At 53.2% G+C, this 69,718-nt stretch overlaps 1 protein-coding gene across 8 annotated transcripts; it reads left to right on the top strand.

Moving 5' to 3' along the window:
* Positions 1-15,298: 15,298 nt before the first annotated feature.
* On the top strand, positions 15,299-63,884 carry TLE3 (TLE family member 3, transcriptional corepressor). Of its 8 annotated transcripts, none has more exons than XM_043470934.1 (20): positions 15,299-16,396; positions 16,951-17,051; positions 17,594-17,657; positions 18,644-18,688; positions 38,286-38,348; positions 39,664-39,738; positions 47,056-47,260; positions 48,818-48,834; positions 52,714-52,833; positions 53,691-53,741; positions 54,359-54,511; positions 54,904-55,036; positions 55,607-55,791; positions 56,392-56,468; positions 57,235-57,484; positions 57,888-58,135; positions 58,691-58,838; positions 59,682-59,832; positions 60,810-60,886; positions 61,900-63,884. In XM_043470934.1, exons 1-20 carry the CDS (start codon positions 16,373-16,375, stop codon positions 62,005-62,007), a joined length of 2,295 nt encoding a protein of 764 aa, XP_043326869.1. In that variant the 5' UTR covers positions 15,299-16,372; the 3' UTR covers positions 62,008-63,884. The 8 variants fall into 8 exon arrangements, with proteins under 8 accessions (XP_043326869.1, XP_043326867.1, XP_043326868.1 ...); XM_043470932.1 differs by having other exon boundaries at positions 55,607-55,806; XM_043470933.1 differs by having other exon boundaries at positions 54,904-55,045.
* Positions 63,885-69,718: the final 5,834 nt, after the last annotated feature.

Here is a 69,718-nt window from a genome sequence, read left to right as displayed (position 1 = left end):
CATAACTTTCCTTCCAAGGAGTAAGCATCTTTTAATTTCATGGCTGCAGTCACCATCTGCAGTGATTTTGGAGCCCCAAAAAATAAAGTCTGACACTGTTTCCACTGTCTCCCCATCTATTTCCCATGAGGTGATGGGACCAGATGCCATGATCTCGTCTTAATTTGTATCACCTATTTTTAATGTTAGGATCTCCCTGAGAAATAGACATCCTTACTGAGGAACAGATTGAAACTCTGAGAGGTTAAGTGGCTTGCTCAAAGTCACACAGTCAGCCAGTGTGAGAACTTGGATAAGCCACTTTCCAAGGATTCACACCCTGTGCTGTCAGACTCCACAGTCCAACTCTTCCCTCTACTTGGAGTGACCCCAGAAAAATCACCCTGGGGCCAGATTGCTGCCATAACTGCTAGCTTGCTTTCCCCCTCCCCCCACCCATCCTTCTGTGACTTCTAGAGGGATCATCCTACTTTCTGCCTCTGCAGCCTCGCCCATGACCTTCGCACCTGACCCTCTCCCCTGAGCCAGACTGCCTGCATCTACTCTTTCTTGAGCCTCCAGGACTCGATCCACACTACTCTTCTGCCTGGCGCACCTTCCCTCCCTCTTTACCGCCAACTCCACCTGACCCTGGAAGAGGCGGAGATGATAGTGGAGGGTGTCCTTGGAAGGTGGCATCATCATGATTCCCCAAGGGAGCTGTTCATAGGAAAGATTTGGGGTAGAAGCCCTTCCCCCAAGTCCTATCTGCAGGGACAGCTGAGCAAGCAGCCCACAGGAGGTGGGAGATTTCAGGTCTGCCTCTTCCCCAGGTGGGCTGGTGATGCTGGGGCCTCCCCTTTAGTGGAAAGCACCCTCATGTCCCCCTCCCCTGGCCTGTATGGGTCCCAATCCCAGTTCCTCTTGTTGTTACCGTCGGTGGCACAATGATGATAGCTTCCTACTGCACGCCCGGAGGCTGACCTCCGGGTCACCCAGCCCCAGCATTCCAGTTAAAGAGGAAGGGGGCAGAACGGGAAGTGGGACTTCTGCCCTACCAACCCCACACTCTACTGGGAGCTGGCAGGCGTGGGGGTGGGGAGAGACGGCAGAGGAAGGTGTTTCTCTCAGCATTATTGAGAGCCGTTAGACATCTCCAAGTGACCCCCTCCTTGATATTTTTGTAAAATCTCTGCCTTGCTGCATTTCATTCAGCATTTAATGAGCTCCTACTATGTGCCTACCCATAGAGTAGGTGTCATTAGCATTGAAGATCGTTAAGTCCAGCCTTTAATGGAAATGGCACTGGCATGCGACCAAGATGATCTGGGTAGCTGAGTCCTGTTCCGTAATTGTTAGCTAGCAGTCACAGGCACACCGGGAAACCTTCCAGGCCTCTACAGCATCATCTTTAGGATGGGGACTGTGATATTTAACTGAGGGAGCTGCAAGGGAGCAGGAGTGTGAAAATGACCTCATACACTGGCCATCACTGTACAAAGGTCAGGTGACGCTCACAGCCTAGGAGGGATAGAGACCCACACGCTCAGCTAACCATTAGGCAGGGCATCCTGAGGTGAGGGCATCAGACACAGTTTAAGGATGCTATGGAGCCCTAGGGGAGTGATTCATTCTGACCAAGGGGGAGGGGGCCTTAAAGAGTGATTGAGTTCCATGAGCTCAAACACAGAAGAAAGGGCATTTAGGTAGAGGGCACACATGGGCAGAGGCTAGAGGTGTGATCGACACCAGTGGTCCCTGGCCCTTTTCACACCAGGGACCAGTTTCATGGAAGATAATTTTTCCACGGATGGAAGTGAGGAGATGGTTTCAGGGTGATTCAAGTGCATTGCATTTATTGTGCACTTTATTTCTATTATTATTACATCAGCTCCAACTCAGATCAGCAGGTCTTAGATCCCGGAGGTTGGGGACCCCTGGTCTACACTGCCTATGGCTATGGGGAACTATGGGAGAGTTTTGAGCAGGGGAAGGACAGACCAGATCTGTCTTTTAATTTTTATTGGAGGATAATTGCAATATTGAGATTTTTTTTTGGCCATATATCAATATGAATCAGCCATAGGCATACTTGTGTCCCCTCCATCCGGATACCTCCTCCACCTCCCTCCCCACTCCACCTCCCCTCCCGGTTGTCACACAACTTCTGTGCTCTGCATCCTATATCAAACTCCCACTGGCTACCTGTCTTAGAGGTCACACTGGCTCCTAGAGAGGGACAGAGTGAAGTCACTGTGGTTCAGCTGAGTGAGTCAGAGGCTTGAGCCAGCCACAATCTCCAGAGGAGAGGGGAAGCCAGTCGAGGTTCCCCCCGCCAGATGGAAGTGGGAAGCCTGGGCCGGGCTGAGCCAGCTGCCTGTCCTCAGCCCCTCCCCCAAGCCTACCCCCACCCCCTGGGAGCCTAGAGACCTGTTTGTTTTCCTTGTAAAGAGGGGAGCCCTGCCCTTTGTGAGATTTCTGCTTAGGAAGGAGCAAGCCGTCTACTTGTGCTGCTGCCTGGATTTCCAGCTATTGACACAGACTCTGACAATGAAAGCAAAGGCCAAGAGAGGCAGAGACTGGGGTGGCTGATTAAAATGTTCTTCCCGGGTTGTTCAGCTCTGCCCTGGGAAGGCTCGCTGGAAAACCCGGGGAGGAACCATCTCCTCCAGAGCTGCAGGCCCAGTGAGAGGTGGGGCTTCGAAAATGAGCGAGGAGTTTTTGCCCCGCCACCCCAACCCACTCCAGTGGCTCCAGCTCCCAAGTCTGCTGTTTTTGGGGTTCCACCCTCAGGTAATAACTGGGGTCACGTATGTGACTGTAATTCTTTTCGGGCTCAGTTTGTTTCTAAAACGGGGCAATGAGAGCACTGCTTCACAGGCTTTGTTATAGGTCAGATTCACCCAAGAAAAGACTCAGGTGGAGCACGGTTGTCAGATAAATACAGGATGCTCAGTTAAATTTGATTTTCGGATAAATGAAGGATTTTGTTTAATATAAGTATGTCCTGTGCAACACTGTGGATATACTTATATTAAAAAAAATTATTTGTTTAACCAAGATTCAAATTTCAGTGAGTATCCTGTGTTTTTACTCGCTACCTCCCACAGCTATAAAGTGGAGAAAGTTTGAGGGGTTTACTGAAGGGTGATACCTAAGCAAGGGGAGCAAGAAGGGGCAGAGGAGAAGCCACAGGGCTGGGACAACGTCACACAGAGGTCTCAGTCAACCTGCAGGGATGCTTGGGAGCTGGAGCTGGGTAGCCTTTCAGAGTTGTCCAAGTTGAGACTGGGGCACTGGGTTTTTATACTCCTATAGCCCACCCTCCTTGGATTCTGGTTTTCCCTGGTAGGGTGGGGCCTGATGGGGTGTGAGCTTGGGCAAGGGGGTTGTCCTCTGCTGAAGGCAGTTCTGGGAGCTCCCCAAATTCCCCACAGCTAAGGCATGATGCTTTGGTCCCAGGGGACTCTGGCCACGGCCCACCCTACAACCATGACCCAGAGGTTAAACAGTTTGATGAGATGATTATGAAAACAGCTTAGCATGGACCTGACACCTAGTAGTCAATGATTTTAGCATCTCCTAAATAAAGGCCAGGTCACATGGCCTGGCCTTCAAGGCTATCAATTATCCAATTGCAAGTTACATGCTCTTCCAATTCCCCTCAGCTCCATTCTGAGAACCCTTTTCAAAGTCAGTCCTGTTGATTTACCATGGGGGAGGGAGACTCTGTTCACAGTGTCCCCTCTGTGTTGATAATCAGATCCGCTCTAGCCTTCCATTCTGGAGATCTCAACCAATAACGTAACACTGGTCTGAAGAGCCTGTCTCCTGCCCGGTCCCCTGGTCATAGTCACGGGGGCCTCGGTCTTCCTCTGTTTGCTCTAGCCTCAGTCTCATCTTGGTTAGGAGTTAGGACGTATGTGCTCAGTCACTCAGTCATGTCTGATTCTCTGCGACCCTGTGGACTGCAGCCCACCAGGCTCCTCTGTCTACAGGGATTCTCCAGGCAAGAATACTGGAGTGGGGTTGCCAGGCTCTCCTCCAAGGGATCTTCCTGACCCAGGGCTCGAACCCACATCTCTTTCGTCTCCTGCATTGGCAGGTAGGTTCTTTACCACTAGCACCACCTAGAAAGCCCTAGGAGTTATGAGGCTGCTGTTAATTGGGCTGGAATGGTAATGCTCCTCATTGGCTAAAGGGGATCCCTGAATTGTAATTGTGGGGAACACCTGGCTCTAGTTCCTGGATTTGGTCTTTGTAGGGTAGGAGGCTGCAGGCAGGAGGGCAGGGATAGCATCCATGTCTGGCTCTTGCTAGCTCTGGGTGAGCAAGTCCCCAACCCCATCTCACCCACCCACTCGCACATGTCCATTACCCACCGAAAACCCACCATCGTCGCATTTTCCCTTTGCAAGGACTCCAGGGGCCCTCTGATTAAGACAGACCTCTAGCATCTGGGCTTCTGAGCCCTCAGCTTCCCCTCTTTCCAGGTCTCCCACTAATGTGAGATATATTTTTAAGTTCTTGGAGCAGAGAATCTAGCTCTAGTAGAAAATCATCTAAGTTTGGATTTAGATAAAGAGGCTAAGGGGTCTGAAAATATTGAGACAAAGCAGTTGACATGCCCTCATTCATTCAGAATCACTAACAGTCATCAAAAGCTTGCTGCCAGCCAACATTATCCCACTAAATTCTCACAGCCTCCTGTCAGGAAGGGACCATTACTATCCCCATTCTACAGATGAGGAAACTGAGGCTTAGCAAAACAAGTGTCTTGCCCAAGGTTCCACAGCAAAAAATGAAAAGAAGCAGCAAAAGAGTCAGAATTGCAACCCACACCTGTCTACCAACAGCACTAGGGCTCTGAATAGGAGAATGTACCCTCTTCTAGGGTGCACAGATTCATCTGTTTATGTTCAGGCTTGGTGGCCCTGACTCATCATTATTTTCAGTATCATTCTTCTTGTGAACAGGTAAGCAGCAAGAAAAGATGAAACAGCGCCAAAGCCCAAGTCAGGCTGTGGTTGGCACAGTCAGGAGGCTGGCTGAAAGAAGCAGTAGGGTGCGCGGCGGAAGTCAGGTGCAGGGAACAGAAGCCACTCGAGATGTGTGACAGACAGCATCCAGTGGAAGGAACTAGCGTCTGAGACACCGCTGAAGGGCTCAAGCAGAGGACTGGGACTGGACCTCTGGGCAGCATACCTCCAGCCCCACAGAACTTGTCTGCCAGGTGGCTGTCTCTTTCAACTATCGTAAAAACCACCTAAGACTTACCATCTTAACCATTTTTAAGTGTGCAGCTTGATAGTGTTAACTAAATGCACATGGTTGTGCAACAGATCTCTAGAATTTTTTTCGTCTTGCAAAACTGAAACTCAGTACCCACTTCCCCTCCCCCCACCTCCTGGCAACCACCATTCTACTTTCTGTTTCTATGAAATTGACTAGTCTACATACATCCGTTTAGTGGGAACATGCAATACTTGTCTTTACGTGACTGGCTTACTCTGCTTAGTGTTAATGTCAAGTTTTATCCACATTGTCGCACATGACAGGATTCCTTCTTTCTTCTAAGTGAGTAATATTCCATTGTGCATATATATCACATTGTGTTTATCCAGTCATCCGTAGACACTTGGGTTGCTTCCACCTCTTGGCTATTGTGAATAATGCTGCAATAAACATAGGTGTGCAAATATCTTTTCAAGATCCTGCTTTCAATGGTTTTTAGATATATAACCAGAAGTGGAATTGCTGGATCCTATGGCAATTCTATTTTTAATTAAAAAAAATTTTTTTTTAATATTTAGGTTTTTTTCCATTTATTTTTATTAGTTGGAGGCTAATTACAATATTGTAGTGGTTTTTGCCATACATTGACATGAATCAGCCATGGATTTACATGTGTTCCCCATCCTGAACCCCCCTCCCTATTTTTAATTTTTTGAAGAGCCTCCACACTATTTCCAATAGTGGCTATACCACTTAACACTCCCAACAGTGTACAAGTGTTCAACTTTTACCACATCATCACAACACTTGTTTTTTGTTTTTTTTTTAATACAATGGTCATCCTAATGAGGTTGAGGTGATATATCGTTGTGGTTTTGGTTTGCATTTCTCTAATGACTAATGATGTTGAATATCTTTTCCTGTGCTTGTTGGCCTTTTGTATATCTTTGGAGAAATGCCTATTAAGTTCTTTGCCCATTTTTAAATCCAGTTATTTATTTTGTTGTTGTTTAGTTGTGCAAGTTCCTGGATAATCTTGATATTATCCCCTCATAAGATATATGGTTTGCAGATATTTTCTGCCACTCCATAAGCAGTCTTTTCACTATGTTGGCTGTTTCCTTTGACACACAGAAGTTTTAAGTTTGATATAGTCCCATTTGTCTATTTTTGTGTTTATTGCCTGTTCTTTTGGTGTCATATCCAATAAATCATTGCTAAATCCAATGTTATGAAGGTTTTCCCCCCGTGTTTTCCTCTAGGAGTCTTGTGGGGAGGGCTGCTTGGCACAGTCAGGAGGATGGGGAAATAGACAGAGACCTCTAGTATCTTTGGCTTGGTAAATACCTGTTGTTACCAAGAGTCAGAGCTCAGAAATCTGTACCCCCACCCCTACCCCACCAACTTACTCTTGACATTTATGAAGCTAGTGATTAGACACTGGAACATGGGTGCAGAAAAAGCCACCATCTCCACAAATACATCCCCAGTCAGAGATGATTGGGGTAGCCAGCGATGGTCTCTGCCCTACTGCTGCTTTCCAGTCTTACTCAAGAGCAACGAATTGTGGAAATGTATTTTTGTTCCCAGCCCTTGCAGTGAAGGAGTCTAGAAGTGTGATGTTTAGCTGTCAGTCTCTGCAGCATAGAAAGGTGGCCAGTAAGGAAGTTGGAATGAATGATGAGCACTGGGTGGGGGGCACCAAGGTAATACAGTAGATGATATATTAGAAAGTTCCAGGCCCCAGCTTAGCCAGCAGTGGAGCATTAGTTCACTGTGACTTGTGTCTTGCCTGCAAGACCATATATATGACAGTATTGTAAGCTGAAAACACAGCTTTGGTTTTGTTTGTACCTTGCCTCTTCCTACAGATGTTTTGCAGGGAGTCAGGAGTCAAACAATATTGGTCCCCCAGACTTTCAAAATGAGTTTTTTTTACAATTCTACTCCAACCTCAAAATCTGAAATGGTCTATCTGCCTTGTTTCCATCTTTCTTACCTCAGGAGCCCCCCTCTCTTTTCTCCTGCCCCCATCTCTCCATGTTTCCAGAATTCTGGGTCTACCAGCAGTCTGGACCTTCAGAGTCTCCAGCACTTTTTCCTCTATACCCTTAGTTTTGCCCTGGTCCACCCTTCTTAAGTTGCTCCAGGCTCCCTCCTGCAGGACCTTCATTCCAGGAAGGGAACCTCCAAAGAAGCCAAAGAATACGTACATACATCATTACTGGCCCACCCCTCCCTCGCTGAACTCCACACAATCTTGTCTTATTTAGCCTTCCACTTGGATTTCTTTCAGAGCTGAGCCAACATCTACTTTCCTGACTACTTCCCAGTGTAACACAGTTGGCCAGAGGGGCCAGGCTTAATGTCCCCACTTGGAGGAGCTACCAGGAAATCCAGGACCTTGTTGAGAGCCAGCCCTTCATAGAGAGACTTTATTAGAACTACTACATGATTACTAATTTGTAGGGCAACCTTTAAAATGGCTTAAACTCTACACAAGGGAGGATGCCAGAGCCAGTTGGTTCTAATTACTTTCTGGTAAAGAGAGCACTAGGAATAGAGAAAAGAGTCGGAAAGGGGTCTAAAGACCTTGATTCAGTGTTTGAAGATAGAGGGTCTGAGTTCAGCAACTGCTTCTTCATGTCCTACACACGTGATACCTTTGTGTATCTCAGTTTGCTCACCTGCCAAAGAGGAGCAGAGAGCGCTCCCTTGCTTGTTAAAGTTAGGCGAGACAGGTTTGCAGGGCTCCTCGACCTCAGTGTGATAGGCTTCTGGGACCCGGTCATTCTTGGCTGTTGGGGGCTGTTCTGTGCACCGCAGGATGTTTAGAGTCATCCTTGGCCTGTACTCAGTAGATGTCAGTAGCATGACTACCCTCAATTTTGATGACCAAAAGTGTCCCCAGATATTGCCAACATCCTCTTAGGAGCAAAATCCCTCCTGGTTGAGGACCACTGGTATACATGAATACACTGAATAAGCAAACTCTTCACTGTTATGGCCTGTATGTGACAAGCACACTTTTATCAATTCATTTACTAAAAGGATAGAAAGTTGAGACCAGATTTGGAAGTGAACATCAAAGCTCTGAAGCAAATACAGACCGTCTCCTCTCTCCTTCTTACATCTGCACCCACCATCAAAGACCAGGTGGCGACAGTCCCCCTCCCTCAATCATTCAGCCCGACCCAGAGCACTCCCCACTGCTGGCTCTGCTGGCCTGTATAATTCTTGCGGCATGAGCCTCACCCTTGTGAAGTTGGATGCATTAATACCAGCAAAATATTTCTTAATCTCCTAAGCCTCCACTTTGAATCCTTAAAAAGGAAAGAAAGAAATGGCACAAATCTCTTAATTAGGACGCCCAATCACTTCAATAAATATTTACCCAGTTCCGGCATGAGGCACAGAAACCCTGCCCCCTTAGTCAATGGAGGTCAGCGAAGTGCGCCTTGGGAACAGCGGGATGCAGTGGAACTCGGCTTTGGATGGAATGCTGGGAGAATGTTTCCAGTCTTACACTTCTCCTAAAGACAGATGAACAAACACATTCCATGCCTCCTCTGTACAGAGTCCCAGGTGGACACCAGGGGCTCATTAAATTATTGCCTGGCTTCCTTAGATTTCTGGAGAGACATGGTGGCCTCCTCTGCCAGTTGCACCATCAAACAAAGCAAACCATCCCCAGCATTCTCTAGGATGTCTTGGCTGACCACCTTTGTCCCTGTCTGGAACTCTTCCCCTTCCTCTGCACTTAGCCACACTAAGCACCACCCTCTACAGGCAGCTTCCCCGATTTCACCTCTGTCCATCCCTTCTACCCAATACTGCTCCCCTGCATAGACCCTATTTAGTTCTTAGGGCCTACGTACAGCCTGGAATTAGAGGCTGTCTGTGCTTGTGTATGTTTCAAAGGTTTCCCTTAGATTTTGGTACCTCCAAAAAGGTCTTAGAGTAGACTTTCTGTAAACTCCTGCCAGGTAGGCAATTAAGGGTCCCTATTCCCATTCTATAGATCTGGAAACTGAGACCATAAGAGTTTCTGGGTCTTCCCCAGGATCTGGCAGCTCCTCAGGCCTCTTGATTTAGGCTGGGGCTGCCATGCAGTACTGAGTGGATTCCTCTCTTCTGCCCTTAGGAGACTTTAGAGACATTTCACTGGAGCCTGAAATACAAGTGGGGACGATGGCAGGGGTCTTAGGGAAGGGAGCTAAAGGACTTTGTCAGGTGGCAAAACATGGAAAGGATTCAAGGAAGCAGAAAGCACCTAGGCACAGGCTACGGGGGACGGGTCCCTGTTAGCAGCATTTGCTCATCCTGGTCCCCTTTACCCACTGGAACTTCTGTCCATCCTTCTGGGCTAAGCTCAAGCTCCACCCTCCCAGGCAGCCCTCCCAGGAGCCCCTTTCACAACTCCTGTTCTCCCGCAGAGCCAGACTACTTTATCCTCATATACTTCATCGTTGTGGCTTGTCTTCTCAGAAATGCTGTGGACTCCACTGCTGTTTATCGAATTTCTCTGTCTCCAGAATTCCCCACCCACCAACCCTCCAAAGCTTAGCTTTGAATTGCCCCTTCCCTTTGGCCCTCCCCCTCCCACACATATCGCAAGGGTCCTTGGGCAGTAGGGATATCCAAGGCCATCATAGGACCATGATAAGTAATGGGAATTCCAGAGAGAGAGGGGAAGGCCTGATGACCTTGGTGGGGGGTAAGGCATGGGGCCGGGGCAAGGTGGGGGGCGGGTGAGCTTCAGTGAGTTCAGTGTTTCCACCTGGGCTTGACTACTGCCTGAATCATTCCCAGCAAGGGTTGGGACACTAGACCTCCCTCACCTCTGTAGGCACTCAGGAAATGTGTGAGGAGTTGAATAACTCGATGGTTCTGCATCATCATCATGGCCAACATGGCTATTATTGATCACTTAATGAGCCAGGCTCTGTACTAAGTACATCACATGCATTATCTCCATCCATCCTCGGAAGAGCTCTCTGAGGTGGACAGGACTGTTATCTCCACTTTACAGATGAGGAAATGGAGGCTTAGCAAGGTTAAATACATCCCTCCAGGTCACACAGCTGGGACCAGCCAGAGAGTTGGAAGAGGGGATAAGGAGACCCTGGGAAGTCCCCCGACCTCCTAGAGCTAGTTCCCTTCCCTGAAATAAGGTGGTTGCAGAATGAGCTCTATAGGGGCTCTGTCCGGGACTTCCTCGGGGTCTTCCTGTTTCCTGTGGTCTGACCTGTGGCCCTGATCTGCATTCCCAGGAAAGTCAAGCTTGCGGAGACAGTGGAGTGTGGGGGTGAAGACTCTGGAGCCAGACTGCCTGGGTTCAAGTCCATCAGCCACTGAAGTGACTTTGGGCAAGTCATTGTACATGGCATGTCAATTGCCCCCCACCCCCCTGTATAACAGGGGTGATACTGATAGTACCCACTTCATTCACTGTGAGAGGATTAAGTGTGTTAATATTTGTCAAGTGCTTAGAACACTGTCTGGGACAGAGTTAAGCACTATGTAAGAGTTTGTTAGATAAATAAAAATTCCTTTTCCTTTTCCTTTGTGGGGAGGTGCTCACTTATGGAGGAAGGCTGGGGATGACTGGTGGATGGGGGTGGTGAAGGTGAGGGGACAGAACTGCCCTAGCAATGGAGTCAAGGGCCAACCATCAGAGGAGGCTTACAGAATCAGCCAAATGGGAGAGGACAGAGAAAGATTTCTCTTCCCTTTGTGCAGTCCCAATGACAGACCATGAGAAAATCAAAGCCAGTGGAGGCTGTGGGGGAACAGGGAGTGATCTGAAACCCACCCAAGGTACTGAAAGTAAAAGTGTAGGCTCAGTGGTGTCTGACTCTTTGCAACCCCACAGACTGTAGCCCTCCAGGCTCCTCTATCTATATGATTTCCCAGCAAGAATACTGGAGTGGGTTACCATTTCCTTCTCCAGGGGATCTTCCTGACTCAGGGATGGATCCCTAGTCTCCTGCATTGCAGGCAGATTCTTTACCATCTAAGCTGTAAGGTACTGAGCTCTTCCTCAAATTGGAGGCCACAGCCCTGTGACTGACCTGAGTCAAGTCCTTTGATTCCTGGGAAAAGGAGAAACCATTTATTAACACTCTATCTAAAATGCTTGGCAGTTAATTTTTAAAAGCCAGAAAAGCAGCTCTTGGAGCTGGTGAACAACTGCCCAACCAACCACCTCTCACCCCCCCCAGCAAACGGCTGGGGAACCTCCGCTCTGCAAATCCAGGCCGGGCTTTCTGTCTCACCGGGTGACTTTGTGTGTGTGTGTGAGTGTGTGTGTGTGTGTGTGTGTGTGTATATGTGTGTGCCAGGAATTCCTCTCCCACGTGGGGTGGACTCAGAGGTACTCAATTAAGCAGCCAATGAAAAGTCAGCTCTCCGGTAGCAAATGACCCTGACACTTCTTGTAACATAAACAGTTGAAACGTTTCCAATTAGAACTGGAGACAGAGACGTTTGAACTCTCTCTCTCCACTCCCCTCCTTCTTGAAAAATAATTGTCAAGCGCTTTGGGCGGGGTGTCGTATACATGTTTTTTCTTTTCTACCTCCAGCATAAAAAATTATTTTTCTCCGTGTTTTTCCTAATTTGTGGGGTGGCAAGGTGGGGGGTAAAGAGGTGGCGAGCTGAAAGGGGAGCTGGGCTAGTTGCTTTTACCTCGCAGCTCCTCTACATGCTGGAGGCCAGAAACCCAGCAGACTTGGGAATGATGCTCTGTGAGGAGCCAGTGGAAGCCCTGAGCTGGGGAGCTGGGCCTGTGACCTCACTGCCAGACCCTCAGTGTGAATAAATGAATGAATATGAATGAGTGAATGCCTTTCCTTTAGCACATATCCCCCGGGGATAGCTCCTGCTATCAAAGAGGACTCTGAAGTTGGCTGTTGAACCGGTTGCCCTGGACTCGAATCCTGACACCTATGCCCAGCTTGGGGCAAATTACTGGACTTTCTAGGTCTTCTCTTTTACTCTATAAAACAGGGCTACCAGTCACGCCGCTTCCTTCGGGATTGCCTGGGTAGCAGTGTCCTGCCTTGTACATAGAAAGGGTTTTGGCGCCACTATCATTTCAAACTAGGTGGTGGGGTCCTACAGTGGAATCCTACCGAGAAGGCGGCTCTCTTCAAAACCAGGTCGATCACACAAGGGCTCCAAGGTTCCAGGGCTGGCACTGAGGCTCACAGGTGAACTCGACCTGAGTCTACCCGGCAGGAGGGCACTGGCTCAACGACTAGGAGAGTGGTCGCCCAGGCAGAAGCCACAGCAAACTCCAGACCTCTCTTCTGGCCCCGATCCGCGTGGACCCGACCTGGGGGCCAGGTTTGTCGGCCAACTGCGGGAGGACGCCATCGAGGCCAGTCTTAAGTGAGAACGGAGAGAGGGAAGGCCGGACCAGGCGCCGCATCCTGGGCATCTTGAAGGCACTGTGTTTAATAAATCCGGGCGAGACGCACAGCCACTCTCTCCCCCCAGCCTCCACTCCCTCTCAGCTCCCAAATCGAGACCTGCTGCGGGACCCCAAGTTTATGGGGTTTTAAAAACCCCCTCCACTTTGATTAGCAGCTTCAAAGAGCTCCCTTTAAAGTTTGCCCCCTTCCTCGCCCCCACCTCCCCTTTTACGGGCCACCCCTCCCCCATCACTCCTCCTAGACTTCTGGACGGCAACAGAACACTTAATGCAAGTTTGAAAGAGGTGGGGGGGGGGGTACTCTTTAGGCTTCCTCCTGAACTTGGGCCGTAGAAATTGCCTGTTTAAGGCTTGCACAGAAGTCGGAGAACCGTGGAGTTTGGTTTTTTCCCATTTTTCTTTCTTTTTTCCCCCCTCTTCTTTTTTTCTTTTTTTGGTTTGTGTGTGTTTTTACCTTTTATTATTTAAATTGATACGTTTCATTACTAGGGAGAAAAATAAAATATTCCTTTGATACACAAAATCAAATTGATATTTAGCCTCTGCTTACTTTTTTATGCATGGCTCCTTTATACCACATGGTAGTGACAGATTGTTTGAGCTGGAAGGAAAAGCCATTCAAAGCTAATTAAGCAGCCATTCCAAGCACTATTTGCAAGCGGGAGGCTCAGAAGCCTCGGCATTTGTCAGCGCTCCCCCACCCCGCGTGGTTTTGACTGACAGCCTTGGTCGCCGACTGACAGGGCTCGGCAATTTAACCAATCAGTAACTGAGACTCCCATTAACCGTCTCTGATTGGTCTTCTGAGCCTCGCTAGGGGGCGGGGTCTTCGGCCCCCACGTGGGGCAGGGGCGAGAAAGGGGCGGGGCGGGTGGGAAGCGGGTGCGCCCACCCGTGACGTAAGGGGGAGGGCAGAGAAGGAGGAGGGGGGAAGGAAGCTCCAAAGAGGAGCCATTTTGTGTCTAATGAATGCTGCGGCCAGATGCTCGCATCTGTCGAGCTGGGCTTCTCCCCACCCCCCTCTTCAGTGCGTGGCGCACACGATTTATGTTTTTATTTAGGAAAATAAATAAATGAAGAGAGGAGCGCGGTTCGGGACTGGCGGCCGGAGGGGACGCGGGGAGGCTCAACTCCGAGGCGGGCGCTCACGTGTAACTCCCAGCGCACCGGCCTCCGAGCGCCCGCTCGCTCTCAGCTCCTCATTAAAATGCAAAAGCGAACTCCAGCTCCTAATGAGGGGAAAATATAGATCCCGGGCCCGCCGCCGGCCCCCGGGTGCGTGCGGGTTCGCGGAGATGTTGGAGAGGAGGGTCCACCCGGGCCCCCCACCCGGCGGTGCCCCTGCGGCCCAGGGCGCGGGCCCCCCAGCCTCCCGACGCTCGAGGGCAGCGTCCCCCCGGCCCGTCTGCCCTGACGTAACCCCTAGCGCAGTAGATGCAGGCTATGGGTTTGCGGGCAAACTGGGCCCCGGAGTCGAGTGGCCTGTGCGAGCGCGCTGGGAGTCCCGGAGGCGCGGAGGTGGGGGTGGGAGAGGAGCGAACGGGGGCGGGTGAGCGTCTGCGCCTCCCGGGGCGTCGAGGCTGGCGGCCGAGACGCCCACAGGCTCGTACACGCGCCCCTCTGCAGGCTTCCGCCGACGCCGTGACACTGCCGGGGGCAGGCTGAGAAAACCGGGTCGGAACTCGAAGCTCCCGGGCTGGTGGGGTAAGGCCGCCACCGCATTCCCGACTCCGCTTCCCTGGCCCCGGCGCTCATTGGGCAGCTGCGGCGAAGGCGTAACGGTCTCCACCGGGAAGGAGCCCCCGAGTGGGGACAGCGCGGACTGTGCGGGGTGTCCGCGAGCAGACGGGCCCTTCTATCTGCGTAGCCCGCCAAGCAAGTTCCTCCGACTTGTCCTCGCGGGCAGCCGCCGCACATCAAAGACGCTGTTTATTTGGCTTTCCGTAAAGGACAAATGAACAAAGAAGAAAAGCTGGGGACCGCGGGGGGCGGGGGCGTGGGCAGGAGAAGGGGCAAAGAAAGGGACACTCTCAGTTCCGAGCAAAATTAAGGTGGGAGGCAACTTTGGGAGCCACCATTTTATCGGTCCTAAATCTTGTGAAGTGAAAACATTAAAGTGACAAAGTGATTCTGTTTGTTTTATAGTATCTAATTGGGCTGCTTTGCAGACCTAATGAGATTAGAGGGAGGAATCGTTCACCGCCACTGCAGAATAAACTGATACATTGCTACCAGCCACAGGTTTTGAGGACTGTACAGCTTGTCTCTTTCTTTTGTTGTTATTCCTCTGTCTTCTCTCTTTCCCCCTCCCGCCAAATGATTATTTGCTAGTATATCGTGGGAAAAAAAAAAAGAGAGGAGGGGGGGAAAAACCCAGCAGCCCTGGACTATAATATATATCTATTTATTGTATGTCTTTCGGTTAATTCCTGATCTGAGGAGCGCTGTTTTTCACTCCCATGCGAAAGTCACCAGCGGGTAGGGCCTGATTGCTACTTTTCATGCATAGTTTTAGACACAAGAGGGCATTGTGACGTCGCGCCCGGCGGCGCCCAGTCGCAAGCCGAGTCCAGCTGCCCCACGTGGGGGCCCCGCGCTCCCATTGGCCAGCGCCGGGCGAAGCTGCCACATTATTTTGTTACTTTTCAGTCCCTATTTGGAACTGCTCTCGCGGCAGTTCAGACCTCGTGCTCGTCCCCCTCGCCTGTCTGTGTGTGGTATCCGCAGGTCCGGGGCACTTTTTTGGTGTGTGTGTGTGTGTGTGCGCGCGCTGGGTGTGTGTTGGGGTGGGGGGTGGGGAGTGTCGGGGCGCGGAGAGGAGAGCCGGGCCGAGGCGAAGGAAGGAAGCCGCAGAGCTCCCGGGTCTCGAGCTGCGTCTCCCCTCCAGCGCTCTTCTGCCTGCGCGCTCCGAGGCGGCGGTGGCGGCACCGAGCGCTCCTCGCTGGGGACTCGGCGCTCGGACTAGGAACAGCGAGGACACCCTTGCGTCGGCTTCTAGTGCCTACTGGAGTTAGGATGCCAGGGCAGTTGATTCCCACCTACTGAACCCGGAGTTTCCTCCTCGGCCCTGGGAAGGGCTTGCAGCGGCGGCGGCGGCGGCGGCAGTAGCAGACGGAACAGCAGGCTTTCCTCTCCGAGGGGGGGCGTCGAAGCGCCCGCGCCGGGCTCCCGCCCTCACCCTCCGGCGCTCCTGCGGCCCCAAGCCGCCACCTCGGTGCCTGCCTCCTTCCTCTTCTCGCCGAGAGCCCCCCCTGGGATCGGACCCGTGCGCCCTGGATGCTGGGGCTGCCCTGGCGCGCCCCCCTCCTGGCGCGACGCGCTAAGTGAATCGGAGGGCGCCCGCGCTTGCCCCAAGAGGGGCCCCCAGACCTCGGGACCCCGCGCCGGACCCGCCGGGGAGACGACGATGTCCGCGCAGCCCCCGGCTCTGACGCGCTCCACGCAGCGGGGGGAAGGCGGCCGGCCGCAGCTCGCGGAGCCCTAGGTGCACAAAGCCCGCGCCCGCCGACGACTTTGCCGCCTGCTCCTCGGCTCTTTGTCTCCGCTTGGTGCGGGCGCCGGACTCTGGGCTTTCGGTGCGAGATCGGGCTGGGGGGGCCGGGGGCGAGCTCTCGGTTTCCCGGCCGCCCCCCGCTCGGGTTCGGCTCCCCCCTCCCCCGCACCTCCCCGGCCCGGGCTCTCTGCGCTTCCACGCTCTCGGAATCACGACCCCTCCCTGCCATGTATCCGCAAGGCAGACATCCGGTGAGTAATTGCAACTCGGTTTATTTAAGCATCTATCATGGCAGGGTAAAGGAGACAGTTTATCTGGCACCTCCATTTTGCTTGTTGCTACCTTTATGGTATGTGTGCGTGTGTGTGTGTGCGCGCGCGCGCGCGCGCGCTCACACAAAGGATGGGGATGGGGGGGCGCCGTAGAGAGAGGAGGTTAATTCCGCCCTAATGGCGTGAGGGGCTCCCAGTGTTGTTGGGGAACTGTTTGTTTTCATGCTGTCCCCCGCCCCCTCGCCTAAGTCTCCCAACTCACTCGTTGTCTCCTCTGTCCCCGTCTTACTTGGCAATAGGAGCCCCTTAGTAAAAGGGATAGGAGCCCCGCGGCCGAGAGGGAGAGATTAGGGCGCCCCCCTCCCCGTCGGGGACCGGAGAAACTTGTTGGGAAGGTTCTGGGCTTTGTGGGAGGCCCCTTTGGCTGAGGTGGGGGCGGGGGGAAACCGGGGAAAGCCGCTGAGGGGCCTGGGCAGCTTGGAGCCGGGTCTGACGCCCCCGCCCCTCCCCTGTCTTGTCCTGGCCGGCTTCAGGCTCCCCATCAACCAGGGCAGCCAGGATTTAAATTCACGGTGGCTGAGTCTTGTGACAGGATCAAAGACGAATTCCAGTTCCTTCAAGCTCAATATCACAGGTAAGGCCTCTGGGGGCCGCCCCGGGGCTGGCAGGGCGGGGGCGTCCCCGCCGCGGCTCCTGCCACCACCCCTCGGGGACTGAGCGGGCTCTCGACCCCGGGGCGGCGGGGCAGCCCGGGCCTCCTCCTTTTGTTTCCCCTTTCCGAGCGCGGCGCCTTAACCCTTTGCTGCCGGCAGCCTCCCGGCTCCCCGTGCGGCTCCCGGGGTGAGGGAAGTTGAGGGATCCGGGCGCGAGCCGGCTCGCTCCGGGTTCTGGGGGTCGCAAGGGGCCGCGAGCCAGCGTCAGGGTCCCGGCCCCTACCCCACCCCGCGCCCCGGATAAGTTCACTCGCTCGGCCGCGGGAAGTTTCAAGTTGTTACACTCCCCCTGCCTGTGTCGGGGACCCACGTCCCCCTCCGCCCGAGGCTGCGGGATGAGGGGAGTACCCCCGGGGGTGGGTGTCAGGAAAGTGGCCAAGTGGCTCTGAGACGCCCTGGGGTTGGGGTCCCAGAGGAGGCTGTGCAGGCACCAGGCCTGAGCCGGCTCCTCCTGCCCTCGTAGCCTCAAAGTGGAGTACGACAAGCTGGCGAACGAGAAGACGGAGATGCAGCGCCATTATGTGATGGTGAGAGGCGGCTGGGACCCGGCCAGGGTGGCGTGGGCCTGGGGAGCCCTGCTCAGCCTCCGCGGGGCAGCCCCCGCAGCGGGTGTAGTCCGAGTGTGCCATCCGACCCTTTTTCACCAGCCTCCGTCAGCCCGGGCCACTTGGAGGAGGGTGGGTGAGAGGAGGGGCAGAAAGAGAAACCCAACCCTCCTCCTCCTCCTACACTACCTTTGTGCGCCTTTGATTTGTGTTCTGAAGGTTTCCCCGAGGGCTGGTTGTCCTGTCTTCACTAGCAAGATAGGGTTGGATCAGCCCACATCGGGGTTGGATAAAAATCGTTCTTAGAGACCTCCTGGGAGTGTGTAGAAACTTCTCTGCTCTGCAGCCCTGGGATTTAGCCAGAGTGGGACATAAGATCTCTCCCCCTCCCTCTTTTCTCCCCAGGGGTTCCTGAGAGTGGAGGAGCCTTTTGCCTCCATGCTCACTTAGGGATCACCCCACTGAGAATCTCATGGACCCTGGGGCAGTGTGTAGACGTGTCCTCCCTTTTCCCAGTGTCTCTTCCAGCAAGTTTTAATCTTCTGATGGTGAGGACGGCACTGGAGGCCCTTCTGTGGGACTCCATGCATTGCTCTCCACATAAGAGACCTTGGACACATTGCTGAATAACTCTCATAGGGCAAGCGGTCCCAGTGTACACATGATTCCCCGTTGAACCCGAACGTTGTATAAACAGGATATATGGCACAGGCAGGGCTGGTGGGAGGGAGGGCCCAACTCTTCTTACACTATTTGTTGCACATTAGGGTATTCTGTTGAGATGAGAACAACACTCCTGAGTCCTTCATATGACTTTTCAGCCCCTTTGTAGCTGGCTTTGGGGTTTGACTTAAACTTCTTTAGCAAATGTATCCTAAAAGTACCCTTTGGCCAAAACCTTCTCCAAAGACGATTCTGGAACACAGATTTTGGTGGTGTGCGTTAACGGCAATTCTTTTTACTTTTAGTACTACGAGATGTCCTACGGTTTGAACATTGAGATGCACAAGCAGGTAAGTGCTTTAGGATATATATCTAATTACAGATCCAGCTCTTGACAGGCAGGGTCTGAGGCTTGGTTGAGTTCTCAGACATGTTGAGCTTTTAGCATCCGAGCTTGTGAAGTTTGTCCTGGTCTTGGATCTTGGTGGAGGGGTAAGGAGCAAAGGGAAAGTTGTTCCTTCAGAATCCGCTTTACAGACTCCTGTAACCCAGATGTAGCTGGCTGCTTTAATCTGTTTTAATGTAGAATTTACATAAGGAAAGGCAGGAGGGTGTGTGTATGTGTATATGTGTGTGTGTATGTGCGCATGCGCAAAAATGTGATGTTCTGCCTTGATAAGATTAAACTTCAAGAGTCTTAAAAGCCAGGCTGAGCTGTCAAAATTTAAGGAAACAGGCTACCTACCACTTAAAAATATAAATGAAGGATGAATTACAGCCCGGTACCTTGCGTATATGAGGCAACTTTCTCATGTCCATCTTAATGTAAAGGCTGCCTTGATCATTCCCATTTTCTAGGGTGAAGCTGAGAGGTGAAGTAACAAGCCAGGAGCAGCCTAGCCAGGACTTCTGAGATGGCTGGGGGTTGAGCTCAGCTTTGAAATCCTGAAGTCAAACCAGTTTAGCTGGTGTGTGATGGATATGTAAACTACCCCGTATTGTCACTCTTCTAATAACAGTATACCTCAAACCGGGCAAATACAAACACCTTTATCTCAGTGCATATCAGTAACTCCTCCTGGGCGCTGGGCTGGGCTGTGGGAGAGGCCTGTTTGTATATTTGTGTTCCGAGGAGAGGCCGCCTATAGTTTGGCTTGGCCAGCGATTAGCGTTGACTTGGCAGGGAGAAATGGCGCGGGCCGGTTGTTCTTTTTAACAATTGGTGTTCTTGAAATCTCAGAAGGCTGTTGACTCATTCTAGCCTTTGGTGACCGTGACTTGAATGGATTTTCTGCTCTAAATGAACAGTGGTTTACAAGGTTTAAATTTTGCTCTTTTAAGGGGGCAGGACCCAGGGCAGGTGAGAAGGGCAGGTAACCTCTGGAATGCTTGTAGATTCCTGCCTGCTCGCTCCAGTGGCTTCACAGAGAGCCTTTGGAATCTAGTTTCCTTCCCCCTCCTGGAGGGAACCCCAGTGTTGGCTGAAGGGCAGCCAGAGAGGGGCCTCAGTTTGTTGAGGAATCTGGGGAGGCAGTCAGGGATTAGCTTTTTAGGGAGACACGGGAAAAGGCTACCAGGCTTTAACTTCTTGACCCACAAGAATCATAAACAGACACAAGTTTGTAAGGAAAGATGTTTGTCTTCGGGAGTATGGGCTAGAGACTGCCTTACTTTAAGTGGAACTGGCTGGATCCGACTGGTTCATTAAGAATGTGTGAAGTGGAACGGGGGTCCCAGGTGTTCAAGGACCTTGGGTTGCTATGCAAGATGCCACCTCCTCCCATTCTACACCCCTCTTTTTTTGTCCTCAGTGCTTGCTATCTTGGGTGTGTTTAAAGAGGATGATTGCACCCAGGTTTAAAATTTATAGCAGCCGTTCTTCTAAGAGCTTCGTAATTAAGGTGTAATATGTCATTGCATGTTGAGGTCTGCATGGGTGGTGTGCCCTGTGTCTGTAAGTGGGTGGTTCTTTCGCACAAAGGATCCATCTTGGCTGTTGGAGCGGAGCTGCTCCTGGAGTCCTGGGCCCCTCTGAACCCAGGAAGAGTTATTCACCTTCCCAGCACATTCAGTGGTGAGGTTTACATAAGAAGCAGCTGTGTGCATCTGGGGCTTCTGGCCCGTCCCCAGACCCAGGGTTCTCAGGGGGAGAATGCCTGAGGTTTGGTGACATGATCTCATTTAATCCTCTCAGCTGCCAGAGGGAGATAGATGTGTTCTTTGCCCCCTTTTTATAGGTGAGGAAACTGAGGCTTTAGGGAAGCCAGGAGGGCAGAGGTGGGACTTGAATGAGGGCCTCTGGCTTCCAGACCGAGCACTTTACCCTGTTTGCCACTCACCTTTGCCTTGGAGCCTCAGCTCCCACTTGCTTCCCAGCAGGACTGTCTGTGCTCTGAGCACAGTGCCTTTGCTGGGTTTACGGCAACCTCTGAGTTGGGTGAAATCGCCCTGTGGCTGTGTAGGAACAAAGAGGCAAGGAGGTGAAGAAACCCTGCTCTGAGAAATGCAGTCCTGACCTCCTGGGGCTGGCCACTCCCTAGGCTTGCTAGGGTTCTGCAGAAGAAAACCGGCCACTAATTGTAGTGTGGGTCTTGGGTGCATTTGGCGGATGGTGGTTAGGCCTGAGCAAACAAGTTTATCAGCTGACCTGTTTAGCGGTTGACTGGTGTTTTATCTGCACACACAATCAAGTGACTGGAGTGCTTGAATTATTCATGCAGTGTCCTGCCCTCTAGACTTGACTGTTCGTGTGATTACATCTGCCTGGAACAAACAGGCTGGATTCTTCATCTTGGAGCTCAGGGGTGGGGGTGGGGAATGTCTGTACTTTTATATAATAGAAGATCTCCAGAGCTAGCACCTTGGGAAGTGTGGCAGCCCTCAGCCAGCTCACACACACATGCATACATACACACACTCGCACGCACACACACCCCTCTTACAACACCACCACATATTTTTTTTTCCAGAGCCCTTCTTTGCTGGCTCAGTGGGAAATGCCTGTTAGTTGGGAACCTCAGGTTCTGCCAGATGGACCTGAGTATTGACAGAGGGCAGCTGATGAGGTATGACCAACTAGTCTTTATTTTACTGAGAGGTTAAACTCACTGTGGTTGGCTCCTTTCCTGGCCGTTTCTCTGTCTCCCTCTGTGTTCTTTTTCCAAGCTGTCGAATGAATCCCAGAGAACACAGTCGATGGTTTCTCCTCCCCTTCTTGGTTTCCCTCCCTAATTGTGGCAAAGCAGAGATTACAGAATCATGGGCCTGGCCTGAGATTTCAAGAGGTCACCCACCTCCTCCAAGCCTCTGCTTCTAGGCAGGATGTCAAGGGTGATTCAGCAAGGCCAGGGAGTCGATGATGGCTGGCCAGCTCATCAGTTCCCATCTTGTTCCCATAGAGGCTGACACTCTCCAGTGTCAGCCACAAATCACAAAGCCAGCGTAGAAACAGGCGCTCCAGAGCAATTGTAGTGCATAGGGTTTGAGGCACTGATGCTCTGAGAAGCTGGCTCAGGCTATCTTTTCACCCCTTGCTGGTGATCACTGAGGTTTTAGAAGAGCACTGGAGGCCTATTGATTTGAGGAATGTGTCACGCCCCCACTTTCCCATCACCAAGCAGCCCTTCCTCTGACCTTCTGTTCTAACTGGGAGAGCCCTTTGGCTTCTCCTGCAAACCTTTCAAGGTCCAGATGAAGGAACTGAGGCCCAGGCAGGGGAGCTGAGGTTTCCAGATCCATCCAGTCCAGTGTTACCAGAGGAGCTGCTCTTGCCACCTTCCCTCCCGGCCCAGCTCTCTTAGCAAAACTCAAGAAATGAAGAGTGCTCGTTTACTACCTAATAGCACTCTGTGTCTTTAATTACTGTTGCTTCTTTCTGCGTTATTATCTCAGGAGGTTAAGGCTACAAACCTGGTGACAACAAAGTCCAAAGTCCCGCATTTCGGGTTGTGTAACCGTATCAGCTGAATATTCTCTGCCTGCCCAGGGTCCTCTTCTGAACCACCAGCTATTTGCACAACTAATGATTCATTGCGCCTGGTAATAAACACAATGAATAACTAGCAATCCCGGAGATAAGGTTCACAGGTAAGGTAAGGTGATAAAACCTGTGAATCTTTCACCTGAGGATGGGTATGGCCATGGGGTTGGCCATGGACATGGCTGAAAAGGAAGATGGAACGTTTTCATTTATTACTTCCCCTCTCTGGGCCCTCCCACCCACATAAAAAGGGGCTTGGGCTGAAAGACCTTCAGACATAACATCTTGAAGTTCTGTGGCCACTGTGAAGGTGTGAGGAGCGAGAGGGGATCAGCAAGTGATGAAGTTACCAAAACTCTGCCGGGGAGTCCGAGTCAGTCTTGGTGGGGAGAAGGTGGGACACTCAAATTGAAGGGGACGTATTTCTTCATACTAGGGCAGTCCCTATTTGTGTGGCATCTGAGTTGAGCTAAGAAAAAATACCTTTGAGTATCATTTATTTTGGTCAGAATACTGGCATCCGGGACCCCCTCTCCTTCTGACGTTTTTGCCTTGTTGCTCTTCTCCAGAGCTGTCTCTCCTCTCATCCTCTTCAGCCGTGGAGTAGGGTATCTCCCTCGCTCCTCTTTGGGGTCCACCAAGTTGAAAGCTCCCTTCACCCTGTCCTGTCCACCTGGGAAGAACCTTCCCCCTGGACCCTCAAGGCTGCCATCCATTCCAGCCTTCTCTGGACCTATTGCTTCTTGTTTATGGAGCTGTCAGAGTGAGGGTCTGTGTGCTTTCTGGCTCGTTTCCTTCTTATCCACACTGTTATTGAGGTGATCTGGGAGATGGGCACGTGGCCCCCACCGATCATGGGAACTGGTCCCGGGTGGGGACCTGGCTCCTTACTGAAGACTCTTCATGAATCCTGCCGGACCAGGGGCTCCTGGAGCAGCACGGAACTAGCTACCTTCTGTCTGTGGCTTCCTCCTTCCCCTCGTACAGGAAGCGGCTAGTCTGTCAGAGTTGTTGGAGTCAGTCAGTCAAGGGATGGATTCCCTTTTTCTTTCTGTGTGAGGAAGGTGTTTTTCGTCTCGTTTGTACAAAATCCTGGGATACCGGGGAAAGGTGGTCCAGGCTAGACCTCAGTGGGGTGTCCCACTGATCCGCATGCAGAAAGTCTCAGTATCTGTGGGGAATCCCTCTGTTGAGGTCTCCTATGGGTGCTTTGCACATAATAGGTGCTCAGTAAAATCATTGCTTTTTCTTTGCTCAGGATTACTGTGGTGTCAGAGGGTGGAATTCCCATTCCTCGAGCCTTGTGAGTTGGTGGGGGTGGGGGTTGCTCTTTCAGGGCTTCCTCCTATTTCCTCCTCTGGCTCAGCATCCAGTTTCTTCATCAGTCAAATGAGGGGATTGGACTGATTCCCAAAACGGAGCATTAGGGGCCTGGGATGTGCTGGGTGTGGGCTGGGGCTGGTTTCACAGACACCCTTCCCTCCTCGGGGGAGTCGGGCATCTAAATAAGTCATTGCAATGCAGTGAGGTAAGCGCTAACAGGGCCAGTGTCACGGCAGGAGCGCCCGGGGACAGAGCGGCTCATTCTTCCTGGGAAAGGGGAGTCGGGTCAGAGAAGAGTACACCGGACAAGACTGTGCCGAGGGGCTGTTACTTGAGCCGGAGGGCCGTGTTCATTAGGCGGGCGCCCCCGGAGGCTCCTCTGGGGGTGGCAGCAGCCGTTGGGAACACAGCGCTGTGTGTCCCGGAAGCCACAAGTCCACGAGTCTTGGGAACTGGCCGGGGGGAGGGGAGGAGGGACTCCACTTGGGGCGGGAGGCGAGGTGGTGACATGTTGCAGCCAAGTGATCTCCAAGGCCTCTCGGCGCTCACACTCGCTGCTCTGTGGCTCCTCCGTCCCCAGATGGCTCTCCAAGGCTGGCCCGCATCCATCTGTCGGGCTGGGGGTGGGGTGGGGGCCGCTCCCTGCAGTCTGTCTCCCTCCCCTGCCGGCGACCCCACCATCATCTGCTGGTTTGAACTTTATCCCCCAAAGTGGCATTGTCTCCTCGCTCATATTGGTAATTCTGTAATGACTGGTTATGACCCGCCCCCTCCCCCATATTTAATTCTCATCAGCCCAGCTCTCCACTTTGCTATTAATGATAGCAAGCCAGCAAAATAGCTTTCAACATGCCATTGACAGTCTGGTTTAAGAGAGCACTTGAAGTAGTGCTAGACAGCTGGAAGCACCCATAATTGTGTACCAGAGTGAGAACTGCGCGCTCAAGGGCCTTGTTTTTATATGCTTAAAGGGACAATATCTTGTTTTCAACAAATGCTCTCGGAGACTCACAGCCAAGATGCGTTCTCTCCCCTTCTCTCCTTGCTTTTCTCCCTTGGCTTTTGTTTTTTTTTCCCTCTTGTCTTTCAAAAGAAATGTTCCCTCTCAAGTTGAGGCTAAGGAGAAACTTAGGGAAGGGGGAATTTCCTGCCACCACAGAAGTAAGGTCTGGGGTGTGATCCACTGCAGGCAGCCTGTGGGCTATGCGGTGGGGGGGTGGGGTGCCTCCCCTGAGGGTCTTCTGGAAGAGGTAACAGGGGTAGTTGCAATTCTCCCCAGCAGTGATGTAGAGTGCTTCGGTGGCTAAGTATGTTGCCCATTGAGCGTGAGGATGGAGCGGGGCAGGCTTCCAACATGTCACCTCGTCACCGTGGATGAGCAGGCAGAGGCCACCTAGGGGAGAAAGGGGTCGGCCTATGGGGAGTCAGATTAGAACCCTCTAAGCCCTTGAAACCAGATACTAGGAGGCCCTTCTGTACAGAGGTCCCTCTGGAAATCATGCGGATGTGTAGGGCAGGGACCTGCCTTCTGCAGGGGACGTTCATCCCAGCTTCGGGGACTAACAGGGGGACTCATTGACTCAGCCCTGAAGATTCTGCCTGAGAACAGATACCTCCCTCCACTTGACCCCACCAACGTCATGACTTTGATGGTGCAGTAGCCTTTTGAGAAGGGGTTCCCTTCACTGCTATAACCAAAACCTTCCCTGACCCGCTACAGGGTGAAGGAAGAACAAAGTTCCCAGCAGTGGGGCTGAGGTGAGCGGGGAGCCCCGTTGGGGTTGAGTCTGGCTGTGGCCGTGGCCTTGTCTTCTTAGAGGGGCCCCGTTTTGTTCACCCGCCATGCAAGGGACACAGGTGGGGTCCTGGGGCAGGTGCCACCACCTCTAAGCGCTGCCAAGAGAAAGCCTTTGTTGAAGACAGAGTGAAAATTCTGATCTGTAGTTAGAGACTATAATAACATAGGCTTTCGCATTTGTGGAGCACTTGTTTGCAAAGCAGATAAGACATTTTTGTCTTAGAAACCTAAAGTCACAGGCATGTGGGTCCAGGACAAACACACACCAGGAGGACAGTGTCAGAGCGTGGCAGGAAAGGCCTGGGGTGTGAAGATGACCTGTGTACTTGATGGTTCCACCGGGCTGTGTTCTTAAACTGGGGCTGGGGTGGGAGGGGAGCGTGTGGAGCAGCAGTGAGGCTGTGGGTGCCGCGAGGGACAGGACCATTTTGTATTCACAGAGGCTTCTGAGCCGGTCGTGGGTGCACAGTGTGTATTTTGGGGGAGGACTCAGACTGTTGGGCTTCATGGTGGTTCAGCGGTAAAGAATCCGCCTGCCAATGCAGGAGACACAGGTTCGATCCCTGGGTTAGAAAGGTCCCCTGGAGGAGGAAATGGCAACCCACTCCATTATTCTTGCCTGGGAAATCCTGTGGATAGAGAGGGGCCTGGCGGGCTATGGGGCTTCCCTGGTAGCTGAGTTGGTAAAGAATCCGCCTGCAATGCAGGAGACCCCGGTTTGATTCCTGGGTACGGAGGATCCCCTGGAGAAGGGAATGGCTACCCACTCTCGTATTCTGGTCTGGGGAATTCTATCGACTGTGTAGTCCATGGGGTCGCAAAGAGTCAGACATGACTTAGCAACTGAGCACGCATAAGCATGCACAGACCAGGATTGTTACATTCCAGTTTTGGGGGGGGGCTCTCCCTGACCCTGTATAACATCACAGACCTTCTGGGAAGGTTGCCAGGCTTTCTCAGGTTTCTGAGAGAGGCCTGTGGCTGCGAAAGTTGTGATTGTAGGAAGAACTATGTGTCATAAACCTGTAGTTCAACGTGTCTTTAATAGGCTTAAGCGCCTTTTTTTTTTTTTTTCCTCTTTCACATGACAGGATAGTGTGAGAGGGGAAGAAAGGAGAGGGGTGAAGAACCAGATAGTTGGGGAAAGATGATAAAGGAGAGGTATGAGGGGATAAGGAATGGGGAAGAGCCGGGAAAGCATGCTGGATTTAGATTATAGGAGGACCTGAGCAGCAGGAAGCAAGGGTTAATAGCTTGGAGGTAACTTAGTCAATGATGCTTGTCATGCCTTAGCTATCTGTCTATATGGGCCTGGAGTTCCAAGTGCTGGGACCTTATCTCATTGTCCTTTTAAATCCTAGATAACCATTGTTCACAGCTCTTCGACTTTTTTTTTTTTTTTCTTTTAATTCTGAATGAGAACTTTTTAGTTTGCACTGGAAGGCTACATTTTCCCTCAAACGCAAAAAGAGTTCTTTCCAACTCTTTGCAACAAGGGGCAGGGGAGGGGATTCTTCCTGCCTGGTCAGCTGAGGAGGCTTCCTTTGGTTTTAGACACCTTCACCACCCAGCCAGTAGGTGAGGACTATGTGAGGAAGGGTTGGAGGAGGGGCCCCTACGCAGTCTCCCAGGACTTCTTAAGGGAGAGCCCTTAACAGATCTGTTCTTCTCCTGGTTTAAAACTGAACATCCTGGCAGGTGCTTTGGGAATCAGTGGTGATATCTGCTGGGGAGGAGCAAGGCAGTTTAGTGTAGACTGGGGAACCAGGACAGGAGTCCGTCCTCCAGCTGAGGTGGGGCCCGGTACAGGCACTGTTGCCCAGGAAGACATCAGGCAGACGCACGGGCCTGGGAGAAGCTGTGTGCGTCCGCTAAAGTCACGTCCAACTCTTTGTGGCCCTATGGACTGTAGCCCGCCAGGCTCCTCTGTCCATGGCATCCTCCAGTCAAGAATACTGAAGTGGGTTGCCATGCCCTCCTCTGGGGGATCTTCCCGATCCAGGGAGTGAATCTGCGTCTACTCCATCGCAGGCAGATTCTTGACTGCTGAGCCAGTGGGGAAGCCGGGGAGAAGCTGCAGGTGATACCAAATGGTCTACAGTTGAAGGGCTGAATAGTCTGGTGGGAAGACAATACCGATGAGATGGGGCAGATGGAGGTGGTGAGCTGGCCAGGGCCTGATCGGGCATTGGGTGCTTTAGCATCTCCTTAAAGCCTTCCTCTGAGAAGAGACGGGGATGCTTCCTCAGAGCTCCATCACCCGTGGAGAGGGCTGCAGTCTGGCGTCATCTTGCTTGGCCTAAGAGCAGGAGTCCTAGGGCGCGACTCTGGAGGGACTGAGGTCAGGGACGCTGTTTCCCAGGACCTCACACTTCATCCCAGGGGAACAGCTCTCTACAAAGCCAGCCAGAAATGAGGAGCATTAGAGCCCCAGAGAGGCACCCTGCCCTTGCCAGGGTCCTCCCCCTGTTGGCTTGGCTCTGGCCGTGTCACCTGGGAAGTGTGTGTGGCACCATGGAGCTCAGCCTGCAAGAATTCCTTAAGGTGGTAGTGTTTGTGTGTGTATGTGTGGATATAATCATCTCTCTTAGCCTTTTTAAAAAAATTTTTTTATTATTTATTTGTCTGTGCTGGGACTTAGCTGGTGGCATGTGGGATCTAGGTCCTTCACCAGAGATGAAACCCAGGTTCCCTGCATTGGAACTTGGAGTCTTAGCCACTGGACCACCAGGGAAGTCCCTTTGTTAGCCATTTTTTGGTTTTCCCTCTCATCTCTTACCTGATTCCAACCCCCGCTTCTCAAAGGACCACCTTTCCCTGGCTCTCCCTCTGTGTCCCTCTGACCACGCCCCTTTCTCAGTCCTCTGGTTCTGCAGGAACATTGGGCATTTACCAGGCCTCCAGGTGATGGGTCGTTGGTAAACCCTTTATCACAAAGGTGCCAGTGGAATCAGAGTTTCTTCGTCAGAAATCAGTTGGTTCTCAAAGGGGGGGATCCTGGGAAGTTAGGGGCAGAGTACCAGGATCTGGGAGCTGGCCTGTCCTGGTGGCTAAGAGACAGGCTTTGGAGTCGGACAAACTTAGGTTTGAGCCCTCAATCTGGGTCTACTGGCTGTGGGACTTGGGGCAGCCCCTTTGTCCTCTGTAAACTTGAATTTGTAACGGAGGTGATGAGGATGCCTGCCTGTCTTTAGAGCAGTGTTGCCTGATAGAACTTTCTGCAGTCGTGGAAGTATCTGTCTTATTGTCCAGTATGGTGGCCACCAGCCCCATGGGGCTCTTGAGCCTTGAAATGTGTCTGCTGTGACCGAGGAGCTGAGTTTAAGTTGAACTTTAGTGAACATTCACCAGCCACTTGTGGCCGGCGGTATCGTATATGGGCCTGTGCATTTAAGAGTGTTTTGAGGATGATGTGAGATGATGTCTGTTGACGGCTCAGCATAGCACCTCCTTCGTGTGTGGGGAGACCTCAACAGGGCTTCTCACAGCGGGACAGTGCCCAAAGCTGCCAGGGCCTCAGAGAGCGAGGACCAGCTCCTTGGCGTTGCTGCTGTCGTAGGACTTCCCAGAGCCCTTTCTCGTTTGGGACTGGTTGATTCCACCATGCCAGCATATGTAGACACCTTAAGCCCCACCTCACAGCAGGAACACGGGTGTTTCAAGAGTTTAAGTGACTGGATTGCAGTCTCATGGTTGACAAGGGGCGGGTTCAGAACTGGGAACTAGGCTTGTTTCATTTGGACCAATGATCTTTATCCAGAGGCCACATCAAGGTGTGGTCTTTTGTGGTCTGCCCACTGGCCCACCTCCAGACCCACCTGTACGTCAGGGCTTCAGTTCCAGTGCTGGGAAGTCCTCAGACAGTGCTTTTACGAATTCAGTGAAATGTGAGTGTCAGTGATGCGTAGACCAGGGTTTCTCACCCTGGGCACTGTTGGCAGTTGGAGGCTGGATAATTCTTTGTGGTGGGGTTGTCCTGCGATGTTCAGCAGCATTGCTCTACCTCCTAATTCCAGTAGCAGTACTTCAGTTGTGACACTCCAAAATGTCTCTAGACATTGCCAGATGTCTCCGGGGGAGCCAAAGCTGCCCTGCTTGAGAACCCGTGATGGAGGAGAGGGAGGTCTGGCTCTGGAGCCGCTGCCTTGCTGTGTGGCCTTGGGCAGCCAGGCCCTCTCTGGGCCTTGTTTTCTTCATCTGTAAAATGAGATGTTGAATGTGCTGGCGGTTTGGGAGGGGAGGCCAGCCTGAGAGGGAGCCGATCATATAAACAAGTTCCTAAATACCTGATCTTGATTTTTACGGCCTATGAAATGCCACCACTCCTGCCATCTTTGTCTGGGGAAGCGAGGCCCCTCTGACACTTTTAAACTAGGAAAAGGACTTGCTCTTAGGTTGTGAACTTGGTGGTGAGGGTAAAATGGGGCTGTTTCTGCCCGCAGTCAGTCTGTTAAGGAATACTCTTGACATCCTGCTTTTCCCTTCCTGCCCCCCCAGGTTTCCCAGAGAGCCCCATCCTTAAAATTCATAGCCAGTGCTTCATTTGTAGCACTGACCTTACAGGGAGACCCCCAAAATTTAACGAGCTGCCTCTGCAAGGGTAATGTGACTTTTACAGCCTGTTGAGGGGCAAAGGGAGATTTGCATAATGTTCCAAGGGGGATTAGGTGGCTGGGGGTTGCCATGGCAACCCCACAGGGATGAATTGAGAATTTTTCCTCCTGGCAGGAGTTGGCCAATGGAGTCTGGGAAGGTGGGGGAGGGGGCCGGGGGTTATCTGAGGGGAGGGAGGGGAGGGAGAGATGGAGAGGGGAGGGAGAGATGGGGAAAAGGTTGGTGGGTTGGTCCTGCCTGGGATGAATGGACAGTGTTGGGAGAAGCTGTAATTTGAAAAGACTTTCCCTGTTCCATCTACACAAGCAGGCTCTTTGAGGACCATTCCCTGGAGTAGGGGTGGGAGGCGGGCAGAGTTTAATGTGTTTTAGAAACCAAGAAATTAAAGTGAACAAATATTTAAAGATTATTGGATCTTGTTAACAGGAAGCCCGGTGGATGGAAACCGAGAGTCTGAGAAATGAAAGTCTTAGAGGCAGAGAGGGACTTGGCTGTCAGATTTCCAGGTCCCTCCCATGGAGTGGTGTCCACCCGTGTGTGTCTGTAGGGTTGGAGTTGAATGCTCTCCAGGACAGGGTACTCGCTTGCACATAGCACCGAATTTGGTTTTGAGAGCACTGATTATTATCCTGAACCCAAATCAGCCTCATTTATGCAACAGAAGCTGAGGTCCTAGCGCAGGACACCCTGGGACAGGCATGCAGGTCTCTGGACATCGCATTGCCAACTCCTTCTAGGGTTAGTGGCCTAGACACTAACTCTGTCCCTCCCACCCCCCACCCCCACCTCACACCACTCCCTTACTTCCTCACTTAGCAGCCGTATTCCCAATTCCCTTCTTCCCTGGACTCTTGGCAGAAAATGTCTAAGGTTTCTGGTGAGCACAGAAAAGGAAGGTGAGATTCCTTTCAGCGGAGCACACGGCAGGGGCACGTCACACCTAGTCCTCAAGACTCCCTCGCCTTTCATCTGCCCTTGCTGGATAAGGGCTGCCATCCTTATTCTGTGTGAAGGGCATGGGGGCCAGTCAGATGCCAGCCCCCGGCAGCGTCCCTTCCCTCCCCCAGGAGACAGAGCCTCAGGGTCATACCAGGACTGGCCTTTTCTTGTTCCAAGCCCTCCCGGCATAAAGAATTCAGCAGGCTTCCTCGGAAGCATAAATATTTAATGGCGTTGTAGTTATATATAATTTGATCAATATGTCAGTGCTAAAAGGGCCTTTAAGGAGGCTCACCTATCATTGAGTGATCTGTGATGTAAACCTCCCCGGCCCCTCTAGGAGCAGGGGTCATTATCTCCCTGGCTGCTAAGTGGGTCATTTATTCACCCTCTTCTTAAAGAAACCGTGGAACTGTTCTCTCGTTGAGCCTGTACATGGTAGGGATGGAGCGCGGCCTGGGAGCCCCGCCCCGGCTTTTGCTGGAGGCCTCATCCCTCCCTGGACTTCCTTCTCTCTGCTGATAAAACACCCACTTATTTTATTTCAGTGCTGTCTGAGTTTGGTCCGAGGAGAAACTGCCTGGCAAGGAATTTCATCTTGGAGTCCAATAATCGAGGGCCTATCAATTTAGAATTGCCTAGGAAATGCAATGGGATATTTTAAAGTAAAATTGCTTGGATGCATTGTTCTGGAATCTTCTAATATTTGATTGCTGGGTGACTCTGGCACCTGGCCGCTGGCGCTTCCACCTTCTGCACGGCCTCCGACCTCTCCCTGTGCCCCTGTGATGTTACTTCAAGGTGAGATAGACTCGCTTTGAACACCCCAGGACTTAAGTCGGAGAGCTAGGTAAAACCCGATTCAAATTCAGAAACCTCAGAGCAGGCTGAAGTGGCCACCCCGGACATACATGCTGCAAGAAGGCCCAGCCACCAGGGTGTGACTCTTCAGAGGTCACATGGCTTGTCAGACATGGAGCTGGCGAGAAAGCCAGCATTCCATGTGGCTTGGAATATAACTCATGTCTCATGGAGGTATCTTTTCCTCAGCTCATCTTTCTCACACACATCCACAAACGCATCTCCAGAATCACACAGCTCTTTCCAAGAGCCTGCATGGTTGTCCGGTGAAGAAGTCCTTGTTTTAGAAGCAAAAGCAGGAACCCAGGAGCGGCCCCTTGGCTGCCTCACAAAGAGGCAGTAGTTTTTTCCTGCTGAATGAAACACCTTGAGGAGCCCTTTACTGGCTGGCTGCAGCTCCTTTTGAATCATGGAAAGAACCCAGACAGGAGCAGCAGGATGCTTACAGATAGGATAGGATAGGATGTCCCTGCTTTTGCCTGCTCTGTGACTGTTCTGGGCAGTTTGGCTGATGGACACACTCGAATGGTTCGCGTGCCGTGAAGACTGGTCCTGGGGACCAAGCCCCAGCCAGCCCCAGTCTAGTCCACACCATTCAGCATCCATCCACATTTCGAGGTCCATCCACATTTCGAGGTGGCTTGCCTCTTCTTTGCTCGTCCTTTAAACTCATGCTCGGCTCTATTTTTCTGAGCTTTCTGGAAGAATCCCTGTGTCACAGAGCCGCTTGGGAGCGTTTAGTAATCTCAGACTCTATAAACGATGGCTCTTGGGTCTTATTATCGTCCCCCTGTTTTGGAGGCAATACAATTGAAGCCCAGATGAGGGGAAGGATTTGCCCAAAGCCACACAGGTCATTTCTGTGTGGCTCAGGGTTCAGAACTCTAAAGCAGTCAGGCTCCTCCCGCTCCTTGTTTGTATTTGGCTGAGGTTAGGATGAGGTCTGCATTTTCTAGACCTGATCGGTACCGGCAGTTTAAATACCAGAGAGATGGTCTGGGGGAAGTGGCTGTCAGCTGTTTCTTGAGCAGGCATTTAAAGAAAAGAAAAGCCGAAGACGGGCTGAAGGCTGCAGGCCAGGAGCAAGAGGCTGCTGAGGGTGTGGGCCCAGGGCAGGTTCCAGCTCCCTTAAGTGTCCTGGGTCAAAGGTCAGAAGGATGGGAACTGCAGCAAACAGGAGTGGCCGGGTGTGACTGGAGCAGTGTACTTTGAGAAAGCCCTCTGTTGATAGCAGGATGCTCAGAGGTCCTGCTACAATGAGATGATCGTGTGAATGGGAGTTCCTAAGGCACAGTGAGCAGACAGCTCTTGGGGAAATTACACTCGCCCCCTACTAGCCTGTGTTCCGACATTTATTTGCTTAACAGTCTCGATGGAGACGCGGGGCAGATGTTCCTTCTGCAGCCAGAGCCAGTTGGGAGCGCAGACTCCGGATTTCGCAGGATCTCTGTGCACGCTTCTCTGTGTTGAGTAGATTAGTTCCTTCTGAGGAATGATGTTTTTCCACCAGCAAAGCTGCCTTCTTTGAACCACACTTGAAAAGAAACTTTGAAAGGCAGCACCAGGCTCCCCAAACACCTTTTTCCAAAGGAAGCCATCCTCCGGCAGCCTGGCACTCGCCTCCCCCCAGGTTCTCCTCCAAGGCTCTGACTCAAAGGCTGTGGCTTTGCTGAGGCCGAGATGGAGGGAAGAAGGGTGGAGGTCTACCCTGCGAGCCCCAGCTGCCATATTGATAACGGGATGCCTGGCATTGCCAGAAGGAGTTTTCCAACATAGGCTCTAGTTCCAATTTGTGATTTGTGACCTGTCCTGATTGTTGAAGTCACACGTCTTGATTCTTTTTTTCTTTCCTTTCTTGGAAGTGATGTTTAGAGCTTGTTTGAATTGGATCAAATGCTGTTTTAACAGCTGTTCTAATCGGAAATGCTGTCAATTATTAACCCTGACAGTAGTTTTTCTTTCAAAAATGCTTCTCTGAGCTCTCAAAATGTCGAAATTTGGCTTCTTGGTAGGAAGTCGTTTAGTGAAGTTGCTTAATTGCCAGGCGTCAGTTTCTCCATCTGAAAACTGGAGATTTATAGAAAGTGCCTTCCCTATAGGATTCTTGTGAGCTCACACATGTGAAATGCTCAGAACAGCTGGATCTGTGGATGTTAGCTATTATTATTATTGCTGTTAAGAGTGGTTCTGTCAGGCCAACTTTGTATTGCAGAGCTTCCCATCCTCAGTCACCACCCTCAAAAAAATAAACATTAAAAAATTAAAGTCGTTTAGGGAACAGTTTGCCTGTTCATTCTTTGACCCTCTGGTGTATGCTGAGCTCAGGTTTGGATTGGTCTGTGTGCTTAGTTGCCCAGTCATGTCTGACTCTTTGCAACCCCGTGGATTGTAGCTGCCAGGCTCCTCTGTCCATGGGATTTCCCAGGCAAGAATACTGGCTGCTGCTGCTGCTAAGTCGCTTCAGTCGTGTCCGACTCTGTGTGACCCCATAGACGTCAGCCCACCAGGCTCCGCCGTCCCTGGGATTCTCCAGGCAAAAACACTGAAGTGGGTTGCCATTTCCTTCTCCAATGCATGAAAGTGAAAAGTGAAAGCGAAGTTGCTCAGTCATGTCTGACTCTTAGCGACCACGTGGACTGCAGCCCACCAGGCTCCTCCATCCATGGGATTTTCCAGGCAACAGTACTGGAGTGGGGTGCCATTGCCTTCTCCTGGGGATCTTCCCAACCCAGCAGTGGAACCCACTTCTCCCTTGTCTCCTGCATTGCAGGAGGATTCTTTACCACTGAGCCACCGGTTTAGAGATAACTAAGGCTCAGTTCCTGCTTCCATGTGGTGGAGAGACCAGGAGGGCGGTGTCGCCCATGGCAGGGGACAGTCTCAGCTGGGAGGGATGGGATTTACATGCTTTCTCCACCCCCGCTTCCCCCCAGAAAAAAAAATCCCCAGAACCAAGAATAGGGACCAAGGGTGACACCACCTCCCTCCCCTACCCCCCAACCCTATATAGTCCTGACCCATGATGGGCCAGAGTCCTTTCTGCCTCTCAGAGAGGCTGCTCTTCATTGATTCTGGACCCCAGGAGAGAGCCTGAAGGCTGATATCCCAAGCCTCTGAAACATTCCATGTCTTGTTCTGCTGACTCTTGGTTGACTTGTGGGTGGGGTTGGGAGGCAAGAACTGTTCCCCGTGGTGGAAAGGAGAGATGAGAGGGGACTTGCTCTGAGCAACCCAGCCATGGTCACCTTGTAGCCTGGAGGCCAAGCCTGGAACCAGATAGAGCTACATGAATCCCGGCAGGTTGTTCCTCATAACCAGAGGATGCTGGGCTCTGGACCAGGCCCAGCAGGGGAAGATTTCCACCTGGAGGCAGCCTGTGGCCACATGTTTGCTAAAAGATGCGGGCAAGGGGAAGGGGAAGGTTGGCTACTTCTCACTTTGTCCCTTTAGCTACCAGAATCTTGACACTTGACCTGTTTGCTTGAGGAAGTAAGCAACAGCTAGGACTCCTTTATGGGCTTCCCAGGTGGTGACAGTATAAAGCACCTGCCTGCAGATGCAGGAGATGGAGGAGACCTAGGTTTGATCCCTGGGTCGGGGAAGATTCCCTGGGGGAGGGCATGGCAACCCACTCCAGTATTCTTGCCTGGAGAATCCAATGGACAGAGAGAGGAGCCTGGTGGGCTACAATCCAAAGTGTCACAAAGAGCTAGGCATGACTAAAGCGCCTGAGCATGCACACACAGGACTCCTTGATAACCACCCACCCCACCTCCTGGCTGTAGGTCAGCACTTTGCCCACCACTGCCCTTCCCCCCAGTTCTGCCCACACTGAAGCAGGCCCACATCCCCAGCCAGGGGACTCTGTAATATGAAGTCTTGAAACACACATGCAGGGAAACCAGTGAGATTCTTATTGTCTCTAGATTTTACTGGGCATCTATCATGTACCAGTCCCTGCTATGCCAGTCATTTGAGGTAACAGACATTGGACCAGTGAGCTCCCTAAGCTCATTGGTGAGGATGATTTATTTTATTTCTCTTCGCTTTGTGTTTTAAATAAAACTTTCTAGTCTTATTTGGCACATAAACATGTGATAGGTGAGTGTTTATGTTGTTCTATACAGGTTTGGACTGAGCTGATTGTTTCTAGAATTCCTGACATATACAATTCTGACTCTTATATTTCATCTCCCTTTCCCACTATCAATCAATGTGAGAGAAGAAAAAGTGAAAAGAAATGAGAAGGGACCCTGTTTTGGACGAGAACGCTCTCCACTTACCGAGATTAATAATTTATACAATAGTTGGTAATTGTCCCAGGAGCCTTATGAGTATGAATGATGGGCATCTAGTGGGAGGAGGCCAGGGATGCTGCTAAAAACTCTACAATGCCCGGAACAGCCCCACCCAGCAGAGTTTTATCTAGCCCCAAGTGTGTATAGCAGGGCTTCTCAGGTGGCTCAGTGGTGAAGAATCCACCTGCAATGCAGGAGACCCAGGTTCGATCCCTGGGTTGGGAAGATCCCCTGGAGGAGGAAATGGCAACCCACTCCAGTATTCTTGCCTGGGAAATCCTGTGAACAAGAGGAGCCTGGCAGGCTATAGTCCATGGGGCCGCAAAGAGTCAGACACGACTGAGCACTTCTGTGGATAGCACTGATGCTGTGACAAACGCTACTGTCCAATGTCTTTGCTGAAGTAAAGATCTGTACCCAAAGGTACAGGTGCGGCTGTTAGTCCCCTGGAACTCAGCCAAGAATGAGTTTGGAAACGTGGGGACCATTATTGGCACTGGTTGGTCCAGGATATGAGGGACAGTCTTTCGCACCAAAGACTTGCTTTACCCCCAGTGCCCCATCTAGAGTTTTCCAGGAGAGAGCTGTGATCTGTGATCCCCACCCAGGAGCCCCTGATGCTCTGGACAAGAGGTCTCTCTTGGAACCTGCACTGTAGCCAGCAGCCCCGGGACATGGGCCCACAAAAGCCCACAGATTCCTAGTCCGAGACCCATCTCTTCACCAACCAGAGGCATCTTCATCAGTGGCTGGGGATGGGTTGGGGTAGGTAGGGATGCTGGCCTGGCCCCACGAATTCTCCTTAGGGCCAGGGTCTGCTTGTAAGCCTTCAGACAGCATTGCTTTTACTTTAAATGCACAAGGATTTCTCATCTGGAGTCATTTGACATGCAGATGATCACAGATTTTTAAAGGCTGTTGTCATGGTTTTGTCTCTGAAAGATTGCTCTGTGCTGATGAGAGCTCTGAAGCCAGCTTTGGGACCTCAGTCCCAGCAGCCTTGGGATTCAGAATGAGATAAGAGAAGCAATTCTGAGACTTGTCTGTCAGTGGTCCTCAGCCTTCCAGTCTGGACTGTTAACCATTTAGCCCCACTCTTTTTTTCTTTTTTTTTAAACCAGTCTTCATTTGAGATGGCTCACATAGAACATGGATGGCAAAAATAGTTGATGTTTTTCTTTCTTCTTTTTAATTAAAAAAAATTTTTTTTTCTTTTGGCCATGCCGGATGTGGGTTGCAACATGCAGGGTCTTCAGTCTTCATTGCCTCATGTGGGATTTAGTCTGACCAGAGACTGAACTTGGACCCCTTGTATTCTGAGCGCAGAGTCTTAGCCACTGGACCACCAGGGAAGTCCCCAGTTGATGTTTTTCTGAATGTGATCTTTTCTGTAGTGTTAGGGGTGGTGCAGAGAATTGATCTGTCTTTCTGTGATCAACTTAGATGAAAGGCTAGGGTTCCGATAGTTATGTCCTGAGCAGCATCTTCAAGAAGGCAAGTCTTGATCTCCCCAGAAGGATGGTGGGATTTCCGGCTGGACAGCACTAGAAGGGTGAGGGATTGGTCTGCCGGGGAGAGGCAGCGGTGGAAAGTGGGGGTGAGGGAAACCCTCTCAGCTGTACATCACTGGGCATGAGACTGGCCCCAGGGAGCACTTGGCACATGCATCCGGGGGTCTTCCCCCACCTCCTGATGTGTCTGGGAGTCTGAGAGTCGGAATTGCAGTTGCCTGTGGGGCCACTGGGCATAGCAATTCCTTCTCATCGCGCTGTGTCCGCTCTTACGAAAGGTTTCGCCGCAGTGGGTGGTGTGGGGGTTGTTCTTGTTTAGCTTTGCATTGTTTTGGTTAGGGTTTCCATTCCAGAGGAGGCAAACTGTATACTCTGAACCAAACATGGAGACCACCTCTGATAGGAAATTGGAGCTCCTGGAAATTGGGTTGGTTGGAGGGAGTTGGAAGGAATTGCTGCACGCTGTGGATTCCACGAGGCCTCCTGGCAGGAGGTCCATAGAGGGTGGAAGGACGGAGCCTGTCAAGGGCCTGTGGTTTGGCGGGGGGTTGCCCTTCCACAGTCTGACATTTTGGCAACTTGATTTATTTGCCTGAGCCTCACGCAGCCTCTTTCCCTTTGCAGACAGAGATTGCAAAGAGGCTGAACACGATCTTAGCACAGATCATGCCTTTCCTGTCACAAGAGGTAAGACCTTCTTTTGCGTTGTCTTCTGTGCCTTGCCAGAGCGGCCCCTGTCCTTCCGTTCATGTGGACAGAAGTCGACAACCTGGGGCTTTACACAACCTCCTCTGGCGTACATGCTCATTGAAAAGGGTTTAAAGGGTTCCCCATCCCCCGTGTCCTGTTTTGGTTAGTGGCCCTGGTCTGCCTCCCGTTAGGACTGTGACCCTCCTGTTAGGACTGTGACCCTCCTGTTAGGACTGTGACCCTCCTGTTAGGACTGTGACCCTCCTCTAGGACTGTGACCCTCCTCTAGGACTGTGACCCTCCTGTTAGGACTGTGACCCTCCTATAGGACTGTGACCCTCCTGTTAGGACTGTGACCCTCCTGTTAGGACTGTGACCCTCCTCTAGGACTGTGACCCTCCTCTAGGACTGTGACCCTCCTCTAGGACTGTGACCCTCCTGTTAGGACTGTGGCCCTCCTATAGGACTGTGACCCTCCTGTTAGGACTGTGACCCTCCTGTTAGGACTGTGGCCCTCCTATAGGGCTGTGGCCCTCCTCTAGGACTGTGACCCTCCTCTAGGACTGTGACCCTCCTGTTGGGACTGTGACCCTCCTGTTGGGACTGTGGCCCTCCTATAGGACTGTGACCCTCCTCTAGGACTGTGACCCTCCTGTTAGGACTGTGACCCTCCTATAGGACTGTGACCCTCCTGTTAGGACTGTGACCCTCCTGTTAGGACTGTGACCCTCCTCTAGGACTGTGACCCTCCTGTTAGGACTGTGACCCTCCTCTAGGACTGTGACCCTCCTCTAGGACTGTGACCCTCCTGTTAGGACTGTGACCCTCCTATAGGACTGTGACCCTCCTGTTAGGACTGTGACCCTCCTATAGGACTGTGACCCTCCTCTAGGACTGTGGCCCTCCTGTTAGGACTGTGGCCCTCCTGTTAGGACTGTGGCCCTCCTATAGGACTGTGGCCCTCCTATAGGACTGTGACCCTCCTGTCAGGACTGTGGCCCTCCTCTAGGACTGTGGCCCTCCTCTAGGACTGTGGCCCTCCTATAGGACTGTGACCCTCCTCTAGGACTGTGACCCTCCTGTTGGGACTGTGACCCTCCTGTTGGGACTGTGGCCCTCCTGTTAGGACTGTGGCCCTCCTGTTAGGACTGTGGCCCTCCTCTAGGACTGTGGCCCTCCTATAGGACTGTGGCCCTCCTGTTAGGACTGTGGCCCTCCTCGAGGACTGTGGCCCTCCTGCCCCGTGTGGCCCCCCACCCCCGAGCCTCCTGGGCAGGGAGGCCCCACCGCTGACCAGACCTTGCTCCCCCAGCACCAGCAGCAGGTGGCGCAGGCCGTGGAGCGCGCCAAGCAGGTCACCATGACAGAGCTGAACGCCATCATCGGGGTACGTGGACTCCCCAATCTGCCTCTCACCGTGTGTATAGCCCTTTTATTCCTCTCATTTACCATAACCAGAGACAGACCCTGACCTCAGCTGGCCTCAAAGAATGGCGGCCCCAGGGCTCCAGTGCCCCCCGCATCTCATGGGATTGGCCCCACCTGGATATCTTCTCCAGTGGCTCCCCAGTTGCCTCTCAGGCCCCAAGTTAAAGGGGTATCTGACACACCCCAATCCACCCCTAAATTCATCAGCCCCATCCTACCCTGGCTTTTGGTGTCTCCAACAAAGGAGGGGTGGAGGGCTCTGGGATCACCTTGGAGGCCAGCCTGATTTCTCCCACCTCCCTGGAGGGGGGCCTGTCCCTTCCCTGGCAAAGATCTGCCCTTCTTGGGCCTCCTGAGGTCAGAACTGTCTCTGCTGTTCTGTGCTGTGAAGCGTGCTGTGGCATTCGGGTCTGGGCCTTGCTGTCCCGTGCGCTGAGCTGCCTGGCTGAGCATCCATCACGGACCCCTGGCCAGGTCTCCCTGACTGAGTGTGGGTCCCCAAAGGGACTTCAGAACAATATACATTCCAGGGCACCCCCCTCAGAAGTCTTTTCCATCAGTCTGGGGTGGGACTGGGAATCTGTGTTTTTCCAGATCATTCTGCACTGTAGTCCGGCTTGGGAAGCGGTGGACTGGTTGGCTAGGGTCTCTCTAGCCCTTTGATTGGTCTTCACTCCTCTTCTTGTCCTTAAGTACAGTCATTATTTCAAGGTGGAACTAAAGGTGCAGAAAGTTCTGGCTTGGTGGGATGAATGCTGTCTCTGGGCTCTTGATTCTGGGGGGGAAACCTGGGGCCCTCTGTGCTAGTTCCATTTCTTCCCCGTGGGACCTCAGGCAGATCCTGTCTTTTCTTCACACCCTAGTTTCTGTGTCTGTTACAGGAGAGGGGTGGACCAGCTCATCTCTTTGGGCCAGGACTGCTGGGAGGGCAGGGTCGGAGTGACAGGGCGATGCTGGTAGATCTTCACCCTTCATCATGTCAGTGGGACCCGTAATGGTTACGGGGTTCCGTCCTTCTGGTCTGAGTTGCCTGCAGGGGGCTGGGCAGGGGAACGTTAGCCTGGTCTGAATCCTGGCAGTGCTGGGGGAGGGGCAGACCCTCACCTTTGTGCAGGAGGAACGGAGAGGAGGCCGGGAAGGAAGACATGAGTGGGTGGTAACTCTTTCTAGCCGGTGATCTGGGAGGCAGAGCCCCCAGCAGGGAAACCATAATATTGTACAGTTTGAGGTCTCCTCGGAGACCACCTAGCCCAGGGTCCTGCAGCCTCTAGGCTCATGAACTTTGAGGCCGGATGGTTTGTGAGGATGCACGGGAGGGTGTTCAGCAGCAGCCCTGGTCTCCACCCACTGGATGCCGGTGACTTCCACACACAGTTGTGACACCCCACAATGTTTGCCAGACATTGCAAAATGTCCCAGTGGGGGACCGGCAGCAGTGCATGAAAAGGCCCAAGGTGGAAAACCACTGAATCAACTGATGCCCTTGCTTTGTGGAGGTGTGGGAGTGCCTCATGGACAGCCAGTCACACAGGGTTCAAGAGCAAAGTCAGGCCAGACGCCCCAGGCTGGCTTTGGGCTCAGGGCTCCTCCCCTGCCACCTCCTGTCCAGTCCAGCCCTGGTGTGGGGCCAGTGTCGTCCTCCTCAGTGGCCGGTTCACAGCTGCATGGCTGTGCTGAGAGTGGTGGACAAGGACGCAGGGTGGCAGGTGCCTTCTCTGAAGTTTCTCCTCTCCCAGCCCCTCACCCCCATCCATATTGTAGGCCCAGCTCTCCTGCCCCTGCTGTGGCCACAGTGGGGTCCCCTCTGCCCCCTCACCGCCTCCCCCTTTGGAATTAAAATCCTCTTATGAAAGTAGTTTTTTTTTTTATAAAAGTTCTAAGAAAAGAGTGGAATTGGAGAGAAGAAGCACTGCTTGGATTAGCTCTGCTTCCTTCAAGGAGTATTTAGGAAGCTACGCGTTAGGTCAAGGCAGCTCGAGGCAGATATTGGAATTCAATTAAAGCCAACGAGTGGGGCCTGTGACCCCCATTTTCGAGGTAATTGCTTCTCCAGCTCTGAGTGAACGCAGCCGTCGCCCTGTCATTAAGCGGGCAGTCGTCTAATCGCTGCGCCTGACAGAACCTCACAAGGCCGGAATTATGGACGGGCTCTCTCCAGCCGGGGCATCCTGTGAAGGAGGGAGCGGGAGAGCGGGCTTGTGGCCGGCTGACTCAGGAAAGTGATGGGGAGGAAGGGGGTGAGGGGCCCGGAGTCCTGCCCCCGCGGTAAAGGGCAGTGGAGGGAGGGCCCAGGAGGCCCGGACAGCAGCTGGGCCTGCCCCATGGCAGCTGGGTTTGCCCCTCGGCGGGGAGGAGTGGCCTGGCCTCCTGGTCTGGGAGCTGGGGGACCTCGGGCAAGTCACCTAGTTCCTCCAGGCCTGTTTCTCCACCTGTGGAAAGGTGAAGGGCTGGGCAAGTGTCGGATGATGTGCCCGCTTCAGTCAGTCATCTGGGGCTCTCTTGGGCAGGGCGTGGAAGGATTCTGCCTTCGCATCTTGGCTTATGTCAGAGAGAGGTGAGAGATCGGGTATGCGGCGTGCCTGATCACTGGCGTGCTTGCAGTGAGGGGCGTGTTTATCACACGGGTTAGAGGATTTCTAGGGTCTCCCTTCCAGGTGAGAGAGGCCAGGGTCTAGCATCAACTTGGTGTGAGGTGAGAGGGGAGGGAGGGACTGATGGAGGCCCAGGCTTGCTGGTCTGCGGGGCCACTGGGAACTCATGTCCATCTGGGGAAGGCAGGCCTGAAGGTGTGTGTGTGCTCGTGAAGGGCCTACAAAACCCGGTTACTGCAGACGTGATCCACACCCTCTCTTCTTGGATCCAGGTTATTAGGGGATCCTTACACAGTCAAAAGATTCCTGAGCATGGTGGCCGGGGGCAGAGTTTTGTCCCTTGGTCAGCAACTTGCAAAAGGTCTCCCTAGGCAGATTAGACACAGTGAGCTGATGCTGCCCACCACTTCCAGACCTTGCGTTTCAGTTTGCTCCACGCTGGCTCAAAGTCTCTGAACATGGCAGGTGGAGGGGCGCTCACCCCACTTGCTGTTGTTATCCAGTTGCTCAGTCATGTCCGATTCTTTGCAAACCCATGGACTGCAGCACACCAGCCTTCCCTGTGCTTCACTATCTCCCAGAGTTTGCTCAAACTCATGTCCATTGAATCAGTGATATTATCTAAACATGTCATCCTCTGCCACCCCCTTATCTTGCCCTCAATCTTTCTCAGCATCAGGGTCTTTTCCAATGAGTTGGCTCTTTGCGTCAAGTGGCCAACTCACCCCACTTGCCCACTGACAGTTTGGGCTGTATTCCCTTGAAAATTATTAGTGGAAGAGATGTTATAAAGTGTTGATAGCTTTTTTTTTGTACTGGAGTATAGTTGATTTACAACTTTGTGTTTGTTTCAGGTGTATAGCAGTGATTCGGTTATACATATACATCTATCTATTCTTCTAATTCTTTTCCCATTTAGGTTATAGTATATTGAGTGGCGATCCCTGTGCTCTACAGTGGGTCCTTGTCGGTGGTTACTTTTTTTTCTTTCAGGTTAGCTAGGGGAGAGGAAGAGGTAGGTTGTAGCTTGTCACAAATTGCAGAGTGTGCTGAAGCCAGTCCTGAGGTTCTCGCAGTCCCTCCGCAATGCTGATGAGCTGGGTTCGGTTGACAGGGGGACGGATGGTGCAGAAAGGGTACCTTAGAATGAATGCATCCATTTCTCTCAGCTGGGGGCCATGGTAGAGAAAAGTCAGGCTGGGTTTCAGTCCTGGGTCTGGTCTCTTTGGCTTAGCAGAGTCATTTCATCCCCCTGAGCCTGTCCCTGTCTCTGAAATGGAGTAACAGCATTGTTGTAAGCCCCCCGAGCTGTAGCAGAGCACGGAGGCATGATTCCGCCTGGAGCTGGGGGGCCACTTGTGTGGGCAGGAAGTAGAAGGACCAGGCAGAGGTCAGGGCTGCCCTCCTCTCCCCTGGAGGCGAGACGTCTCCGTCTTATACAGCTAGGACATCCTCAGTGGGTCTCGGCCCTGGAAAGGCTTAAGACCACTTCACTGGGTTTAACCCAAATCATGAGCCTGAGAAGCGAAGCATTAAATGAGGTAGCAGAGGCATGAAGCATGATGTGCACAGTCCAGTTACACAGACTTGGCCAGCAAGGGCCTCCCCGTCCGCTTCCCCTGTGAGTGAGTGGTCATATGTTCGTGAGCCCAGGACCTGGGCACTTGGCACCCATGAGGAGGACAGGGACACACGTCTGCCCCCAGAACGTGTTCTCTTGACAGGCTGCTGTTCTGGCATGAACTGTGAAAGGCGAGAGGCGGGGCGCTCACCAGGGGCCTTGCCCGCTATTTGGGGGTTTGAGGGGGATTGTTGACTTCCTTTCACTTCGTGGACAGAGAGATCCTGGTCTTGGAGGGGACAGTGGAAGCTGGAGACGGGCTGCTGCAGAGTTGAGCCTAGCACCTTCTCGGGTGGGGGACTCGATCCCATTTCTCCCCAGTTGAAAACCCTGTCACCTTCCCACTCGGATGTCGCTGTGTTTCCTCCCCTCGTCCTCTGAGGTCGGATAAGTGTCATGGGGACAGGAATGCAGCCTGAGGATGGCTGTGCCCTGCCTGCGACACGGGGATGGAGAGACAGGTGGAACACTGCCAGCTGCCCCGCTGCCGAGAAGGTTTTTTTTTCTCACTCTCTGTCAAAACCAGGATGCTTGTCAGCAGACCCTTGACCCGACAAGCCCTGGCATCTGTCCTCGCCCTGAGAGAGAAGCCTGGGAGGTCGGCTGTCTGTCCTTGCATCCTGGAGCCTGCTGGACTGCTCCTGACCATGCCTTCCATCCATCCAGAGCAGACCTCGGGGAAATTTCTGGCTGTGCAGAGGGTCCTGCTCTTGTGCTTGAAGATGAGAAGTACATGGAAGCTGCCTTTCCTCTGTTGCAAAGAAGACACACCTGCTTCATGGGCCACTGCAGAAAACCACCCTCTCCCTCTTAGAGGCTAAACAACTTTGAAAGCCAGTGTCTTCCGTACAGCCACTGCAATTGCAATTATAGACTGTGTTCCAAGTTTCTGGTGCTGGTTCACTGGTTCACCTTTCAGGAAGCAGGATGCCCCACTGATGTTCCTCGTCCCAACTAACTGTTCCAGCTGCATCTCCATGGGCCTTGCCTCTGGGAGGTGGATGGCTTTAGGATAGACACCTCCACTTTGTTTCTGCCTGGAGTCTCAGGGCAGATCTGAGGGTCAGGCTGCAACCCGGACCAGTGCCCACCAGCAGCTTCCATAAACTTCCCACCAAGAGACATCCCAGGTCTTGAGCGATGGCTGTGGTCCCAGCCTTTTCCCGCTAAACTGAAAAAGGAGCCCTGCAGGGCTAGGAGTGTAGTACCTCAGTTTCCTCATTTGCAAAGTGGGGATCATGAATTTGGGGGTGCATGAGGTTGGCAGTTCGCAGTTTAGTTGAGGAAGAGCAGGTCTCTTAACGTGTTCTCTGTGCTCAGACTTCAGTCGTGTCCAACTCTTTGCTATCCCATGAGCTGTAGCCCACCAGGCTTCTCTGTCCAGGGGGTTCTCCTGGTGAGAATACTGGAGTGGGGTGCCATTTCCTCCACCAGGGGATCTTCCTAACCCAGGAACTGAACCCAAGTCTCCTGTGTCTCCTGCATTGCAGGCAGATTCTTTACTTGATAAGCCATTTGGGAAGCTCTTAATCCCTGATCTCAAATACACGTGTTGCCTCTTGGAGCCGCGTGTCCATCCAGAACGGTGGGCCTTCACTCTATTTTGTTGTCTGTCAGCAGTGGCCAGAGAGCCACGGTTCACATTGACAGGTGAGCTTGTCAGGGTTTCGCTGTCTGTCACCCCCATAAACTCTTCGTGCTCTGGGGCAGGGGGTCTCCTTAGGAACATTCTTTGGATGATGTTGGTAGTTGACCCTATTCCAGCCCCTAAGTACCAGTTCGCCGTCTTTAAAGTGGGCACAATCCTTCTGCCATGTAGTTGAAAGGGTCAGAGATAATATTTGGAAAGGGCCCAGGCATTCATTCAGGCATTCAGTAAATTTCCATTCCCTCCCCTCGTGCTTGTTGAGAGAAAGACGTGTGTTTAACCCTAGGCCCCAGTCATTCCTAAGAAATGTTTCAATCTCTATGAAATATTTGGTCATGGTATAGTCAGCAGCATGGTGCCCATGGTTCTTGACATAGTCTTAAGATTGATAAAGGGTGTTTTGTTTTGGCTGCTGGGGGAGAACAAGGGGACGAGGGGAAAAGAAGACTCTGAGACCAGTGCTTGAGTGAGGTGTTTGGGACGTCCCCGGAGCAGAATCCTTGCTTAGGGATTATTGTCCTTGCTATTGATGGTAGTCGTCGTGGTACGTGCTCAGTCATGCCTGACCCTGGGGCCCCATGGACTATAGCCCTCCAGGCTCCTCTGTCCATGGGATTTTCCGGGCAAGAATATTGGTGTGGGTTGCCTTTTCCTTCTCCATCTATTGATGATAACTGAATTAATACATGTCTAGATTTGGGGAAAGTAGGGGAGAAGGGGCCCATGGAAAGCCCTCTGGTAAACGTTCGCTATTGTTGAGAGATCACTTAGTGACCTGAGGTCACCCAGCTAGTAAGTGCCAGGGCTGGGGTTTGAATCCAGATCTGTCTTAATTCCAAAGCCCCCCTCTTGTTACCCTGTGTCTGCTCTCCTGTTTAGTGACGTGGGTTCTCATTCCTCTGGCCCCAAACTCTTCTTGATCCCAGGGCTCTTCTGCTGTGTGCTGCTCTTGCTCTGTAAGGCAGGCGTGGAATTCCTCAGAATTAGGGAGTCTTCCCCAGGGTCGGGATTAAGGGTGGGAGACGCTGGCTGCTGACGTTTGCAGGCATGTGAGCATGAGCAAAACTGTGACCGCTGGGAGCTTAAAAGTGGATCGCCCTCCACAGAGAGGGAGCCCTGATGACTGTGGTTTTTAAATGCATGCTTTATTTATCTTGGGCTGGGAATCATACATTGAGAAATTCTGTCCTGGTTGGGGAGGAGGTGGTGTTTGCCATCATAAATCTTGTGTCTAAATTGCAGTCCATTAACAGACTTCCTCCAGCATGACAGCATGTGGCCTGAGCTGGGGATGAAGCTTTGGGGTGGGGTGGGGGGGGCGGTGCGCGTTCCCCTGCTGCCTCCTGGAGGAGCGAGAGGGCCCGGGCCTTGGCCGCCCTCCTGGCTCGGCCGTGCTCACCACCCACTTCATTGCAGCAACAGCAGCTCCAGGCGCAGCACCTCTCCCATGCCACACACGGCCCCCCGGTCCAGCTGCCACCCCACCCGTCAGGCCTCCAGCCTCCAGGGATCCCCCCAGTGACGGGGAGCAGCTCAGGGCTGCTGGCGCTTGGCGCGCTGGGCAGCCAGGCCCACCTGTCAGTGAAGGACGAGAAGAACCACCATGAGCTGGACCACAGAGGTGCGACCCGGGGCCGGGGCCGGGGCGCGGCTGGGGTGTGGGCAGAGGCTCTAGAGGCCCTGCTGTGGGCAGACACAGCGAATGCTATCACCCTAGGACCAGGAGTTAGCACGCCTTGGAGCCATCCATCAGTGAAGTTCCTGGTGTGTGGAAACCAGAGCCCCATCCCCCAGGCCCACCCCCCCAATCCCTGAAGTGTACCCACTCTTCTCTGCCCTGGAAGACATCTGGTCCTTTCATCCTGGAGTACCTTCTCATCTTCCTAGCTACATCCTGCCCACTCTCCAAGGGTCAGCCCCAGTCCCATTCTTTCAGGCGGCCCTCCTGGCCAAGCTGAGGGTTTTTTCAAATTCCCAGAGGAGTTTAAGAGTCGGAGTCCCAAGACCTCTGTTGCCATCATCATTTATCCTTCCCTGGAAAACGTCTTATCCTCACAGAGATCATTAGCCCTCTGAGGACTAAGGCCAAGTTCCCAGGTGTTTAACCCATAGAGGGTCCTTGGAAAAGGTACCCAGTTGACTCTCAAGTAAAGACTTGTTAGGGGGCTATACACTACATAGAGACGGTGCTGGTGCTGCTGCAAGGAGAAGATTAGGAAGATGGGGAATAAGAACACCCCCCCCACCCTTCACTCAGCCCTTCCCACAAGGAAGCTTAGGGCATCAGGACGGCTTAGTTTTATCGGGATGGGAAAGGGCCTGGCTTCCTAGCAGACCCTTTGCAAATAGGACCACTTTGTGTGGTCTGCCCTCAGATGTTTTTTTCTAGCTTTATTGATATGCAATTGACGCGTAACATTGTGTTTAAGGTGTACCATGTGATGGTTTGATTTACGCTTAGATATTTACTGGGGCACATGCCAATGCCTTATGGGCACCGGGGCCTTGGAGTGTCACCATCCTGCCCAGGCCAGGACTGGGGAGAGTGGTAGCAGGTCCTGGGAACTGAGACTAAGATTTTTGTCTCTGCCTTAGGATGATCCTCCCGGCAGAGGAAGAGGGCCTCTCCGCAGCAGACAGGAAGATCAGGGAGCTAGTGCTTGACTGGGCAGATAATCAGAGGCCTCTGCTTCCAGGGGCTTCTTGGCAAAGAAAGAGAAGGGTGATAATTAATAAAAACACCATACCAAAAAACCATTCCCATAATTAATTAAAAAAAAAAACAATAATGTTCTCAACTCTCAGATCCTATAGATATTTTACATAGCACGATACTTCCTAAGCTTGTGGCTTTAAAAACTGCTGACCAGTAATCTTGGCACCTTTCTCAGCATGGCAGGGAGTGCTAGGCCAGAGAGCCCCCTGCAGCCCCACCCAGGCCTGGTGGCCCGGCAAAGCGATGGAATTGGGGCGGTTAATTTCCAAACTGAGAGACGTCACCTAATGGCCCTGCCTTGGCTGACCCGGGGTGACTCAGAGAGCCAGGCCACTGCCCATTTTAAAACCCGTGAGCTAGCAAAGCGTAAAGCCAGCTGGACGAGACTGACCTTGCTTTCTTTTTGTTTCTCTGTGTTGTGGGACCCGACCCTCCTCCTTTCCTGGCCTTCTGTCCCCGAAGAGAGAGAATCCAGTGCGGTAAGTGCTGGCACTCTGGGGCCTGTTGGGTGCGTTTGGGGTGCTGGGAAGAGGGGGTACCCTGTGTGGGCTCCTGGGAGGGGCAGGTATTGTCATGAAATAAGAGCTGTCGTCACCTGTTGATTGACCTTCACTTGGGCAAGCTTTTATCTCTCCAGGCTTTAGGGCCATCATTTGTCAAATGAAGATTTGGGCTAAGTGAGTTGTAACTAACCCCCTTTTCATATAAGAGGTGATTACTGGAGAGGTCAGCCGGCCAGCCCTGGGTCCTCCAAGGCGGGTTGTGGAGTCACGGGGCTGACCCCAGAGCTCGGGACCCTGGTGTCCCTCTCTCATTTGGGGCCAGAATGCCTCCCTGTCCCCCAGGTTGGCTGTCTCCTATATGATCCTGTATCCTCTTCCTTTCCTCCCAACACCTGAGGTTTCTCCCTGTTGCAGGCTTTAACTTGGTTTAAGAAGTGCTAGCAAGCGAGCATTAAGGCCAGGCTGCCTGCGTGTCTGCCAGCTCTGAGATTTGCCGTAAATCTTTCTGATCACACTGAGGCTCAGAGGTTCTGTTTCAAGTGAATAAGCCTTCTGAATAAGCGCAGTGGAGTCTGGATAAAAAAAATCCTCCAGCGATTAGCAAAGCTATTTTATTCCTCATCGCCGTCCTTGTATCTGGGGCCATCTAATCTGTTAGGATGGCTTTGGTTATTACCTCGTGTTAAGTAGGACTTGGAAGGTCAGGCAGTTAACTAACCATCTAAACAGCAGCTTCCTCGGGTGGCTTCTCCATCTCGACCCACGTCCCCTCCCCAGCCCTCCACTGGGCTGACTCTAAACCTCCCATCAGCCGCAGTGCTCACGTGTGTCCCCTCTCCGCTCGCCCCGTGTGCTCAGAAATCCAGGCCATTTGGGCCCAGGAATGGCTAGGTGCATAAGAAAGGAAGAGCTGAGGCTGCAAATCCATTTTGATTGCTTTCGTGTTGATCCCAGGAGGTGGCCTTTTTGGAGAGGTAGTTTGCCTAGACAGGAAGAGGGCTGGGCTGGACACCTCACGGTCCAGCCTGGTCCCGGCTTCATGGGACATTGGGTAGCCGTCTTGGCCTCTCCCGGCCTCAGTTTCTCCATCTGTAATATGGGAATATTCCTACTCAGCCAGCCTCTCTGCTTAGTTAGGAAGACCCCACTTAGCACAGGACCCAGGATCTTAGCACAGGATCCAGCACCCAGCTTACCTGCTTACCATGGACTTGCCACAGAGAGCAGTGGCTGCCCAGTCCCTTCACTGCCTTCACACGTCCTCATCATCTCTCTTGGCCTTGGCTTTGCGCCCTCTCTGTGAATGCTTTCTGCTAAAGAATCCCACGAGGAGCCCACAAGATCTGGGCTCTTCACAGTGCTCGCCGACGTTGAAACTCAGGGCAGAGGGGCCCCTGGAGAGTTCGATGGAAATGAATGGGGTCGCCGTCCTTGGCCGGGAGGGCTGTGGGCTGGTCACCCGGGGGGGCAGGCGGTAGGGGCTTACATGTGTACGCGCAGCCGTGGTGTCGGGCGGAGCGGGGGTGGGGGGTGGGGGGGGGTGGGGAGTGGAAACGAACGTAAGCCCTTTGGAAACCAGGTTGTCAACAGATGAGGAGGCCCCGGCAGGAAAGACAGGGCCATGTTAGAGTGGGAGGGGGGCCGACTGGCCGGGCTGGAAGCTGTCCCAGAGGGGTTAGTCTGGAGTCCAATTAGAGGTAGCTTCATTCATATTTCCTTGCCTAGCCGAAGCAATAAAAAATACTTAGTTTTTTGGCCGCCTGCCAGCCAGAGGCGGGCTGGATCGATGCCGCTAAACGCCTGACATGACTCTCCTCCGGTAGCAGCGAGGGTTTGCAGCTGACTGCAGAAGAAAGAACCCGCTGTTCTCCAAGCCGCGGCCTGGGTCGCGGGGAGAAACAGGAGCGGCCTCACGCCCCCTCTCCTCGCTCCCCACGCGAGAGCAGAGGGGCTGGGAGCGTTTTCTGCTTAGCACGGGGTGGCCGCCGTCGGAGGAAATGAAATGAAATGACGGTGATTTTTCTGCCGGCGCTCGCCGCGGCTAATTGAATTGCGGCTGTGCGCACACCGCTGCCGCGCCTGCCCAGCTGCGGGGAAGGTTGAAGCTGCACTTCCATTATAACCTCCATATTTTCTTCAAGGCTTGATAACTCTGCCATTTTAATTTGCTTCAGGCAGAAGCTTGGCAGGGAAGGGCTGCCCAGAAACCGGCTTAGGGGAGGAAATGAAGTTCTGTGGCTCCTTCCCGCACCGCTTCCCCCAGAACACCAGCCCCTGCCTCTGGGGGAAGTGCGGAGACTTTCCGTCTGCCTCTGGAGGGCCTCCTCCTCATCCCTGCAGGTCCCCATGTAGGCTTGTCACACACCCCGGGCATGGGGATGAGGATGGACTGGACTTTGCTCCCTGCCCTGCCCCAGCTGAGTGGTCAGCTGCTGGAGAGGCAGGGACTGCATCTTGTTCATTCGTCCACACCTGCATGCATCCCCAGGCCTGATCCAGGGCAGGTACCCAGAAGAGGGTGCTGAGTGATGCGGGGGAAGGTGTGGTGCAGTCTCTTGTTGTGTTATTCTTGTTTAGTCACTCAGTCATGTCCCACTCTTTTGCGACCCCATGGACTACAGCTGCCTGGTTCCTCCCCTTCATGGGATTCTCCAGGCAAGAATACTGGAATGGTTTGCCATTCCCTTCTCCAGGGATCTTTCTGACCCAGGGGTTGAACCTGTGTCTCCTGCATTAGCAGGTGGATTCTTTACCACTGAGCCACCAGTGTAGTCTCTTAGGAAGGAACAAACCTCAGTGGTCCCCTAGAGGGGGTTGTGGTCTCTTTCACTTGGCATAGAGGTTTGCTGGCAGGTACCCCTGCCCATCGCACCTCCCTGCCTGCTCCCTGCCGGGTGTTGGAGGCCACATGATGCCTGTCGTCCCTAGTCACCCATCGCACCACCAGCTGGAGTCCTTCTCTGAGAGAAGCTCTCAACTTCCAAGGCCACTCCATCCTCAGACCCATTGGCGGGTGTTTCTCCTGCCTTACCTTGTTAGCCCACCTTCCCTCTTCCCAGGCCTTAAATTTCAAACTCTTCTCATCCTCACTTGCTTTGTAGTTGAAGGGAGAGCTCCTGAGTCCTTTCCAGGCATAAAAACCTTGGGTTTTCTTCAAGTTGCCTCCCGCTGGGGGACCCTGGGCACGTTTCCCATCGTCTCGGGGCCTGGATTTGGCCATTGTCACAGAGGGGAGGGGAATTCTACCTGCCTTCTATGCCTTTTGCCATCTTCGGAGGGAGAGGCTTCATGACGCTGTGTTTTCTGCTTCATTGCAACCCTGGTGTTTCTCTATAGGTTGCGGGAGGCCACGCCATCACAGAAGGGCATTCACACAAAGTGCCCCATTGCGTACCTACACTGGGGAGGCCTGTTGGCGCCTGGCAGTTCCCCTGCCTGTCAGGTTTAGCAGATGAAGTATTCTGCATAGCCCCAGTTTGTCAGCTCAGATCCGTCTTCAAGACTCCGTACAAATTCAGCTATCCATTCCTTGAGGCCAGATGGGTGGAAGAGGAGATAGGTGCAACCCCCACCTTCATGAAGCATACAGGCTCATAGGCCAGAGGCCAACGGCTCGTGCCAGGTTAATTATCTAACAGCAGCGGCGTTGCTACAAAAGAGAATTGTCATGCTCTCAGGGCCTCTCCTAGAGGAACCAAATCTGGGGAGTTGGGAAGGCGTCCCTCCCTGGTGAGGCTCTGATGGAGCCAAGACCCGCAGGACACACGACACCTCAGTTGACCTTCTGGGTCACCCCACTTAGCTATATTGATGCATGAATGAGATGTTCACGCTAAGTCTCCCCCTTGCTTCCAGAATAACTCAGTGTCGCCCTCGGAAAGCCTGCGAGCTAGTGAGAAGCACCGGGGATCTGCAGACTACAGCATGGAAGCCAAGAAGCGGAAAGCAGAGGAGAAGGACAGTTTGAGCCGATACGTATGTCTGGGGGCTCCGCGGGGGTTTGTGTGGGGTTGGCCGGACTGAAGGAAGAGCCCTCCCCCGCCCCAGGACCTGGTCCATGTGGGGGTGGAGAGGTGGCCCACGGGGGAGGGCAGGTGGCCTGGGCATGGGAAGCCTGCACAGATCCATGCGCTCTGAGCATGTGGGCCACAGCCAGAAAGTGAGCAGAGAGGTCTCCCTGGGCTCTGTGGGGTCTGGGGAGAGTTAGGGGCCCCTTCCTAGATGGGCCAGCAACCCCGTTCCACCATCACGGCCCCCCAGAATCTGTGGTCTGCTCTAGGGGCCCTCTCTCATACTTTAACCCTGCAGGTGGTCATGGTTTCTGTGTGTGCCAGGCTGGGCAGAGGGCAGGGGGCAATGCGGTGTGGGAGCCAGTGCCTTTGGGCCCAGCCCTTCTTGTCCAGCCACTTGGCTGCTCTGGGGCTTTGGGCATACCACTCAGCCAAAGCCTCAGCTGCGTTTCTGGGAGACGAGGCTAATCACCCCTCCCACACTGTGATGGACATGAGGGAATGAGACCAGCGCGCTTAGAAATGATGGCGGATGTCAGGCCAGCTGGAGAGAGGTGTCTGGCTCCAGAGGGACAAGTTAAAGGGAGCTTAGAAATATAATGGGGCAGGTGTGGGTGAGGCTGCCAGTGGCTGTGGGAGCCGAATGACCCCGGGGCCAGGAGGCTGCACCAGCAAAGAGGAGGCCGCCACTGGTAGGGCTGAGTGGGGACAGTGTGGACTTTGGGGTTTGGCTGAAGTTCAGCTCCTGGCTGGTGGAAATGGGATGGTTTGGGCTCCGTCTGGGGTGGGTGTGGTCTCTCATTGGCTTCTCTCTCCATGCAGGACAGTGATGGGGACAAGAGTGATGATCTGGTGGTGGACGTTTCCAATGAGGTGAGGGCAGTTCCCGGTCGCAGGGTGGCTCTTTGTGTGGGGAGTTGGAGGTGGTTCCTGTCCCGGGTGGGAGCTGTTGTGTCTCGGCTATTGCAGCATTATCGGCAGCCCCAGCCGGGTTTGAGGCCTTTGGATGGGGGGCATCAGGCTGGTCAGGAGGAGGAAGACAGGGCTTGGCTGCTTGGTGGCTGGGGAGTCGTTCACATCGCTGGGTTACTAGGATGGGTCTCCAGAGAGAGAGAGAGAGAGAGAGAGAGACCTCTGAAGATCCCAGTGGAGGGCCGGCTCCCCTGGTCCTCTAGGTCAGCTCTATTCTCCCCACCATCCCTGGGGTCTGGGGGTGGTGAACCCCATGGGTCAGCCTCAGCTGGGAATGAGGAGCTAGAAAGGATCTACACGAAGTCAAGAGGGCCAGCTGCCCAGCATGCAGTCCTGAACTCATGTTCAATCTTGAGCAGGTTCTACGTACCCACCCACTCTGTCCTCTGTCCCCCCGTCTCTGGGATGAGAAGGGGGTCAGATTAGGTCGTTAAGAGCCAGTTGCCTCCACGTGGGACCAGAGAAGACTCAGGCTCGTCATAGCTCTTAGCACATCTCTGCCTTACTTGTGTCCTTAGGACCCTGCGACACCCCGTGTCAGCCCGGCACACTCCCCTCCTGAAAATGGGCTGGACAAGGCCCGTGGCCTGAAGAAGGACGCCCCCACCAGCCCCGCCTCGGTGGCCTCCTCCAGCAGCACGCCCTCCTCCAAGACCAAAGACCTTGGTCATGTATGTGGGGTCTGCCCCTGGCACCGCAGACACTAGGAGAGGGCTGGGGAGGGTTGGGGCAGAGGGAAAAAGTTCTGGGAAAAGGGCTGGACCTGGAGTGCTGCTGATTAGAAGGTGAAGGGGTGGAGCAGAAAGCACATGGATTGGGCTTGGCCTGGGTTCACGTCCTGCCTATATCACTCACAGGCTGAACCTTGTGCTTACTGTTTCTGAGCCTCAGTTGCTGCATCTGTAAAATGGGAGCAATGAGCACAGTCCCTGCCAAACAAGATTGGGCAAGAATGGAGGGGCTGTGTGGCAGAAGATTTGAGAACTAGGCCTCATGTGGTGCCCAGCTCTTGGAGAAAGGAATCTTCATAGCTTCCCTTGGTCTCTGTGTTTCCCCCTTGCAGAATGACAAATCCTCCACCCCTGGACTCAAGTCCAACACGCCAACCCCGCGGAATGATGCCCCAACTCCTGGCACCAGCACGACCCCGGGGCTCCGGTCGATGCCAGGCAAACCTCCAGGCATGGACCCGATAGGTATAATGGGTAGGCACAATGGGGCTGAGCTGACTGTGCTTGAGGGGAGGGCTTGTGCGGGCCGGGGCTGGAGCTGCACAGATGGGCCAGGGCACCAGGCAGGGAGTCAGAGTCAGGGCTGTCCCAGGGCCTGTCTCTGCGGGACTTGGTCAGGTTTGACACCGAGGTGAAGGCCTGCTGCTTCAACACTCACGTCAGGGCTTACTGGGGCCACTGTTGAAATCAGCGTGTGGAAGGAGCTTCAGACAGCTCGGGACACCATCAGTGTCTGTCTGCCTTTATTGTTAGTTCTGTGAGATTCTGAAAAATGCTCTTCTCTGGGACTCTGAGTCCTGCTCTATAAAAAAAGGCGGGCACATCTCTCACCTCAGACTTTCTTGGATGTGAATATGGGGATCTCTGGTAGGTGAGCTCAGCCCAGCAGGACTGCCTGGAGTGGATAGCTTGAGAACACAGGAAAGATTGCTTCTGGGCCAGAGGCAGCCTGGTGGCCTGGGCTTTTGCTGGATGAAAGGGGTGGGACCCTCTCCCCTTGGCGGTACATGCCAGCTTACGTCCGCCTCCTTGCAGCCTCGGCCCTGCGCACACCCATCTCCATCACCAGCTCCTATGCCGCGCCCTTTGCCATGATGAGCCACCACGAGATGAACGGCTCCCTCACCAGCCCCAGCGCCTATGCGGGCCTCCACAACATCCCGCCTCAGATGAGCGCGGCTGCGGCCGCCGCCGCTGCTGCCTATGGCCGATCGCCAATGGTGAGCTTTGGAGCTGTACGTAGACCTTTTGGCTCCTTTTTGTGGGGGGCGGGGCGGGGGGCTGGGAAAGGAGTTGGAGGGGAGTTGGAGTGGGTCAGAGAGACCCTTCCTATGTGCAGAGGGTGCCCTCTGGGTCCAGTGACCAGGCAGCTGCCTTGGGGGAGAGTGTTCATGAGGAACCAGAGGAGAACACTCTTGGGGGTCACAGACCTGGTTCCCACCCCCCGCCCTTTTGTCACCATGGGACCCCAACCAACAGAGCCTCCCTGGGCTGCCCCTCTCCATCTGGGAAGTGGGCTTTCACCCGTCTTTCCGGGCTCTCTGGGGTGGGAAATCCCACGGTGATTTCACGAGGCAGGGGCTTGGCCCGTGGGGCTGCCCGTGTGTTATACCAAGGTGTGTCTGCTGTTACTGAGAGGGCCCGGGCCTTGTCGCTGGAACAGGGGGCTCTGCTCTGCTCACCATCTCGGGCTCTGAAGAGGCCGTGTGGTGCTGGTGGGACAGGACGTGGCGGGGGAGGAAGCTGGGGCTGGGGCGTTGTATAGTGGGGGACGGAGAGCGGCACCCCTCGCTAAGGGCTGGCCTTGTCTTGCCTTACAGGTTGGCTTTGACCCTCACCCCCCCATGCGGGCCACAGGCCTGCCCTCAAGCCTCGCCTCCATTCCTGGTGGAAAACCGTAAGCCTTGACTACTTATTTTCTGCTTGTTGGGGAGGGCAGAGAGCACACCACCCACCCACCCATCCCCTGCCCAGATGGACCTCCCCTGGGGAAACGTGTCTGCCCTTCTAGGGGTACCCCTGAGCCAGGTTGCAATCCCATTGATGGCTGCCTGGATGCACTCCTGATTGCCCCCAGGCTCCCTCTGAAAGAGGAAGGGGAGGGGGTTTGGGGTTGAGGTTGTGATCCCTGGGCTCTGAGAAGGGAGGAACGTTTCACATCCGGATTCCATGGATCCTCCCTGCCCTGGGGTTCCTGTGGGTTCTAGCCGAGGTGGCACTCGTGTGACCTGGAACAGCAGGCGGGCCACACTGGCTCACCCCAGCTCTCATGTGTACCCTGTGATTCATTTAGGGTTGGGGGAGCAAACAGATTTTCTTCCCTAGTACTACTGGCTCCTAGAGGAGGGGTGGCATTCAAGCTGGGGCCTTTCCGGGGTCAGAGTGCTAGGGATTGTATAGATGGTGGGAAAGGGTATTCCAAGGCAATGAGGGGTCAGTGGCCTGGTTTGGAGCGAGGATCTATAAGCAGGGGCAGAAGTCAAGGCAGGACTATGAAGCTGTCTATGCCCTGGTGGAGCCAGGTCAAGGAGGTTGGGGTTACCATGTTTCCTAAGATCAGGGCAGGGGACACCTGGAGGCAGGCAGGCCAGGTAGGGGATAGGGCCAGTCAGGAAACTGTTAGAGGACTGGAGATGGCAGAAACGTGGTTCTCCCTCTTTCAGAGCCTACTCTTTCCATGTGAGCGCCGATGGGCAGATGCAGCCTGTGCCCTTCCCCCACGACGCACTGGCAGGCCCTGGCATCCCCAGGCACGCCCGGCAGATCAACACACTCAGCCACGGGGAGGTGGTGTGTGCGGTGACCATCAGCAACCCCACGCGCCACGTCTACACAGGAGGCAAGGGCTGCGTGAAGATCTGGGACATCAGCCAGCCAGGGAGCAAGAGCCCCATCTCCCAGCTGGACTGCCTGGTGAGGATCCCGGGGCTGCGGGCATCCCTTCTAGCTATTATAGGAGAGCGGGCATCCCTTCTAGCTGTTATAGAAGAGCGGGGCAGCTGGGGCCTGGGGCGGTACCCCATTGACCTGGCCAGGGGCAGCCCTGTATCGACTGGGAGACTTTGGGCAACCTGGCAAACCTCTCTGAGCCCTGCTTTCATTGTCTGTAAGGGGAGATGATGCTGGTCTCCAGGGGTTTGTGAAGAAATGAAAGTTTAAAAAGTCACAAGTGAGCAGTGGGGTCGGCCTGGTGGCCGCGAATAAGGGCAAAAAGTGAGCAGATGTGGCGAGGGTGCTCGGTGTTGCTGGACGGGACTCTCGCAGTTCCCCGGGAGGAGGGGTGGGTGGTGCTGAACGCTGCCCCCTCCCCCTTCAGAACAGGGACAACTACATCCGCTCCTGTAAGCTGCTCCCCGACGGGCGCACGCTCATCGTGGGCGGCGAGGCCAGCACGCTCACCATCTGGGACCTGGCCTCCCCCACGCCACGCATCAAGGCTGAGTTGACGTCCTCGGCTCCGGCCTGCTACGCCCTGGCCATCAGCCCTGACGCCAAGGTCTGCTTCTCCTGCTGTAGTGACGGCAACATCGCCGTGTGGGACCTGCACAACCAGACCCTGGTCAGGTGAGGCACAGGAGGGAGCGGGGGTCCTCATCCTGGGGAGGCCGTGCTGGCCGTGTCTGGCATCGTGGCTGTGACTGGCCTGTCTGAGGTGCTGGGGTGTGGACAGGATGGCACAGGCAAGGGCACCCAGGTGAAATGATGGCTTGTGCCAGGTGCCTAGCACAGGCAGACGAGGGAGGGCTCTGTGGATCAGGAGCTTGCACAAAGCTCTGGGGAGAGGGGGCCTGGAGCAGACCTGGTAGGGCAGAACTCTCAGATAAGTTGAGACTCGGAGAAACGTGGGGAGAAGAAGAGGCGTCCAGCCCGGAATGGAGGAGCTTAAGTGTGGGGCCTCAGGAGCAAAGCTGCTGGGTCTGAGTCCTGCCTTCCTGTGAGCTCATGCAAGTACCGGCCCTGGCCGAGATGCTCGAGTGGAGTGGGAGAGAGGCCCTGGGGGACCGTGGACCACAGTTTACTATTCTTCTGGGACAGAGTTGGCATCTCCCTGGGACAGCTGTCAACATAGCAGTCAGTGCTTCCCTGGGGCTTACCCTCACCCCTGCCTGGCCTTCCTAGGCAGTTCCAGGGCCACACGGACGGGGCCAGCTGCATAGACATCTCCCATGATGGCACCAAGCTGTGGACGGGAGGCCTGGACAACACCGTGCGCTCGTGGGACCTGCGGGAGGGCCGGCAGCTGCAGCAGCACGACTTCACCTCCCAGGTGTGTGCCTGAGACCCCGCCTCCCCATCCACTGGAGCAGCGTGGGGCCTTCCCTCCCTGGGTCTCAGTGGCTGGTTCAGGGTACCAAGGGGTCCTCACACGTAATCATTACAAATGGACCTGAGACCAACCTGAGTCATCTGGGAAGGCTTCCTGGAGGAAGTGGCCATGAAATAGAATCCACAAGGCTTTGGAGTTGGTCGCACTTGCCCCTGCTGCTCAGACTTGACTCCCAGCTCCTCTGCCATCGAGCATTTGGCCTCAGTTTTCTCATTCACGGGATGGGAATAGTCATAGCTACCTCATGGGTCTGGTGTGAGCACCTGAAATGGTCCCTCTGAAAGCCTTGGCTATAAGCCTGGGTATAGAAAGCATTCTATAAATCCTAGGTACTATCTTTTGTTATTGTATTATTTGTGTTAATGTTTTAATCTTGCATGTTTAATACATTAGTGTTTTATTTACTCATATCTTTCTTAAGGAAAGGTAAAGTCACTGAGACTTAGAGAATAACTTTGAAAGTGAAATATCTGTGTCATCCCTGAGTTTGAATGCTGGCTCTGCTACTTTACTTTCTAGAGTCAGCAACCTCTCTGAGCCTCAGCTTCCTCACCTGGGAAGTTGATTGGGGATAAAACACTATTCCCTTGAGGGGGAGAGAGGGGGCCTTCGCATTGCACACGACAGGTGGGGAGGTGCCGGGGGAGGGAGTCAGTAAGACAGCCCACAGGGTTCCTGAGCAGGGCCGTGGAGGAGCACCCCATCTCTCCGTCCTGGCCCCCCTTCAGCCGCCCCCACCGTGGTTTTGGAGAATGCCGATCTCTGTCCTCCCCTCCCGCGCAGATCTTCTCGCTGGGTTACTGCCCCACCGGGGAGTGGCTGGCCGTGGGCATGGAGAGCAGCAACGTGGAGGTGCTGCACCACACCAAGCCCGACAAGTACCAGCTGCACCTGCACGAGAGCTGCGTGCTGTCCCTCAAGTTCGCCTACTGCGGTGAGCCGGGGCGCGGGGGCCTGGGGAGCCGGGGGTGCGGGGGCCTGAGCAGCGGGGGCCGGGGCAGCGGGGGCTGGGGTGCGGGGGCCTGGGGCGCGGGGGCCTGGGAGCAGGAGCCTGGCCAGCCCTCCGTGCAGGGACGCAGCTCAGAGCTCAGACGAGGGCCGGAGCCCCCCTAAGTGAGCACGGTCTCAGCACCAGCCTCCTGACCCAGACCAGTACCCCCATCCCGCCCCGCATCTGAGGATGCAGATACTGCCTCAGGGTACCGGGCGCCTGTGACGCCAGGCCGGAGCCAGACCTTGCTGGCCGGGGCAGAGGGGTAGTATGCCCAGCCCCGCGGGCAGTGCCTCCAGGCGGTTTGGACCGTGGGCTTCGGTGGCCACAGCTCTGGACTGGAGTTTGTGCCGGCCCACTGACTAGCTGTGTAGCTTAGGACGGTCCCAGCCTCTCTGAGCCCCAATAGGTCTTTATGGACCAAGGAATAGCAGGCACCCCCCAGGGCTTCAGGAGCCCTGGAGCTTTAACGCAGGCGAAGCTCTGGTGACATGCCTGCAGAGACCCACCGCCTTTGGCTGGATCTCCAGCCGCTTGGAGCTTCGCCATCCCCAGTACCTCCTGCCATCTTTCAGTAGTAGAATCGAGATGGGTCAGTTGAGCTTGGTGGCTTTAAAAAGAATTTTCTGGGGAAGTGTAATCCCTATGATTAACTGCAGATCCTGCCTTTCTCTGTCCCAGCCTGCCCACCCCTCCCCTTGATTGCAGAGAAAGGCAGTATCTGAGTGTCCGTGTGTCTGTGTGTGTGTGGCAGGGTAGTGGGGTGGGTGTCTTGATTACAAAACGCTTCTCACAAGGGAAGAGTCAGCCCAGCGCTGGTTAGTGGGTCACACTGCGTTTCCATGATGGCTGGCCATGTGTGGGGCGGGTCTTGCTTTAGAGGGCAGCCGCCCACAACCTGATGTTTCTTTTGCCTGCAGGCAAGTGGTTTGTGAGCACTGGGAAAGATAACCTTCTCAACGCCTGGAGGACTCCGTATGGAGCCAGCATATTCCAGGTACTACCCGCCCTCCAAGTGCCCCTCTTGATTCTGCTGAGAGTCCGGGCCTGGCCACGGTGATGGGGCAGGGATAGGGGATGCAGAGCAGGACTTGCCCTGACCCCCACCTGCTGGGGGTCCAAGACGGCTTCTCAGCAGCGCGGTTTTGGACTTGGGCACATCAGCGGGACCCATACTCTGCTGCTAGTGGCGTCTGACCGATTGGGGCGAGGGCTTTTAGCAGGGGCTCTTGTAGGATTTCTAGAGCAAGGAGGAATAAAAACATGCTCTTGGCTCTGGCCTGCACGCTGAGCCCTCACAGGAGGTGCACCAGGCATTTGAGCAAACTGGGAAGCTTTTTTTTTTTCTGAGCTGTGTCATCTGGTTTCAAGTAAGTTGAGGTATGGGGCCAGAGAAGGATCCAGAAGGAGGTGAGAGAGGGGGAAGAGGCTTTTTGTGAGTTTTCAAAACCTGGGACCTGATGCTGCACTCTCCCTCGCTCACTTGTATACACTCACACAGAGAGACACACACAAAGTCATGCGTACATACACATAGTCACACGCACTTGCTCTCCAAGTCAGTAAGACACTCTTGATGCAGTCTGGAGATCTGGCATCTGGTGCATCACACATGTAACTTTCAACAGTCTCTGGTTACACTGGATGTTCAAAGTTGAGGTGCAAGTCCTTTTTTTTTTTTAGCTCACCAGACTGAGGGCCTGGCCCACTGATACCGGCTCCCAGCTCAGAAACGCTTCTTCCTGTTTGTAAACTCGGGATGCAAAGCTCACACTCAAGTGCTCTGTTTTGCTGCTCGGAGCTGACTGTAAAGATCACATCTGGCCCAGTTAATGAGCTTTTCCTTATGGGGAAGCAGGTAGAAGGGGCCCCTCTAATGGGAAGGGCTGTGTTTGAAGGCCTCGCAGCGTGCGCTCCAGGCTGGGCAGAGGGCGGGTGAATTCAGAGAGCACCGAGAGAGTGCTGAGTACCCAAAAAGTGAGTTTCTGTCCTTTCTCTCTCCTCTTGCAGTCTAAGGAATCCTCGTCGGTCTTGAGCTGTGACATTTCGGCGGATGACAAATATATTGTAACAGGCTCTGGTGACAAGAAGGCCACGGTTTATGAGGTCATCTACTAAGCAAGGACTGTGACGGGGCTGTCACGCTCTGGGAGACACAGACTCGGCTGTGCCAGGGAGACCCTGCAGACACGGAGAACGGGCAGCCAGCGGCCCAGCACCGCGCTCCGGCGGGCTGAGAGGGCGCGCCCGTCACGGCCGGGGCTCCTGGGCATGGACTCCTGTGTCTCACGGACTCCGATGGATTTCTCCCCTCCTCCTCCCGTCACGATGCTGGCAGAGGCTGCACATAGATTTATTTGGAGGCTCGTGGCTCCGGCTCTTCACATACACCCTCGTGAATCTCTCTCCTTCCCCTTTCTTTTGATGTGTCCCCCTGCCCCGCCTCGGGGACGCTGGAGCGTGGACCACACGTTTGTACCAGGGAGTGGGGGAGGGTTTCACGTCCCCGACTGTGCAGCGCACAAGGTTTGTGAAAAGTGTAAATAACAGACTCCTATCTCGGACTGGTCCGCGGGGGAGGAGGCCCCTTCCCACCGGCAACGCCAGCCGTGTATTTCGCCTGCTGTATTTGTAATCCACTCGTGGTGGTGGCTTTGTTTTTTGTTTTTTTTTTTAAACAGAAGTTCCCATCTGGGGAGGGGAGGCAGGGAGCGGGCAGAATGAAGAGGGAGTGGTAGAGGGAGAAGACGCCTGGGCGGAGGAGGCAGCCAGGTCAGCCATCAGGTACCCCCTGGGTGAGCGTGTCTCCATGTGGACCTGGGGATCGTCTTAAGGCATGTCAGGACCCAGCTCCAGACAGACTGACGGACAGGCAGAGCTTGAGATGGGTGCCCGTCCAGGCTGACGGCAGCAGAAACAACGGTGAATTTTTCTGTGGCCTCCCGAGTCCCACCTGCCTCTTACTTAGCCTCTTGGTCCCCCTCTCAGGCGTCTGAACCTGTCCGTCTGTCTGTCTCCCCCTCCCCACCCCCACCTCCATCTCTCTTTGGTGCACACTTGGTTGTCGTGATGAGAAATGGAAGTTCAAAGGCACTCTGTCTCCAGCCCTACTTAATCTTCGGACACAACCTGCCTGAAAAGGACACAAAGTTAGAGGAACGCATAGCAACTCAGCTCAGGGAGCTACCAGAGAAAAAAATAGCAACTGATGTGGGTGCTTTTTTTTTTTTAATTTGAATAAAAAGAATTAGAAGTGATGTCCTTTCATAAAATGCCTTCTCCCCACTTTCCTGCCTCTGACCCCTTACTGTCTGCTTAGAGGGAAAATGTGTATTTAACCTGCAGGACGGAGTCTAAGGGGTTCCTCTGGGGGTGCACCGTGCTGACTTCTCCTGGCTTCCTGTCTCTCTTAGGAGCCCAAACAGCTTACAGGTAGAATATCAGCTCCTGCAGGTGCCACTTTTTGGTACCAAAATGTTCTGAGGTATTAGGATTTTGTTTTTTGTTTTGTTTTTCCTTTGGTCTTTTTTTTTTTTTTTCTTCTAAGGAAAAGCTAAAGGCTGTTACGAGTCCTGGTGGTGGGCTCTCCATGGATGTAGCATATGGAAGATAATTTTTATACTGCATTTTTATGGCTTATTTTATAATGTGTGATTCTGTCTGGTGAGAAGGGAGGGGGGTTCCCAGTGTACCTCTCTCCAATGCTCTTGCTCCCAGGTGAGCCCCTCCCCCTACCTGGCTCCGGAGGCCGAAGAGAAGGGCAAGGTGGGTGCCCTTACCTTTCTGAGGTTGGGGAGGGGTGTCCAGAGTCTGTCTCTCTTCCTGTCTCTCAGTCTCTCTCTGGGTCTCAGATGCTTAGCCACCACCTGTTGTTAAGGCTCTTGCCGCAAGGGAGGCGAGGGTAGAAGACAAGTTGATTCCTGAAGAAAAAAAGAAAATGAAAAGTCATTGTAATGACCTGTTTTTATATTTTTAAAAGTTACTATTTAAAGGTTGGTTTGATTGTTGTGTTTTAATTCTTCCTCCTCCCCCTGCTCCCCTCACCCAGTAGTTTTTCTCCATTCTCCCCCCCGCCCCACACCCCCAAGAAGAGGGGTGGGGTGCTGTCAGCCCACGTCCTGGGTGACTTCGCTTGTCATCCGTAAATGTGAGCACTGCTTTTTTAAAGCATTCCCATGCTGCCCCCGCTCCTAGAAAGTGATCATGCGGGACAGTTAAAAAGGCAGTGTTTGCATGACCCCAGTCATGCGCTGTCTCCCCAGTTTAAGGCGGGGTGGGGCAGGGGGGGTCTCCTCAGGACAGTTCCCAGAGGTGAAGTCCACAGTTAACAACGGTGTCCTGTATAACTGCCACTGCCCAACTTTTTGGGGGAAAAAAATGAAATGTGATGAACTTGCGGAGAAATTGCAAAGTGTCTATGACCATCAGGACCCTGAAAACCACTACCGTCTTTTTTAAGCTTAACTTCAGATGCTGTGAGGCAACCCCACTTTGGAGGGGTTTACAGAAAGGATAGGAAATGGGGGCAATGCCCTCGGGGAGGCAGGACTGGCCTGGGGGCGGGGGGTGGGGGGTGGGTATTCCCAGGTTCCTGGGCATCATGCAGCCATGAGCTAAATCTCCAGAATGTGGGACTAATGTGGTTTCCAACTCCTGCCAAAGTCACTGTAAATCAGCGCACAAAAACGATTGTCTGCCGTTACTTCATTCAAGAAAGGGGATTGAACATTTGAAAAAAGGAGTGACCATCCAGATAAAGCAGTCTTTATTCTAAGCCTCAAAAGGACAGCTGGACTGCACATACTGGGGTCACTTAGCTGGAGCTGGGCTTCCTGTCAGGCTTACAGAAGAGAAGCTTCCAGCATGTAGGAAGAAGGCCCATCTGGGGCTGTGTTCGGCTGACATCTCTGTCTTGTACTCGTGGCACAAACTTGAGTAAAGGAAAACCCCTTTGAACCACACTTTCCTTGCTTCTCAAAGTCTGATCCTCACCACAGAGGGCTAGAGGGACCAAATGGGGGAGACTTCGGCCAGAACATTCTCTGCGTGCCTGAGGGTTGCAGGTCCCCTTGGGTAGAAGGGAAGAATGTCTTGGAACGCTCCCCTCCACTTTTGGCTCCTGGGAGTAAAGGCCAATGTCAGGCCCATTGCTGAGAGGGGAAGACCATCTCAGAAAGGCTGTTGTACCAAGAGGTTATGGGCACGATTAAGCATGGGGAGATGACCAAGATTCAGTTCAGGCCAGTGGAGACCAAGGAAAGACACCTGACCTGTGAGAGTGCAGTTGGGAACACATCCTTCGGCTGGCTGCCTGTACTCGCTGGGACTGTCCTGACACAAGCTCACAAGCCTCTCCACCGTGAGCCTCTCACTGCGCATGCTTGTCTTTGCCTCGCTACCGCCTCCCAACCCACCACCGCTCCCCTCCCTCACTTTCCACTTTACAGGCTCTCAGCCCCAACTCAATCCTACTAAAGCCATATCCACCTCTCGCGACTCTGCTGGTGATTCCTCTGCACTTGAAGGTTTGGGAGGCCTCTTCAAATCTTTAGGGAGGGACCCAAATACTGTGCACAACCTGATTTCCATCTCTAATCCCCCAAGATTGCCCTTGCCTCCTCGTCAACAAAGTAGTAGAAAACCTTGATAGCATTTTCCTGTGGTGGTTTAGTTGCTAAGTTATGTCTGAGAGTTGTGACCCCATGGACTAGCCTGCCAGGTTCCTCCATCCATGGGATTTCACAGGCAAGAATACTGGAGTGGGGTTGCCATTTCCTTCTCCAGGGGATCTTAGCAACTCAAGAATCGAACCCAAGACTCCTGCATTGCAGGTGGACACCTGAACCGCAGGCCGATTCTTTTCCAACTGAGCTACGAGGGAAGTCCCATTTGCCAAGCATTTTTCAAAGTCACCCCTTAACCATTCCTGCAAAAATCTAGGCTCATACTGATCATAGCATTTGCAACTCTTCAGTGCTCCTGTTTGCTTGTCCACACAGTTAGACTGGTTTCACTGACCGAAGACAGTGCCCAGGACATCATAGAGCCAGGGCAGCACCAGTGAATAAAGGCTGAGCTTTCCCTGGCTTGAGCTTATCCTGTTTCTCAGGGCAAGTGGGGTGTCCTGAGGCTTGTCACTGAAGCCCAGAGAAGGGGCTGACTTTTGAAGTTCTTCCAGCTTGGTCACGCTGCCTTTGCTCAAAGCAAGATCTTTGAAACAAACAAGACATGGTCGTCAGAAGACAGTGTTCGTGGTTTCAGGTCACATCAGACTGTGCAAATGTCCAGGCCATTTGTAACAATGGCAGAGTGATTCACTCTCAGGCCTCTTTGAGTCACTGCCCCGACCCCAGCAGAGGCAGTGACTGTCCTAAATCACAGGGTCTGCAGGAAGGAACAGATACAGAGAGCTGGAGCTGGAAGCATGACTGGCAAGACTTCAATGTTATAAACTGGCCATGGACTCTCCCATGGAGATGGGGTGTGCATTTTTATTTTTCAAGAACACAGTGTTTGAGAATGAACTATTTTTAATGTATAACAAACAAACATGATGAGCCTTTTTTCATTTGCGCGGTTAGGCATCATTTGATGTTTTTGTGACAACAGTAGGAAATGTACTCTATAAAATGTACCGAACTCGTGAAGTGTTTTTAAATATTACACCAAAATTGGAACTTTTGTATTTGAAGAGACATCTATCCTTGGCCCCTAGTTTGATAGATGGGACAGTGAAGGCCCATTAAGGGTACATAACTCACCGTGAGTCACACAGCCTGAGCCAACATTGCGACTCACACCTCCCCTTCCCCTAAACCCATACCACATCCTCAGTGAAGGAGCCGCTTCGTGGGCAGGACTGAACGGTACTGTTTCAAGGATTAGCATCTAGGGGATGAGGATTCCTGCCTCTTCTTTTAGAGGACTGGTGAGGAAATTCCTCTTGGAAGGGCCATGGCCGACAAGAGTCATGGAAACCAGTATCCTGCCTTGAGAACATTCTAGAACACACCCACCCATCTTACCCATGTTTCCATCCATTCACCAGTCACCCACTCATCCATCCATCCATCCACCCACCCACTCATCTAATCATCTCTCCAGTCATCCTTTCATCTACCCATCCATCCCACCAACATTTCTATGTAGAGAACCGAACATATGCCAGGCATAGTTCTAGGTGCTAGGATGCAAAGATCAGTAAGACACAATGCCTGCCCTCTCTGCAGTGTGCTCAGCCAGCCGGGAGAAACAGTCACATAAACTGACAACTGCCACTTCATGAGGTGTGCGTGTGTGTGTGTGTGTGTGTGTGTGTGTGTGTGTGTGAGTTGCTCAGTTGTGTCCGACTCTGTAACTCCATGGACTGTAGTCCATCAGGCTCCTCTGTCCATGGGATTCTTCAGGCAAAAATACTGGAATGGGTTGCCAGTTCCTTCTAGAGGGGATCTTCCCGACCCAGGATCAAACCCCGCTCTCCTACATCGCAGGCAGATTCTTTTACCTTCTGGTAAAAGTCCAAAAGGAAGGCAGATACCAGCAGGTTAATGCTAATGCCTGTAACTTGGATGAGATGTGTGAAGGCACAAACCAAAAGATGCCACACCACACAGTAGAGATGTTACCCAGGGAGTGGAATCAGAGCAAAGGCTTCTTGGAAGGAGTGAGCCGAACCAAGGCCCAAAGAACAAAGAGGTGCCGTGCCCAAGGGAGGTGGGGAGGAGAGTGTTCGAGGTGGAAGGAACAGCATGTGCTAAGGCCCGGAGTAAGAGGCACATCCTCCTCCATCTCCCTCCCTCAGCCCACCTAGTTCTCCCTTTTGCCCTGACCTCCCTACACTCCTCTTGAAAGTCCCTTGGACTGCAAGGAGATCCAACCAGTCCATCCTAAAGGAGGTTAGACCTGGGTGTTCATTGGAAGGAATGATGCTAAAGCTGAAACTCCAATACTTTGGCCACCTCATGCGAAGAGTTGACTCATTGGAAAAGACCCTGATGCTGGGAGGTATTGGGGGCAGGAGGAGAAGGGGACGACAGAGGATGAGATGGCTGGATGGCATAACTGACTTGATGGGTATGAGTTTGAGTGAACTCCGGGAGTTGGTGATGGACAGGAGGCCTGGCGTGCTGCTATTCATGGGGTCGCAAAGAGTTGGACACGACTGAGCAACTGAACTGAGCTGAACTGAGCTACACTCCAGCTTGTTGAAGTCCCAGTTCCTGCAGCCTCTCTTTGGCCCGTCCCCTCCTGTGCCGAAGTCAGGCTCAGATTCAGGCCAAGCAGGCTAGTGAAACTCAGGAGGAGTGACATTCAGAGGCCGGGTTCTGACCTGAGCCAGGAGGGGCAGGGGGACAAGGAGGAAATACTAGGGGGTGAGCTGCAGTTCAGAGGGTTGAGACTGCCTGTGTTGAGCCCAGGTTCTAGGTCCCACCTCAACTGACATGCAGAGACCTGCGGCTCTGTGCACTGGAGCATTGGACATGATCTGGGTCCCTAGTTTGGTGGATAACAGTTGTGTAGGACATTAAGCTGTACATCTGTCCCCACCGTGGACAGGCTCTTGGAGGGGCACTGCTTGGAACGCCTCTGCTTGGAGCGCCTCGATGGCCCTGTGCTCAGCACTGTGTCTGAGCTCCTTAATTGGTTCCCAGGTGCAGCTCTGTGTCTCTAGAGTCACCTTTTCACACCAGTCACACATGCCTCCAATGCCCTGAGAGGCCACACTCTGATTTTAGGTTATTTATGTGTTTCTCTTCCAGCCAGGAATGCCCTGCATCTTTCTTTGAACCGCCCGCCCCCCCCCGCCCCTGTTCACTCTTTAGCACTCAGCTTTAGTTTCACTTCCAGTGAGCCCTTCCCTAGCCCCCAACTCCTTTCATCTGAACTGGCTGTGTCTCCTCTGTGCTGTTGGAGTGTCCTCTGCCAGCTCTCCTGGAATGTATTATGCATGCTGCATCATGGCTGTTACTTTAATGGTATCATCCTCTCCTGATGTCTGCCTGGGAGTGAACGGGGATTGTGTCTCGTATCTCTGGTCCTTAGTATGTAGTACATGCTCAGGAAATGCTAGTTGAATGAATCAGTGAGTGTGGGATGAAGATAATAGCTATTCTTAATAGAGGACTTAGTATGTGTCTGCCAGTTCTTTTTAAGCATTGTGTAATCCCAAACTCATAACTGTCCTAAGAGGTCAATGCTATTACTATATTCATTTTATAGATGATGTCACTGAAGTTCCAAGATCACACAGCTTATAGTATTTGTATGATACTGCTGCTGGCTGGCTGGCTGGGAAAATGAATGAGTAGATGGATGAGTGGGTGGGTGGTGGATCATTAGGATTGGTTCAGAAACTTGGAAAGAATTGACCCCACAAGTACAGCAGGAGATGAGTGATCTCAAGATGAAGAACATAGACAGGAGAGACAGAAGACAGAAATATCCCCTGCCCAGCTTAGGCCTTCCTCACATCCATCAGGGCACGTCTATCAATGCCCAGAAAGCTCCACAGTATGCTCACTCTGACCCTGACTCTGAACTCCCCTCCCAAGCAGATCAGCCAGCGCAGGGCTGATGGCTCAGAAGCGGACCCTTGAGGTCTCCTGCACTACTAAGGACAGAAGCAAGAGTGAGACGGGGCTGTGGTCTTGTCTCTCCTGGATATCACAGAGGGAAGCTACCTGTGCAAGTGTTTGCTGGTCACAGTTGACAAGATTCCGAAAAAGCAGGTATGGAATGTCCAATACTGGCAAATGAAACGGCAAGCTAATTAGGATTCCCTTTAACCATGTGGACAGACAGACATGTTGGATAAAATCAAAGCAAAACA

This window comes from Cervus canadensis, chromosome 6 (assembly GCF_019320065.1).
Source record: "Cervus canadensis isolate Bull #8, Minnesota chromosome 6, ASM1932006v1, whole genome shotgun sequence".
In the NCBI taxonomy this organism is placed as follows: domain Eukaryota; kingdom Metazoa; phylum Chordata; class Mammalia; order Artiodactyla; family Cervidae; genus Cervus; species Cervus canadensis.
This window is presented reverse-complemented; position numbering and strand designations above follow the sequence as displayed.

Excerpts from the sequence above, each read along its gene's own strand:
- TLE3 (XM_043470926.1), top strand. The coding sequence starts at position 16,373 with ATGTATCCGCAAGGCAGACATCCG. Across the intron at positions 39,769-47,055 it reads TCCCCAATCTGCCTCTCACC|CAACAGCAGCTCCAGGCGCA; the intron begins GTGTGTATAGCC and ends ACTTCATTGCAG. Across the intron at positions 55,046-55,606 it reads GGACCCGATAGGTATAATGG|CCTCGGCCCTGCGCACACCC; the intron begins GTAGGCACAATG and ends GCCTCCTTGCAG.